The sequence below is a fragment of the Notamacropus eugenii genome, chromosome 3 (assembly GCF_028372415.1).
Source record: "Notamacropus eugenii isolate mMacEug1 chromosome 3, mMacEug1.pri_v2, whole genome shotgun sequence".
Taxonomy (NCBI): Eukaryota; Metazoa; Chordata; class Mammalia; order Diprotodontia; family Macropodidae; genus Notamacropus; species Notamacropus eugenii.
In genome coordinates, this window is record NC_092874.1 from 13,314,415 (window position 1) to 13,386,503 (window position 72,089).

At 39.5% G+C, this 72,089-nt stretch overlaps 1 long non-coding RNA gene across 1 annotated transcript; it reads left to right on the plus strand.

The window, feature by feature from the left end:
- The first annotated feature begins 19,170 nt into the window (after window positions 1-19,170).
- LOC140531068 (uncharacterized) lies at window positions 19,171-55,671 on the plus strand. The gene is made up of 3 exons (XR_011976257.1): window positions 19,171-19,356; window positions 55,170-55,247; window positions 55,344-55,671. It is a non-coding gene; the product is annotated as an uncharacterized lncRNA (long non-coding RNA).
- Window positions 55,672-72,089: the final 16,418 nt, after the last annotated feature.

Genomic DNA, 72,089 nt, shown 5'->3' on the forward strand with positions numbered 1-72,089 from the left:
ATATAATGGTGTTCTGCTGTAATAGTAGAATAAATTATAATAAAAAATAAAAATATATAAAAAGTAATAAAACATTATCCTTAAAAAAACTCATGAAAAGAAATGCTTCTTAAAGATATATCATTAAGATATAGACTGTGCACTAAGCAATTTCACAGCATCACAGGAGCTCAACGTGGAAGGGACCTTATGGTAAGACTTCTAGTCTAACCTATGCCTGAAAGAGTTTGATTTGTATTACACCAGATGAGTTACTCTGTAGACTTTGCTTGAAGACCTCCAGAGGAGGAGCCCACTATATCCCTAGGCAACCATCTCCATTAGGAGATAGCCCTAATGATTACAATGTTTTCTTATCTTCCAGCCTAAATGCTTCCCTTTCCATAACTCCCTTTATTCCTAAGTACTGCCTTCTAGCTCCATGGGAAACAAAGCCAGTTCTCCTACCACTTTCTGTTTCATTGCTTGAAGACAGTTATCATTCCCCCATATCCCAACTATTCTCTTTTCCAGGCTAAACATCCCTAATACCTTTAGGTAATCCTTGGATAGAACCTTCTTCTGGATGTTCTCTCTCTTACCAAGGCCCTTCCTGAAGTCTGGTGCCTGAAACTGAACAGGACACTGCAGAAGAGCTTGAGTTCCACCATAGGAAAGTAGGCTTATCACCTCACTAGACCTGGACACTGTACATTCTCAGATTTCGTTTGATCTCCTCATTCTCTTGGTATGTGGTTGATATTTCACATCTTTAAACCTGGTACTAAGCAGGCTCTTACTGTTGAGATAGAACTTTAATCCCTTAATTACAATTCTTAATATAGCATCCTCTAAAACAGTGAATTTTAATCCTCTGAAATAAGCTTTTAGGTCAAGTTAATAATTATAGCATTTTTCTTAAAGTACTTTGTAGCATTCTTTTAGTGTCATATAATTCTCTCAAAATAGAATATAAACATTTCCCTGTTTCATGGATGTGAAAACTAAGGCCTATAGTATGAAACAATTTTTCTGCTCCTGTGTATCTGATTCTCCTATACCCTAATTCTTCCTTAATATACCCTTGGATTTATCTTGATCTTAGTTCCCCAAATCCTTCCTATTATACTGGTCTATCCTGTTAAGGTTTGACCTGCTTCCTTAACCAGATTGGGTTACCCATTCCAATGATCTATCTACCCCTAACCCAGAATACCTCACTTCCAAATGATGTGATTTTCAACACTGCCAGTTCTCAACTCTGGATGACCTACCATACATTCTTTCTCCTGGAGTTCTGACTTCTAAAATTGAAAGGACTCAGCCACCGGCTGGTTGTGTGGGGTAAAGAAGGAAGAGTGAAAGATGCCTGTAAGACCTGGTTGTCTCAGAGTACAGTATAAATAGGTAGTATAAATAGCCAGAGGTACTTTAGGAGGATGTGTAGGGTTTCTTTTGTTTGTTTTGTTTGTTTTGTTTTTTCAGGAAGATAATGAGTTCACTTTGTTATTTGCTGAGTTCAAGGTGTCAGGGGCAAAATACGGTGGAGCTGTCCAGCAGATAGAACTTTATATAACAATATTCTCATCTACACAGAGCAATAAAGAAGACTTGCCATGGATGTGGCCAGTAGGGAGAGGAAACAAAACCTAGGCAGGAATTAAAGATGTGGATCCCAGTAGAGGAAGTAGATGCTGAGATATCCCAAGATGTTTACATTACTGAAATTGTAGCTTCTGAGATAAGGAAACAGCCCATCACTGCTAGGCAGAGCTAGACAGAGGAGGAAAAGCCCTAGCAGACAAAACTGGTATCAAGGGTTAGGGTTATTAAGGGCCAAAGTGGGGGAGGAAAGGAGGAAGTACCTCTAGGTGCTTCAGGACCCTTTAAATTTTCCATCTTGGGACAAATTCCCATCTGCTTCCATGTTGCTTACAGTTTTGTCAGGCATTTCAGATCAGAAAAGAGGTAGAAAGTGGAAATACATATTGGGAATCATCTCCATGGAATGAGCAAGGAAGCAGATGAGACCACCAAAGGAGAGAGATTAAAGCAAGAGTTCTTTGCCTTTTTTGTGTCATAGAACACAATGTTTTGTTTTGTTTTTATTGATTACTTAGGATTACAAAGGAAACCAAGTATATTTAAATATACTTATTAAAGTATTTATAAAAAAAAAAGTTTGCAGAACTTGGGTAAACCACTGATACAAAGAGGACAATAAGAAGGTCAAGACCAGACTTTATAAGATGCTCCCATTTAAGAGAATGATGAACCAGGAAATAGTCCAAAAATGTTATGGCTTAGAAATAGGAGAACCAAATATGGAGTGCGACCAAAGCCAAGTAGGAGATATTGTCAAGCAGGAGTAGATTGTCCACAGTGTCAAAAATGACAAAGTCAAAGATGACAAGGGAATAAAAGGCCAGTGGATTTAGCAGTTGTTCCAGTAAAGATATTGTGATATAAGCCAGATTGTGAGACAGTGAATCATAAATGAGTGGAGGGTAAATGGAAGCAGATTAGCAATGAAGGGGATGAGTAGATAGGACAATAGTTTGAGGAGCTGAAACAGACAAGAAAGAGTTTTGTTTATTAGATTGTGTATTTGTGTGTGTGTGTGTGTGTGTGTGTGTGTATGTGTGTGAGAGAGAGAGAGACAGAGACACACCAAGAGAAAGAGAAACAGAGACAGAGAAAGATACAGAAACAGAGTGAGAGAAAGAAAGACAGAGAGAGACACAGAGAAGTTTGAGTACATTTGTACACCTAGAATAAAAAACCAGTAGAGAAGGAACACTTAAAAAGGCTTGAGATGAGATGACTGATGAAGTTAGGTCAGAAATGAGAGTATGAAATCAAGAGTTTTATTGTAAGATTTACAAAGTACTTCACACATAATAACCTTGTAAGGTAGATAGTGAAATATTACTACACCCATTTTATAGGTGATGAAACTGAGGCACAGAGCTGTTAAATGGCTTGCCTGAGATCACACAGCTAATAAGTATCAGAATTGAGAATGAATGCAGATGGACTAAGTTTAGTGGAGAACACACTCTTTACCACAACATGTCTCCTAGGTTGGTGCAGTGAGAGAGGAAACAGTTTTGGCAAGAATGATGGCCACCTCTTTCTGTGGGGCTTAACCGAACAGCAAACAGGCGATCCTAGAGGAAGGGAATTGAGAGACCTCTCACCAAAAGGCCTTCATTTTCTCCATAAAGCAGCTCTTTTCTTTGAGAAGAAAGTTAAGAGGTATTTGAATGAATGAAATAAAATATAATTTTTAAGAACTTATTACATGACAGCACTGTGCTGAGTACTTTGTACAAATACTAAAGCAAATACCATCCCTGTCTTAAAAAGCGTAGATTCTAATAAGGGAAAATTATAGACATAAAGAAATCTGGCCAATGAAGATCACTTTGAGTTCTGAAAGTTACAGAAATGGTGAGCAGGGCTTTAGTAGAGTAGAATGAATACCTCAACTCAAAATAAGAGCAGAGTTGATTTGATCATGGATCTAGAATGTGTATGGTGTGTTGCAAGTCAGAAGAGATGACTAGAGAGGGTAAAGCAAAGTTAAGCATGTCTGGAGACAGTTACTAAATGGAGCAATGAGATCCTAGGGTAGTTCTGAACATAAAAGGGAACTAGCCAAGGGAGGAACAAGTGACATCAGAAAAATTATGACAATTCACTTTAAAAGAGAGAAAATCACTGGGTACCTGTGTGGGAGTCATTTCTAAATCAGTTGTCTGTGTATAGACAGACCACTGAACTGGGGGAGCAGAGATCAAAATAAACATCAAGCTGGAATAAAAGAGAGATAAAGATGTAGTGTGCATTTGAGGGAACTTCTTTAAACACACAAAAGTGGGAAATGCATAAAAGGACAGACATTGACCCAAACTATTACCATTTCCTAAGGAAATTTAACATTAATCACCATGACAAAGAGACCCACAGAACCTAGAAACCACCTCAGTCAGAAAATACTTAATCTTGCAAAGCAGCATCTTGTATAGCAGCCACGGATAACACAGATTTGGAGTACAAACTAGTTTGTAAGATTTTGTTAAGAAAGATGGAGTGGAATTATGGTTAGCATTGCCTTAGGAGACAGTGAGAAGCAATGGAGTGGAAATTTTTTTTTAAGAAAAACTTGGCAAAAGAATCATCTAAGGAAAGACATCCTGGGAATATTTAAAGATAAAGTTTGAAGGAAAAGGAAATGGAAAATGGAAAAGATGAATAAAACAACTTTTCATCATCAATTGTGAGAGAAACCATGTTTGGATTCCAACATCACAGTCCCTCATTTGTTACATGAGGAAGTTGAAATGATATTAAAGGGGGAAAGTTTCAAAGAGTAGTCACTTGACCAAGAATGCAGGGAAAAAATCAGTGCTCGATGATAAACAACTTTGAAGGCTTTGAGTCATTAACTCTCAAAGTCAATAGGTCTGCAAGAAGAAAGCATGCTAAGAACTTGAGGGAAAAAAAAAATATGGACCTTGGTATCAAAAAGAGTGATATCAGAGAATATCAATCACCTCCGACACTTTTGTCTACCTTCTCAATTCTAGAAAATTTTTATGAGACTCATATTCTATATACGTTGACAGAATTCTTTGTATGAGAAGGGAACAGGAGAAGTTTTTCAAACTATATTCTATAGTAGACCACAGTTTTACAGTCACAGAAATGACTGAAAGTACCAGTGGATTTAAGTTCTCATTGCACTTTTTTTTTAACCACATAAAGTATTAGATTTTGGTAGGGCAAAATATCACTTAACTAGGATTACTCCTCCCCCAAGCTATCTCCCAATACAGATATCAAATTTTTTCAGTATTTCTTGAAGGATCTAATGGGGAAAATTTTGTTTGATGATCCATTGATTATGAATATCAAGTAAAGCCCAAAATAAGACAATATGTACTTGCAGGGCATTTGATCCTAGTCAGGTCCTATAGGTGCTCCAGTGTGTCAATGACACTATGCTGATGGCATTCAGCACTGGAATATTGCAAAGCTTACTAATTGAAACCTATGATGGCACTAAAGAGCTTAGTCTACCCAGTCACACAGAATTAACAAAAGGGATGGAGGAGGACCTGTTATCTGGACTATCACATGCCATCTCTCAAACTCAAATCTTCAGCCCTCTTTCCAAATCCATTTTGCACCCAAATGACAATAATCCTCAAAATGCATATATTCAGTCATGACATTCATCTGCTCAAATATCGTCAATGGCTCCCCAATTTCTGGTATTCCAGACTTCATCACTTGGTTCCAAGCTTCGGGAAGAAACTATCCCTTGATTCAGACTCGTCTCATTTCCCTGACAGTGTCTTCATGAATCCCTTTTGACTCAATGTCTAGCCACAGGGTTTCCTGTCTGTCTTCAAGAAGTGCAGTCTTCCCTAGGGCCACGACTTTGTTTTTCTCTCTGCTTCCTATGTATATAAAATGAAATCAACAAATGTTAATTAAGCACCGTCTCCATATAGTTCAGTGTGCTTGGTTTTAGGGACAGAAAAAAATTGAAAACAATCCTTGTTCTTAAGAAGTTTGTGTCTTCCTAGGGCATTGCAACATATATACAGATGAAGTAAATACACAGATACACAAATTGGTACAAAGGAATTTTAAGAGATAGAAAGCATAGACTGGGGAGATTAAGAAACATATCATGTAGAAAATGGCATCGGAGACAAGTTTTCAGGGCAACAGGAAAATTCTATTAAGCTTAATATCCAAGGAAGTAGTACATTCCAGGCATGGGGAACACTCTGAGCAGAATCTAAGGTGGGAAGTGGAAGGCTGGGATGCTAATGGAAAACAGCTAGCATGTCCATTTTCCTGAAACAGAGTGCATATTATGGAGAGCAACATGATATATAGAATATATATGGGAAGGTAGATAGGAGCTAGATCACATAGGACTTTAAATGTTAGACTGAGGAATTAGTATTTAACCTAGAAATGATTGTGAGTCACTGAAGATTTCTGACTCGAGGAAGAACATGGTCAGATGCATGTTTAAGACTCTAATGGGGTAATGGGGAGCAGTATTGGTCTGTGTTTAACACTTTGCACCTATTTATTTACATGTTGTGTCTCTCCTTCCCTCCCTCCAATTAAACTGTAAACTCCCTGAGAACAGGAATTACTTTTGCCTTTCTTTGTTTTCCCAGAGATTAGCCCAGTGGCTGGCGCCAAGCAAGTGCTTAATAAATGCTTGTCAGATTGATAGATTGGCTTGGACAGCAGCTGGACATGACTGCCCTCCATCTTCCAGTTTTAAATCGGTGAGGTGCCCACTTAAATTTATTTGGTGCCCATGGTTAGGACTGATAGGAGCAGAATTGTTAAAGCATTTGTTTCAGAATCAATTTTCCCTTCACTTCTTCCTCATTCTGGTTTCTACCACCACCAAGGGCTTGTTAAAAACCAGCAAACAAAGAAACAAGAAACCCACACCAGTGAACAAGTTCACTGATTCATCGTTAATATTCTGTAATGTGGCTGGGCGAATTTCTACCCCGGTCAATGCAAATCTTTATCTAGCTCAGTGTTTCCAGCATATTTTATGCAAATAGTGTTTAAGAATAAAAATTCTAATTTCAAATGAAGAAAATTCATGGCCTGCTTCCTGGCTGCAGTTTAATCACTGGGATGCTGGGCAGGTATTGACAGTTGTCCCGAGTGCCGCTCCGCTATTACTGTTCCTGTCCAAGGTTAAATGAAATTGCAGTTTATCAGACCAGCATTGAGAAAATAAGGGAATCTGTTCATGGCTTTTGATTAATGCCAAGAGTGATCAACACAAGGGGGTTCATTAAGCTATACATCATGTGGGTGATTTCACAAGTCGGCGGGCCTGCTGTCGGCCTGAACTCTGCACACAGTGCCCAGTGTCAAACTTGTATCAGCTCTGCGGGATGAGAAGTTCGACACCAGAGAGTTTATCTTACTTGGGTTGGCATATATTTATTATGATTTCTACGTTTGCTCATTTTTCAGGTCCATCGTTGGACAACATAAAATCACCCATATCATGAATCTGGATTTTGAGAAACTCTGTCTGAAGTGGTTTCTGTAGGTTATTCCCTATAGAACCTATAGGAGCTAAGAGATTAGAAAACAATCCCCCTTCTGAGATTTCTTTTCTTCATAGAAATAAACACCATTTTTAAAACATGGCAGGGTACGGAAAGGACTTCACTGGAGTTGAAGTTAACCCAATCCATGACACATTTTTTACTTGTGTTATTCTGTTACTTGGTGGTTGTCCTATCCACCCATTAATTTATGTGAAGTGGATTGGATGTGACTTCTATACAGAGAAGTGTGCAGAGAAGGTCTCTTTCCCCCCTTGTCTCTTATTTCTGCAGTATTAATTTTCGAGTTGATCTTACTGGGGCAAACATCAGCTCGAAGTTTGGGAATGACTGCTAAAGAGTTGCCTATTTAATTGAATGACCACTGTGGTAGAGTGATGAGCTGGGCCCAAACTGAACAGGATATGACAGCAAACTGGATTGCCTTTAGGAAATTGAAAAGGGTTTTTTAAAGACTCTAGACTTTCCCATGAAACAAAGACCATATTTTCAATATTAATATTCATTTTGCAATATTATATGGTTGTGAGTCACAGAATACTGGTTTCTTAAGACATTAAGTTGAAGAATGAATGAATGTAGGAAAAAAGAATTTATTAAATGATTTTGATTGCTTAGCATTTTGCTAATCACTGGAAATACAAAGACAAGAAGCGACAGTCCCAGTCCTCAAGAAGTTTACATACTGAAGGGGGAAAATAATATATAGAATGGCTTCATGTGTAGCAAAATAACTTAGAAATGAGCAAAAAGTAATGTGGAGGCATGGCTATGGACAAAAGAAAAGAAAAGAATCTTACTTCCGAGAGTCAAGAACAGTCTCAGATTTAAAGACCTTCATTCCACTGGAGGGGGCCAGTTATTGAATATTCAGCGAGAGGATTTGCACCTTAGAAATTGACATATGATGATGCAAATCAGGGCTTGACTTATTGTTATGTTAATTATTAAGACTTAAGAAAGTGATGAAGAAAAATGTTAATAATCTAAATTAAACTTAATTGTATCTTGTGTTTTTGGAGATCCAGTTGTTAAACATTTAGGATGTTGTCAAGAATACAGGTGGCATTGTTTGGAAAAGGACTGGAAGATCACCCAAAAGGCAATGAGGAGATACCCAGTGGACATGTGTTAGTTACCACACATTATAAACACAGAATTCTGAAGGAGATGCAGAGTAAAGGATGTCATCAAATAAATGAATCATTAAAGAAAACCAAGATGGGCTGTTCTCATAGTGAGAGGAATTAATTGACTGAGGACAGACAGCATACTCCATTGGGAACATGATGTCCCAGAACGTAAGACCCTTATTATACTGGGTGGATTCCTTGGGATATATGAAAATCTCACAGAATGGGCAGGGATTGGTGAGTTCCAGTCTACTTCACTGGAGAGAGCTCCTAGAGCAAAGAGATCTCAAATCCACTAGAGCAAAATATTGGAGGATGCAGGATATTGTGACTGAGACAAAGTGGATGTGAACAGGCAACTACACACAGCAAACAGAATTACAAAGAAAGGATATTGTAGAGAATGTCATCATCAAAAAAAAATCAAAAGATGGATTGGCCGTGTTTCTATAGTGATGGACAATTGATAGGCAATTCCTAAAATAGTCAAATCAAAGATTAATTGAAACACTGCAGTGTTTGAGTGTGCAAGATCTTGTATCCAACACTAGGAAGGTAGAGAGAGAGGTAATTTTGGTTTGAGTACCCATTTCTGTCTATATACGATGGGGGTTACTGTTCAATGACAGCCCAGTCCCTACAGCATACTCAGATTTGCCTTTAATAGTGGCTTATGCTAAGCCTATACAGATATTCTTTGCTTGGTTCCAATCCAAAGTGTGGAGGCTTGGTGTGTGTATTTCTGGCTGTGAATGACTGTAAGCCTGGACTATGTGGTGACACAGTCTTTTATCTGGCTAAGGATCGATGGCTCACGAGTTATGGAGATGATATATTGTATGGCCGTACACTCTGGCTACCTTTTTTTTCCCCTCCTGGCTTCAAGTGAGGCAGAACCACTGTGAGCTACTGGGTGAGTAGAAAGGTCAAGCCATCAGCCTGGTCTACCACCATGTCACCATGTGTCTGTAACACATTTCACCATTGTTTCTTTTGTTTCTATTCTGTCAGGAAAATGATCTCAGGAAATGATCTCAGGAAATTGCTTTTGTTTTGGGGGGAGGGGAATACCCAGGTGAATGAGAAAACCATCAGAGCCATTAGAATTAGGATTCATTATAACCCTAATTAGAGATACCCAAAAAAACCTTATCAATAGCCAAGACTGTGAAAGTAGGAGTGTCTGATATCGAAGGAATTTCCTGAAGACAGAGATGGACTGACCCTAAGGTTGGCAAGTTTCTGGGAGCCTGACACCTTGTAACAGAGGGAAATTCTAGCTGATGTCTGTAGGAAAGCAAAGATCCTCAGAGACCAGCGGAGAGTTAGACCTAAGGGGAACCTCATAAGAAAGGGAACTCCATGAAAAGAGAAAATGATTTCCCGGGCAAGGAGTCACAAGGTACCACTGAATCCCACTAACATCATAATTTAAGTCTGAGTCCTGTTTTCCCATGGGTCTTGCATATGTAGAAATAGATTGCAGTGTGTGTGTGTGGGGGGGGGGGAGGTGTTTTTTTCTAACTCTGGTTCTTGTTATACGTTTTTTAGTAAATCCTTTTAAAAATGCTAATAGAGTTTTAGTGGTTAATTAATAATGATGAACATAGAAGATGGGGACCCAAAAATGACAATATTAGAAATTCTAGTGCTACAACTTTATCCTGAGAACCTTGAATGGGTAGAGTACTCATTGCCTTCCAGGCACCCAGAGTAAGAGTTTGAGAAGCAGTCCTGGAAGATAGGCTGAAAATATTTATTTGGTATTCATGGTCATATTTGGATGTAGACTGGGATTGAGTTTCATCAGACAAACACTAGAATGAAACACCATACTTCATGGTTTTGCTGAATAACCACTTCTTTATGCTGATTTCCTTCTAAGAGAAAGTGCAATCAGTGTAATTAATCCTTGGATGTTGCCCACTACATCTAAGCCAACTCTAGCCATGTTTCACTGTATTCCTTTACCATTCTCTTGCCAGTCACCCTCTCCCCCATCCCTTCCAGTTTTGGAACCATAATTACATCAATAGTCTCATTGCTACTGGAAAGGTGGGCCAGTTTATCCCTGCTATGGTTCCAGTTACCATCCCTACATTAAGTAAAGGCTGATCAATGAGTACATAGTCCTTGACAATATTCAGATTTGCCTTTCCTGGGGTGGGGGGAGAGTCATACAGGGCATTCACAATATTCCCTGCCTGGGTCATTCCAATATTTGAAAAATTTTGAACCAGTTTCCATCATGATGAGGATTCAAAGTTACGACCATGTCACCATGAAAAGTCTCCTTTTTGGTGAAGGATTCAAGACTGATGGATGACGCAGTACAGCATGAGCTGGGACCACATTGCATATTCCAGTGGTATCTCTCACTCTTCTTCTCTGGATGACCTTCAAGTGAAGAGGACTGCTGTGAGCCTCCAGGTGGGGGAAGAACCAGCAACTGCTTTATCTCCCCACCCGTCAGCCAAGTGTCCAGAAACAGGAAGTGTCTCTGTTTCTTTTGTGTTTATTCTTTGCTAATCTTGAAGAGTATCATGAATACAAAATTGACCTGGGAGTAGCTGAATCCTCTTTACAATCCACAGAGCTGCTGAACGTTCTGCTCAAATCAGCACAGAAGGAGACTGATCCATCAACTAACCCAGCACATCCTGGAAGGAACCAGCCCAGCTGAGAACAGGAGAATTTGGTCCCAGTGTGGACTCCTCAAAGAGAGAAAAGACCTCCCTGTAGCCTTATGTATTCTGTACACATGTACCTTGCTCCTTTTGTGCTTTGCTAGTTCCCACTTGGACCCAGGAACCATACATGAACAGAATGGAGAGGGAAATTCATGGTCTGGGGGACTGCTTTGGAACTACTGCTCCAGCATCTCTGTAAATATCCTTTCATAAAAGCTAGTGTATGCCAGCTGGTTGATTAACATTGAAAGGAACACATTGAATGGGGGAGATCATAAGCAATAATAATTAAAACCTCCAACCCTCTGGAAACCCATCCGGCTCATACACATTGGGGTTGTGAGATTAAGCCCTGAGGGGTGCTACACTTGTAACTTTGCAAGCGAAAATACACACATGCTCCTCCACCACATCTTTATATATCTCATCTCTCCCTATTAGAGGGTAAGTTCCTGGAGGGGACCACATCTTCATTTTCATTCCCAGTGATTAGCACAGTACATACTATGTGCTTAATACTTTTTTCACTCCTTCCCCTATTCATTTATTCATTGACACTCATTTTATTTCATCATTCATTCATTCATTGAAACTCTTCTCAGTGTGTAAAACTAACTTTGTTACTCTTTTGCAGACTGAAAAAAATCCCCACAAGTCCTTATGTTAAGAAATCACCATCCAAGACAGAGTAGGATCTCTAGGGTTCTAGGAAGATGCCACTACATATTTCATCTCTTTATTTAACCTGGGGAATTCAGTATAATCATGTTTATCACTTTCACTTAAAATTAGGATATTCCAGCAACCAAAGATTTATGCTTTGTAATAAACTAGAGGCCAAGCTCTTAGTCATAAAGTCAGAGGGGGAGATATACAGGAGATACATACACAGAGAAATATGGATGAATTTAATGCTCCATTAGTATGGAAATTGGTCATGTTACGGAGTCAAAAAGTTCACTGTTCTCCTTCCCGAGGCATCTTATAAGGGTCTAGGTGAACAGACACCATTTGAAAATTTCTTGACATTTGTGGAGTGGTCTTCCCCTTATAATACCTAGGACTGAGAATTTGTGGAGATGTTGAGAGATCAGTGATGAATGCTTTATTGCATGACTCACGTTTTTTGGGGGGGATTTAGCCTGCTTGTTTAAAAAGGGTCACTCAAAAACACTGTCCTGATTTCTGAGTGGATAGAAGCATGGCACCAAGCAAACCCTGGCAGAGGAAAAAGGAGGGACAAAAGAAGTGGCACAACCAACTCTCCTGTGTAAAAGCTGTGGGTTCTTTTGGGGACGATTACAACTTTTCACCTTTGTTGTTTCTGGTGTTAGAGGGCTCTGCAAGTGAAGGTACTGGAATGTGCCAGGATTTTCAAAGCACACATATAATGGAAGTGCTATTTTAATTTCAGTCAAGTGATTTGTGACTTGGGATTCACTACATATACCCTTGAAGTAAATTGTTTGATTATTTTAATTTGGGGTTTGAAAATACATTTAACTAGGTGAAGGACCAACTGAGAATGGTACCCAGTAGAAGCAAACATTGTCACAAGTCATAAAAGTGAGTTGTTTCCTTTGCTGGTGGGGACTGACAGGGAGAGGGGTGATGAGAAGGGGGAGTGAAAGCTTACCTCCAACCAGCATCCCCCATTTGAACTAGGTGATAGCTTCCTTCTGATGGCCAATGCCAAGGTCATCCTTAGATTCCCAGGCCAGGCCTTAAGTGCTTTAAACACACACATATACACACACATACACCCCCCACACACAAACCCACACACACACACACACATGCAGACTCACAGCATTGTTACCTACTGCCCTTAATTACCAAGTGTTTATTTACAAGACAATTATTAATTATACCTCTGGGAAGCCCCAAGAGTCAACCATGAATCAAAGCTAGCTTGATAAGGAGCATGAAAGTCTCCCATAATTAAGCAAGGCACTGGAGACCAATTGTTTATGGAATGGTTTTGCTGGGGCTAATTGACATTAATTGTTTAATCTGATTTCCTTCTTCCTTAGCTCTTCTATAGATTTCAATGACTGCCACCAACCAACCAGAGAGGGTTGAAAGGGCTAGCACTCTCCTAGTTCTGGATAGATTTCATCAGGATTTTCAGGGAGGTGGCACAGTGAGAGTGGAGGGCATGCTTAACTTAAAAGTAGGAAAAGTTGTTAGGACATAAATTCCTCTTCTGACAGTCATAAAACATTATTGTTTCTGCACAGTCAAAATTCAATCTTGCTAGATGGGCGATGGAGAGGGGTATGATGGGTAAGAGTAGGCTCATCAGAGGAATGGCACAGGAGATGATGCCAGAAACAATGTCGCCAAAGAGCTCGAAGATCTTGAAAGACTGATTGATTCCATAGTGGAAACAAGAGATAACTAATGAACAGGATCCATTTGTTACGTGACAAGAGAATGCATAGAAGCTACTTGCAAGTAAAACTGACTCCTAGCAGCCAACGTGTGAGGCCACATGGAGCAAGCCCATGGAATGGATCGGCAAACCCCGAGGGGCACAATCTTGGGTTTGGCTGGGAGTAGCACAGGGGGAGATGACAGATCTGGTGGAGTATTATGATTCTCTGTGGAAACCGCTGTCACTTTTTGCACCGTAAGAGGCTGGGCTCCTTAAAAGTCACCTTTTGTCATTTCCTAATTGGCCTCGGTGTGTTATGTAAACAAGCTCTGGGGAAAATGAACAGATGATCAAAGGTAAAAGGCATTTGAAAGTCAATATGAAAAATATATGTAAATAGCAGATGAATTATACTGAGTTGTTATCCTTGGGTTGGATTCTCCTGGAAAACTCCAGCATCTCTTCAACTGTGGCCCCGCAGGGCACCCTATTTGTTTTAAATTGTTAAGTAGTTATATTTTTCACTCAGTTTCATTTCAGTTTCAGGGGAAAGAAAAGATATTTTGCATTGGGCTCATGGCTGTCACTCTATTTTTACTGCATGAGCTAAAGTATAGGCTTCAGTGTAACTGAGGACAAAAAAGTACGTCCACTGTCTGTTGGTACAGGTGGACAGAGACATAACCAGGATGGGTCTCCATATGGTAATGAAAGGTAACAGCCACAAAACAGAGGGTCTTGGTGGGGATAGTGTTGCTATAATTAGGAAGACCTAGGTTCAGATCCCCCCAATTCTGAGGGAATGAAACAAAAGGAAGAGATCAGACTGGGCTGCTTTGCCCCTTGGGAAATTGGGCAATACTTGTAATACCTCAGATCTTTTCCCTGAAATAGAGACTCATCTTTGAACATCAATATCCTGGTGACACTATATTGCTTCAAATGCTAAAATTCCACATTCTTGGACTGAAGGTGTCGTTATACTGAGGACAAATAACATTCATTTTATAGCTGGGTGTGAAGAGACTAGGATCCATTTCCAATGGGGGAAGAATGAATTTGCATTAGTTCATCAATTAATTCAACAAGCATTTCTGAAGTGCCAGGGATTATGCACAATGCTGGGGATGAAACAACAACAAAAAAGCAACCTTGTACTACAATACCTTTCATTCTATTGGGAGAAAATGTGTACATTGAAAACTCTTAGCACTCACACAACTACATTTCTTCATTCCCAAATCCCCACAATTTTCTCTAAGCATTATTACTTCAAAAGACCTATGTTTTCTCCAGGGCACCAACCACACAGTGTTATCTCCTTGAAACTACATGTGTCAGAAACCACGGGACCAGGCTGCCAATCCTTCCTGGTGCCTGCAAACATCCTTCTCAAACCTTTTCCACAAAGAATAAAAAACCAGTAAGATACGTAATTAAACTTCTGTCATATGCACAGGTTTTTAAAGTGTGTGTTATATTTAACAAAATAGTAACAACACTTGCTTGTATTAACTTCAGAATTTCCTTCTGAACTTTTCTGGGTTTTTAAAAAGATTTCATGGCACAGCTGGGTGGCACAGGTGCTAGACTTGGCCTTGGAAAGCCTGAGTTCCAATCTATCCTGAGGCATCTACCTGCTGTGTGATCCTGGGTGAATCACTTAATGTCTCAGTCTCACTTTTCCTCATTATGTATTAGGAGTATCCAATGAGACAGATATGTAAAGAAGTTTGCAAACCTCCAAGTCCCATATGAATGCCCCTGTTGTTAATGTTATTAACCTCATCTTTTTTTTTAACACCATGATCACTGCCCACCCATACCCCCCACCCAAATAAAAGCTTCACTTTATTTTTTTTTTTCCATTGGGGAACTTATTTATTTTATTTCTTTTCAGTTTTTTTACAATCACTTCCATATGTCTTAGATTTTTTTCACTTCCCACTCCCTCCTTCACCCCTTCCTCCCCAGTCCCTCCCCAAGATGGCATGCGATCCTATATGGATTCTACACGTACATTCCTATTAAATATATATTGCATAGAAGAATTAAAATGAATGGGAGAAACCATAAAACAAAACAAAACATAGCACAAGAGAAAATGGTCTGCTTCATTCTGTGATCCAGTTCCATAGATCTTTCCCTGAATGTGGAAGGCATTTTGCCTTGAGTCCATTGGGAATTTTTTAGGTCCTTGCATTGCTATGAAGGACTAAGTCTACCAAAAGCCTCACTTTAAAAAGATAGTCAAACAAAATCCATCCACATATTGTCCCTGTCTGGTAACTCAGGTCTCCTGCATCCTGAGTCTGTCCATCACCTCTTTGTCAAGAAGTGGGAAGCTGCACTTCCTCAGCCTTCTGAGGCTCCGTGTGGTCATCAAGCCGCTCCTGCTGCATAAGTCATTCAAAGTTGTTTTCCTTTATGTGACTGCAGCCCTCCTCTACATTTTTCTGCTCATTCTGATCTCTCCACTCCACTTCAGTTCACAGAAACCTCTCCAGGTATTTTGATAGCACTCCCATAGCTGTTGTAATGCATCACTCCAAGCCTGAGGGTTCAGATAAACAATACATTTCATAAAAAAATAAAAAATAAAAAAAACCCCAACCCAGCACCTTAATATAATCTCAGGTAAAAGCTGTTCCCAAGGATGTTAAAAGCAGTCCAGAAAAGTAAAAGCTAGTAAAAGCCCTTGGCAAGGAAATTGAAAGCAGTGTTGAAGGAGGCTCCCTGGGGTCTGAGGACTGAAGTCCTAAAAATCCCTTTTATCCTGCTCAAAGGGCTCAGCTGGCCCCACATCAATCGGTCAGGGAAAACAGTTAACTCAAACTGCCCTAGGTCTGCGCCAGACCGCCTTTGTTCACAACGGTCCAGGCTGGTGTTGTGGGGGTGTCCCGGGCTGACACCCACCTCTAAAATCTCGCCAGCGTTCCATCCCTTCTGCCCTTTCTTATGGCATCGTAATATTGTATTCTTATCTCATGATTAGTCTGTGCACTTCCCATCGAAGGGAAGTCTACAATTCCTTAACGTAACAAAAAAGTGCGCTTAGAAGTTTTGTACCTATGAATTCTTTCCCTTACTTCTTTGGGAAGTCTGTATCTAGTAACAGTATTGTAGGGTCAAAGGAATGTACAGTCGAGTGACTTTTTAAGAACTTACTATGTTCCAGATATTGTGCAAAGCACTAGGTATAGGGAAGGTAGTGGCTGCCTTTAAGAAGCTTCCAACTAATGAAGGAAGCACAGAAAGAGGAGCCAGAAAGAAGGGTTGGTTTTTCGTGGTAGCACGGTTCAGAAATTGTTCGGAGATGATGTGGAGGCCTGGTTCCAGACAAGGGAAGGTTCTTATATAAGAGCCCTAGAGCCCTGGGAGGTGGGGTGGGAGGAATGAAGGATCTGATGGGAGGAGGATAAAGAGAGGGAGGAATATGGCTGGAGGGCAGGGGGCATGGATTGCCAAAGTCCATGATTATATCAAGTGCTGATTCATACAGATCGAAGTCTCATTTTCAGTGGCTGAATGGGAAAAAAGTCCAGTTTGGACTATAAAGCCAATACAAGCTTTCTTCTTGACTGCCCCTTCCTCTAGTTTGTCTACTTTTTCTGCCACAACTATCACCCCCATGACCATGTTCCAGTCAGTTCTGATCCTTAGCTTCCTCATTTGTAAAGTGATGCCAATGTTACCTGTGAAGCCTAGTATCTTGGATTTCCACTAGGACCCAAGGATTTATGCATAGAAAGTGTTCTTGAGCATATAAAGGGCCTCAAGTCATTCTCTGTACTCCAGCTATTCTGTGCTTCCCTAAGCAACCTCCATCTTTCTATGGTTATTCATCAGTGAGAGTTTGTCAGTCTGATTTATCATGAGCAGGAACTAAGCTGTAACTAAACTCTTCAATTAAACTAGTAAAATGTGTATTCTTGAGAGTAAATTAGAATTTTTTTTCCAACACAAGGCAGCTGTATCCTTGTGGAAAATATAAAAATTGAAGACAGAAAGATTTGTTGCTCTGAGTGATGACTTGAGAATACAGAAGTAGAGCAGTGTGAATTTTGGAATAGCCACATTTTCTACAAGGAAGAATGAAGTAGAGAGAATTGCTGGATTTGGAGTCAAATGGGTTCAGGTCTTTCCTTTGTCACTACCTTACCTGTGCTACCTTGAGCAAGTAGGTAACTATTCCGGACTTTAGCTTCCTCATCCAAAAAGTGGGGTGGGGTGAGAGACTGTGGTTAGAAGAGGCAGCTTTGTGCAATGGAAAGAGAGCTGGATTGGAAGTCAGAGAACTTGAGTTCAAATTCAGCTCTGTTATTTAATATCTCTGTGCCATTAGGCAAATGACTTCACTTTTCTTGCCTGGTTTCTTTGCTTTGAAGATGCGGTGTCTTCTAAGATCTCTTCTCAATCAAGAATCCTCACTCATTGTACCCCATTCATATGAGAAAACATAGTGAGAAAAACACTCATCTGGTACTTAATAATAAATTAACTTTCCCCCACTCCTCTGCTTGTGTCTGAGTCTTTTCTCGGACCCTTTATTGCCTCCCCAGGATGATGAACTTCGTAGCAATGAGTGGTTGTTGCCCTTCATCTTCAAAGAGGACCAAAATGATATCACCATTGTAGCAATGAGTATATATATATGGAGGATCCAGGATTTCCTAATCCTGAGGAGTTCTGGGGCGAGAATGCTCTCTCCCTGATCCCAGATTGAACCCACGAATCAACTAGGAAGTCCTAGAAAATTTCCTGAAGTCCAGAGCAGTTAAATGAGTTACTTAGAGTTACACAGCTAGTGAATGTCAGGAGTGAGATTGGTTTTGTGGAGACTCAGTTTTATTTATCTGTTTGTTGTTTCTTTAGTATTCTAAGAATTGCAAACTCCCTTTACTATATCATCTCATTTAATGCTCATGACAGCCCTGTGCGTTGATGGGTGCTGTTGGACTCATTTTACCGAGGAGAAAATGGAGATAGAGTGGTTAAGTCGATATTCATTTGGTTCTTTTTTTCTCCAGTCTGTGAATAGTCAGTGCGGATCGGCTTCCTCTACCAATGCAAATTAGTGCCTACTTGTTTTGCAGTCTCAAGTCTTAGAGGGTTCTCTGGGTGTTGAAAAGTTAAGTGACTTGCTCAGGATCACACAACTAGCATGTGTGACCTCTGTTTGCTCATTTGTAAAATGGGGATAAAAACTGCACCTCCCTCCCAGGGTTGTTATGAGAGTCAAATGTGCTAGTCATTATAAAGCAGTTAGCACAGTTTCTGGCACATAGCGAGCATTACATAAATGTTATGTGTCAGCGGTAAGACCCAAACCCAGGACTTTTTAATTTAAAGTCTGTTCTCTATCTGCTATGACACACTGCCTTATTAAATGCATTGTTGGTGTTTACATACCTAGTAAGGGGCTAAGGCAGGATTTAATCAAAGGCCTCTCTTGAACTTAGTCATCAGATTTCATTATTGGTAAACAAATATCCAAAGGATTGCATGAAACACCTTAGAATAGTCTGACAAGCATAAGAGTTACTCCCCTTCCCCACATTGTTCTAGACATGACATTCTCTTTGTACGAGTTTATATGAGTCTCATATTTTTAAAAAAAGACTGTTACTCCTCTGTACCTAGGAAGGTGCTGACATTAGTGGGAATTTCTTTTTTAGTTAAAACTTCCACCAGAGAATCAATGAGTAGATTGGAACTATACTCTCTATGATTATAGGAGTCCTTTCTTTGGAATGCCTGTTTGCTTATATCTGTCATCATTTTACACACAAGTATTGGCCTTCTAGAACCCTCTGTGTCTCTAGGCACCAGGAAAGGGCAAGTGGAATGGGTTAAAGGGCCTGGCCTTGTTGTCTGTGTAGTAATAGCTGGTACTTCTGCAATGCTATTTTTTTACATTTAATTTTTATTTTATTTTTCCTCAATTACATGTTAACAACAATTTTTGACATTCATTTAAAAAAATTGTTTGACTTCCAAAGTCTCTCCCTCCTTCCTTTGCCTCTCCCCTCCTAGAGAAGGTAAGCAATCTGATATAATTATGCCCTGAAAGGCTTTATGAATTTCGAAGTGTTTTATCTGTGTGATGGGTGATAGAGTCCAGTCCTTGCAATGTTCATAGCTATTGCCTCCTTGGTTTTGGACACCTTATATCATTTTGGGGACCTGTTTCCAGCCATGTGTGACTGAGGGGCTCATACCAGGTGATGACAAAAAGTATTTTCTTTGGCTGCAGATTGAACTAATGACTTAGGAGTTTCTGAGCCAGAACTAAGTGATCTAAAAGGCTAGACTTGATACTGACTCAGGTGTTTTCATACTGTAATGGGCGTTTCCTGGAACCATGGCTGCGTCTAGGACTTTGTACCTCAAAGACAAATTCTTTTCCTCTATCATATTCTAATGGCAAAACAATCCATTTAGCCAAACCTATAACTAGCAAATCTGAAGGAAAGAAGACCCTGGTACATCATCTCACATGGGAGTAAAAAGAGGCAGCTGGATATATTGGCCTTCATGGGAGAATTCCCTGGGAGACATCCAGTTATAGCTGGGGTTGAAGTAGGGTAGAGTAGGGTGGATCATGGAAAAGCTCAGTTGGGCTATGCCAGCCTTGAGAGACATCATGGCATCCTATTCTTCCTATTTTAACTAATCGGTATTGGTAACAAGATGGTGGGCTCAATCATGCTGAAGACTGTAGAAGACGTTCAAGGGCTTCTGTTGCACACAGGAACAAAAGCTCAGTTATCTTCCCCTAGTTCTTTCATATGATTTTTTTAAATTAAATTTTGTTCTTTGTTTTGAACTTAATCATCAACAAACAATTCAATTTACAAAGAACAAGAAAGAAGCTTATCTAAGAAATACTAAACTTCAGTACATATTTGCTTTCTTTTCTTTATAACCTGTCCCCTCCTCTACGATCCAACCATGGTTACTGTTTCTCTATCATAATGTTCTTTTCCCCTTCTCAGCACTTTTGCAATTGCTGCTTTCCATATTTGAAAGCTTTTCTGCCTTTCCCTTGCTTGTAAGACCCCCAAATCTGCTTTTCTTCAAGACTCAGCTCAAACACTAACTTGTGCAAGAAGCTTTTTCTAGTTACTCCCAAGTACTAGCACCGTACCTTCTAAGATATATCTATCTATTCTCTCTGCATTTCATATATTTCTATGTATGTACATGGTGCTTTCCCCACCAGCATGAACACATGTTCCTTTAGGTTAGGAATTATTGTCACTATTTTTTTTTTTTTTTGTATCCCTAGCATTCAGCCCATGCCTGGTGCATAATTCTCAATAAATGTTTGTGGATGGTTTGATTCAAACACACAAATACTAAATTAAACAAAGGAATAAAGCAATTGCTTGGCTTGTTGGTATCCCCCTTTTGAACTTCACCAACATCAATCTGACAGAGTACGAAAACCACTCGGATCCTCATCAGCCTCTAACCTTCGGCTGTTCTTCCATGTCAAGTTTGGAATTGTTCATGACGTGCCATAATGAATCACTCCAATGGCCTTCCAAGAACCTCCACTTTAGACTGGATAGTCTGCACTAAGCAAACAACTTGGGTTATTGCCAGTCCTGCCCTTTGTTTGGTACTTCAGTTGGACTCTCATGCTATTGACCTGAACTAGTTCATCCACCTTTCCCAAACATTCCATTTATCCCACAGAATACCTTAGGTCCTAGTCACATTTCATTCAGGATTTAAAACTCCTTTGAACTCCACTAGGGAAGGGGAAAAAACATTAATAACGATTGAGGGGAAGAGTCTGAGGTTTGTAGTCAAAGCACTGCTGCTCAGTCCCATCTCAGCCACTTAACAAACTGGGTAACCTTGAACCAATCATCAAACGAGCATTTCTTATCCCCAGCCTCCTCCACTGTGAAGTAGAGGGTGGGGCTAGATGGGCTAGATGACCTCAAAGGCCCCTTTGAGCTTAAAATCTGATCCTATGAAGTTTGTGTCTCAGCCTAATGCCACCAGCACCTTCTTCGCTCAGTGAAAAGTCTTTGGGGGAAGAAAAATAATCAGAATTCAGAACTGTATTTTATTTGTAGTGTTTACGGTATTTATCTGGCATTATGCTACTTTGCAATGTATTGAATACCAAAAGTTAAAGGCAATGAATACATTTTGTAAATGATCCAAGGAGTTGGAGAAAATATTACTCTATTAACTTTCTGTATAATAGAGTGCCCAAATTTATATTGTTTTGCCCTTACTGTACATGCCATTTTTTTATTGTGTAAATATGACAGAGGTCTATCGATCTTTCCCCTTAAGTGCTTAATCAAACTCTATTAATACAGCTCACCATAAACTAGCTAACTGAAAGTCACGACTTGGAAATGTTTGCATCTATAGATCCAGCTTAAATGGAATACTTCATCATGAGGCCATTTTTTTTCTGGGCCCATCAGGAGCTCATCCTAGATAATGTGTGTGTGTGTGTGTGTGTGTGTGTGTGTGATTATTAACTCTCATGTTGGTTATGTCTAAGGCTGTGTAATGTCTGCTGATTTATTAGAAAGCACATTCCACAGTAAACTGATAATTGGATGCTGTTGAAAGAATGAGTTTCATTGATCTACTCAATGACCACAGATATTACTGGAGTAAACTTCTTAACAGTGTTGGGGCGTATTTGGGTCATGATCAATGTTCGGGATTCTTCCCTTGTAGTTTTTTGTTTTATTTAGCACTCTCAGCATTGATTTAAACCTGCAGCAAATTTAATATGCTTAATTTATCTTGACCAAGTTTCATTACTTTTCAGGAGATGCAAACTTTTCTTTGTTTATTATAGATTAAAAATCTTCTCTGACAACATTTAAGAATAATCTATTTGTACTTGTAGTATCCCTGCGCACTAGTGGTGCTTGCATTGGAAAATAAGTAAAATGAAAAATCAAAGTGCTGCCCTGGAATAATTCAATCGAGCTTATTTTCACTCACCGTCAGCGTATACTTCAGGGTATCACTTCATAAAGGACTTGGGGCTTTTCAGAGAATAAAGGGTAATGTAGAAAAGAAAGCCTAAAACTTTGGGGTTGTGAATGTTTGTGAGCAAGAAGAGTAAGGCAAGTGATATATTAAGAGATTCATTGGGAGCTGGTTTTAATCTCTGCCTGGGCTCCTCCCCCCAACCAAATATGTTTTTGTCACTGAATTTTCACTCTTAGTTGTATCACACTCCCTCCTTTGCTATGTTCTCTCCTCAGATACACATAGGTTCTTGGTATCACTGGCATAAGTGTATATTAAAATACATAGCTCTGAGTCCCCATTGATATAACTATTTTTTTTTTTTACCAAATCCAGACAAATAACACAAATACACAAGGTAAAAAGATATTTAATGGAAAAAAATAGCAGATGACGACAAACAATTGAATCAAGTGTTAGGTGCTCAGAGCTCCCATTTCCAATGCTCTGCCTCTTCATACTTCTCCCAAGATCACCTATCTCAACTCCCATGTGACACTGGGCTCAGCGTAGATTACAACCATGTCTGATGATCCTTTGCTTTTTACCCTGTCCCACCCAAATGGAAAGAGGAAGGGGGGACTCATGGAGCTTTTACTCATCAATCTCTGTCTCTGAATGTAGAGTCCACCTTCCAAAGGTGCCATCTGCCGCCATGAGGTGATTTGAGCAGCATCTCACATTTTGTATGGCTGATATTTTGCCAATTTTATTCCCAGATGTTACTGTGGGTATTCTGGTCACATAGACCTTAGGTTAAAAAGGCCAAGGTCTTCCACTGCATCTGGGGCCATCTCCAGTCATCCAAATCTATGTCTTGCCGCTGGACATGGTTGGCTCTGGAGGAGAAAGCGAGGCTAGTGACTTTTCCCAGCCCTCCCTCACTTAAATCCAATTCATTTGCAAGTCACTTTCCTGATGCTATGATCTTCTTTGAGAATGAAGGACAAGCAGAATCATAAGTAGTATACCTCTTTGGGGACCCAACTGGTTAGTTCCAATTGGGCAGAACAACTCTTTCCTTCCTTCCTTCCTTCTTTCCTTCCTTCCTTCCTTCCTTCCTTTCTTCCTTCCTTCCTTCCTTCCTTCCTTCCTTCCTTCCTTCCTTCCTTCCTTCCTTCCTTCCTTCCTTCCTTCCTTCCTTCTCCCTTCCTCCCTCTTTCCTCTCCTCTCCTCTCTTCTCCTCTCCCTGATGTTTTCCTTTCCGCTTTACTCTCCCTCTGTCCACATAAGACATCATACCTTTACCTGTGGGTGCTCTGCCCAAAGGAATGTAAATTTTGATCACTGAAACTTCACAAGATATTTTTGGATTTACCAGCTAGATTTCTTTCTTGAAGACCATGCCTTAAACCCAAATCTCTCTCTGGCCCTCATTGATTGCCAACAATAGGCTCCAGTCCAAGACTCATGTGGTCATTGTTTGGGTCCTGATGGCTAAGAGTGAACGTAAATCACAATTGTTTCTGTTTTGGCCATTAACCCTGAGGGTCTTCCCTTTCCAGATTAATTTTTTTTTTTTTTACTAAGGAAAAGAGGTCATTCTTTACCTCATTTCTTACCTAGTCTTAATCACTGAATGAGTGTTGCCTCAGTCAAGTTGAAACCTAAAAAAGACTTTAGTTTTTAAAGGTCACGGTCTCCCATTGCATTTGGAACCATCTCCAGTTGTGCTGATCTATATCTTGCCATGGGATCCAGATGGCTTCCAGAGGAGAAAGTGAGGTTGGTGACATTGCACAGCTGTTCCTCACTTAAATCCAATTCACTTGCAAGTCATGGCATCACCTTCCTGGTATCATGGTCCTCTTTGAGAATGAAGGACAAGCAGTAAGAGATTTCTAACTGCCCTGTCAAGTCCACATCCCAGGAAGAAGTTCATAAGGCTGAAAGTTTATACAACAGAAAGAGAGGGTAGGGTCGTGGAATTTGGAGGGTTAATGGATAAAGAATAAATGTGATTATGTTGGATAAAAGCTCCATGATTGACTTTGAAGAGAGGTTGGCATGAGGTTGGCATATTTCCTCAGCTTGCTTGGTCGGTTATATAGCTCACTTAGTGATCACTGGTCTATACAATAGGTATGTTTCATTCATTTCATTTTTTATACATAGATCACTAGGTCTGTATTTTCTTAACAATCATAAATCTCACTGAGAAGGCTGTAAACTTCTATGGAGCTGTAGACATCAACATCAGGAGAATGCATATGGTATGGGATAGAGCAATGACCTTCGAGTGAAGATCTGGGTTTAAGCCCTACTTCAGATGCTTGGAAAAGTTATTCAGGCTTTCTGGGACTCAGTTTCCCCTCCTTAAAATGACAGGATGGTATTCATTGACCTCCAAACTTCCTTCAAGTTCTAAATCAATATGAAGCACCTCTCCATCATCCAATCTGGACTGACACTATCACAATTGGAGTAGATAATGTTGGTAAGCATACACCCAAGATGCATTCTGAATCCAAGTGTATAGTGCAGCAGGAGGTCACTCAGCTCATTCTGCTGTGCTCATGGGAGTCTGGGCATGTTCCAGTATGCTCAGACCTTGATTATTGCTAACTTTCACAAATTTGATAGCATGGCAATTGTATTTAGCTAAATGATGTCTTTTGTTCTGGCGAGTTGGGGTGTAGATAGTGGTGTGTGTTGAGATTAACACCTAAATGAATAATTATATGGGCTTTAAAATTACAGGGTACGAATTGGAGTGAAAAAGCAAATAATATAAAATGATATGCAATACAGGAATTTGTTTATAGGGAATCCTAGAAGCACGTGTGAGGAGAGGCTGGTGATAGTTTAAAATTCAGCTGCTAACATTCTCCATCCCCTTTGTCTTTCCAGTCTTTCTACACTAATAGTCTCTGATCCAAAAACACTGGCTTTCTTTTGTGTTCTTGAACAGGACACTCAGTCTCCCTACCCTTAATGGCTGTTCTCTAGGTCTAGATTGCTTTCCCCACTCATCTCTGCCTCCTGGTCTTCCTGGCTTTCTGCACATCCCAGGTAGATCCTTTTCTAGAGGAAGCCTTTCCTGATTCCCCTTAATGCTAATGCCTGCCTTCTATTGACCTTCTAGTTCATCTTCTATGTACTTGTTTGCACAGCTGCTTACATATCATCTCCCCCATTTGAGTGTGAGCTCCTAAAGACCAGAGACTTTCTTTTGCTTTTCTTTGTTTCCCCAGAAGGTAACACAGTGTCTGGCATATAGCAGGTCTTTAGTAAATATTTACTTTGAGTGTCTGTTTTATCCCTGATTTAGAGATAAAGGGGACAATTAAGGGCGTCAGAGACCCCCTTTGTTTTATTTACTTTTGCCTGAACTCATTTTTGTTCTTTTTTCATTTGTTGTTCCACTCTTTACTAAGTAATGTGGGCAGTAGATAGAGTGCCAGGCCTGGAGTCAGGAAGACCCATCTTCCTGAGTTCAAATCTAGCCTCAGACACTTACTGACTGTGTGGCCCTGGGTAAGTCCCTGAACCCTGTTTGCCTCAATTTCCTCCTCTGTAAGGTATACTGGATAAGGAAAAGGCAAAGCACTCTGATATCCCTGCCAAGAAAACCCCCAATGACATCACAAAACTTCAGTCATGATTGAAATGACTGAACAACAACGCTTTACTAACTTCAAAAATGAGAATCGCCATATACACACAGCAGAAAATGGGGATTAGATGTGCAGTCGCAACTCTCTCTTCCCTACAGTACACGTATCGAGAAAGAATTCATAAATCCAACATTTACATCAAAGATGTAGTCCTTTTCTCTATATTTTTCTCTTCTCTTCTGTGCCTTTAAAAATATTACCACGACATTTCCGGTTTTTTTGCATCCTTGTCACTCGTTCCCCTCTCCTTCCCAAATCTCCAACTCCTAATTCAAAAAAGAGACAACTCCCCCCTTTCATGACTAAGCATAATGAAGCTCACCAAGGCCACCCTTGGCCAAGGCCACATCTGCCTATTTCAGCCTGCCACTCAAACCCCCCACTTCTGTGCCAGGCAATAACATACTTCATAATAGTCCTCTGGAATCATGATTGGTCATTACTTTGTCAAGAGTTCCTAAGTCTTTCAAAATTTTTTTCTTGACAATGTTATGGTTACTATATACATTTCCTGTATCTTCACTCTTCATTGATCCATGCAACCCTTCCAAGATTTCTCTGAATCCTTTTATTTTGTCATTTTCATTAAACTCCTCAGTTGATGGGTCCCCCCTTAGTTTCGGGTTCTTTCCTATGACAAAAAAAGGTGTTACAAATATTTTTTCCTTCTTTTCTTCTTTCTTTGATCTCTTGGAGGTGTAGGCCTATTAGTGGTAATGCTAGGTTATAGGGCATGCACAGATTGTCAGCTTTTCTGTAAAATAAAGGTAATAACAACCTCTGTCTCCAGAGCTGTTGTTTGAATGAAATATGCTAGTATTTATAAAGCACTTTGCAGACTTTGCTAAATGAATGTTAGTTATTATTTTGGGACCCAGATACAGATTGCTTTCCAGAATATCTGTACCAATTCACAAATCTCCCAGTATGGCATCAGTGTGCCTAGCCTTCCATATCCCCTCCAGCAATCGTTATTTTCCTTTTTTTCTTGTCATCTTTATCCATTTGATATAATACTCTTATTTCGTAGAATGAAAAACTGAGTCCCAGAGAAGTTAAGTAAATTTTAAGGTGACATAGTAAAGAACAGAGGAGGCTTGCACTTAAGGTCTCCTAACTCCAAAGCAAGCACAGAAAGATAGAGTTGTGGGCCTGGAGTCAGGAATACCTCAGATAGTTACTAACTATATGACTATAACTATATGACCCTGAAAGAGTCATTTAACCTGTCTCTGCCTCAGGTTCCTCAGCTGTGAGATGGGGATCATAATAGCACTTAACCTAAAAGATTATTGTGAGGATCAAACGAGGTCATATTTAAACCCTTGGCACAGTGTAGCATGTGGTAGGTGGCTTAGTAAATGTTAAAATCCTCCCCTGTCTCCATCTTGTACTGTCTGTTTCCCTTTTTCCCTCCTACGCCATCCCCTATACCCCCCACCATTAATGACAGACTGTGTGACAAAGTAAAATGTAACTAACTGGTGGGTGTCAAGATACAGACCTCTTGAATATACTTCTCTCTAAGTCCATCTAAGTAATTCAGATTAGTTGAGATAAGCACAACGCAAGTATGGGACTGCTTTTCTTCTGCTCTTGTCCAGTGCTCATCTTGTATGGAGATGAAGTATGATGTAGTGAAAAAGGGCACAAGCTGAGAAACCAAATTGGGTCCCAGTTCCAGCTCCAATGCTTGCTAGCTATGTGATCATAGGCTTTCCCACTCAGCCTTAGTTTCATTATTTATAAAATGAGAGAATGAATCTCCTACTACTTGCTTCACAAAGTCTACTTTGAGGAAAGAACTTCATGAATATTGAAGCATTCTAAGAATGTATGACTTACTTTGGGAAACCTATGGATAGGGACTTCTCCATGGGAATTGGGATGATCCAGCAATGTGGTCTTTACAAGGCAGTGATCCACATGAGAGAAATCCAGACAAGCATGACTATCTGGAAAATCTCTGGGAAAAAGGCAAAATGAGAGGCAAGAGAATAACCATGATAACCTTACGTAAATGAGCACTGAGATCAGAACTGAGATTCATTTGATGGCCAGTTAAGATTCTAGAAGGCAGATGGTAAAACATTCTTTCCTCTTCTCCATAGCATCGGTAGGCTGTGGATTTTGGGTGGTACATATGCTGTGAGACATGGTTGGCCTGTTTATTTGGCTTACCTGTTTTTCTTTGTTTCAAGGGGAGAAAAATGATTGGAAAATGAAAACTATTTTTCAAAAAGCATTGATAAAGCATTTAAAAAGAAGAGGGGCAAAATGAACATAAAGGAAATGCTCTTTTCTGTAAAGAATTTAGAAAGGGGAAGAAGGGGGAGAAGGTGGCTTTGCTCATGAGACAGAAAGACAGTCCAACCTAAGTCATAAAAGTTTAGTTTGTTCTGGAGGCCTGGACTACTCCTCCCTCTTCCCTTCTGGTTCTTAGAATATGAAGACTTCTTCAAAATTCAGCACAGACTTTCCTAATGCCTCTAAATTCTAGTGACTTCCCTCTGTTGATTTTTTCCAGTTTATCACGTTAATCCTATGTGTGTTGTTTGTACACAGCTCTTTTCTTGTTGTTTCCTCCATTAACTGTGAGTTCCTTGAGGGAAGGAACCATCTCTTTCTTTGCATGTGACAAGTACAGTGCCTGTCCATAGAAGGTGCTTAATAGAAGATTGGTGATTTGACATATGCAGGCTCCTGGAGCAGCCTTTTCTGGTAATTCAGTTCTTTTCATTTGCTCTCTCTTTCTCCTCCTTAAATCCTTATTCATTCACTTATTCATTCATTCATTCATTCATTCATTCATTCATTCATTCATTCATTTATTCATTTATTTATTTATTGTATAGCCCAGTAGAGTGTCAACTCTCTGAAGGCAAATTCTATAGCAGGGAGAAGGAGTTTATATTCCCAGCACCTATCATAAGGTCTTGAACACAGTTGGCACTCATAAAGACTTGCTTGTTTGAATGGGAGATTATCAGAATGCGTTGCTGTTTTGGTCCCTGGGAAGTTCCCGGATTGCCCTAGTCCTAGTGTTTATTACCCGGTTCCTGAAGTTGTCTAGTGCCCAGCCTCGATTCCATTAAGTGCCAGGCTGAGGGGTGATCAGTTAATTTCACAGCTGTTCTAAATAGTCATATCGCATATCAGTCAAGGTGATGTCCGCCTCCAAGTCCTTTGGAAAGCACCCAAGGACAGAGGCCAGAAAATACCGTCAAGCCCGACTGGGAAAACTACTAATGAAGTAGGTCAGGGAACTTTCCTTTGAAAAGGCCAAGAAAATAAGGAAATAATGGGGTTGGGTCTCTCTCTTTTCCTTTTCAGAATGCTTTTAGTATCAGGATCTATTCAGCCAAGGGGATTTAGGAATACGGTAACAATGAGTGCTTCTGTGTTTTGCATTCGGCATTTATTAAAGTGGGTACCTACCGAGCTTTTTTATGAGATTAGAATCACCAGGAATCAGAGGGGAGAATGAGAGGAGGTTATTGGGTTTGTAAAGATATTTCTATTCAGAAAATGGACAATTATCGAAGTTGTACTGGGAGGTAGTAAATGGTAAAATTTTTTGCCTAAGAAATTGAATGGAGATAAAAAATAGCAGAGAAATATTTAGTAGATGGGTTCTAGGAATACTGCAAAGAGCTTTCAGAGAGAATATGAAAAGGGGAATATTAAGAAACACATAGAAACCAAGGCATTGCTAAAGTGATGAGACTTGGAAATGACATTACATACTAATGTCAGATTAGTTTGTCATTTGATTACAGAGACTTAACAGGTTGGAGTAGCGCATTTGTTTGTTTTTAAATCACTGGTTCAGGAATTCCTATTTTGGGGTGGACATTATACTCTCTGTGTCAAATCTTGGCACACTCCAGGGAATCCTCAATAAAATTCCCAATCACTTAAAAGACATCCACCTAAATGATTACATAAGAAAAAGTGGACAGAGAATGTCATTTGTTTGGATTCTGATATGTAGATGGATAGGTAGGCAAGAGGATGGAATGCGATTGAAGATGGAAAATGTGGTAGGCTCTGAACTAAATAGAAAGAATAGAATGGCTCTTGGGAAACTGCCCAACCCTTCAAATGAATGATCCTAGGTTGCTCATTGGTTTAAAAGTCTTTCTTTTAGACACTATGTTCTTCCAGTGATGCCATGTGACTGCAGCTCATGGTACACTATGGTCTAAAGAAATTGCAATTGTCCTCTCAAAGGGTGGTGCAAAAGTATGTAGAGAAGGTAGGTAAGCTACAGAACACCGTGAGGTCTGGCTGGAGAGTTAGAAGTTACATGAAAGAAATCACCCAGATGAAGCCTGTGTGGAAGAGTAGGTGGTGGCCATATCATAAGAATGATGGATGCTGGATGGGCAGCCTGATGCAATTTGAGAGGTTGAGGGACCCTTCAAGGATGAAAGTACAGGAAAGGGTCATTTGGAATTAATTTGCAAACTCAAGCAATCTTTAAGTCAAATTGGCAAAAATTTATTGTAATGCTGATATAGTAGGCTGAGTTCCATAAGAAACTTTGCAATCTAATAGGAATGATGCTAAAGTTTATATAGCGAAAATAATGGATTATGAAAGAAAGACATAGAAGAACCAATGCTTACTCTTGCATGTAGTCAGTGTGTGCTAGCTCACAGCAATGTGAATTCAGAGATGAAAAAGAGCAGCCTTATCCAATTTCTTCATTTTACAGATGAGCAAACTGAGGCCTGAGGAGGCTAAGTAACTTGCTCAAAGTCACACAGGTAGTAAGTTGCAAAATAGATCTTCTACTCTAAAATAAAACACTCTTTCCCCTGCTCACACAACAGAATCATAAGAACAAGGTAGGTGGGCACCTATCACACTGTGGGTAATAAATGATTGTTGAACTGAATTGAATTGAACAGTCCTTTTTAACTCTCCTCCCTTTCTCAGACAAACTCTTTGAAAAAAGCTGTCTACAGTCACTGATTCCATTTCCTTTCCTCCTCCTTCCTCCTCACTTCTTTGCAATCTGACTATGGACTTTATTCCTCAACTGAATCTGTTCTATCCGAAGTTACCAATGATCTCTTAACTGCCAATATTGAGGGCCTTTTTTTAATCCTACTCCTCAACTGCTAAACTTGACAGTTAATCATCCTTTCTTCCTGCATTTTTTCCCCTGTTTTCAAGACACTACTTTCTTCTGGTTCTTCTCCTATCTATCTGATCCCTCTTACATCTTCTCTGCTGATTTATCATCCATTCTACTAACTAAGGACATTTCCTAATGCTGTGTCCTTGGTCTTTTCTCTTCCCATTCTCTCTTGTTGACCTTATAAACTCTCATGAGTTAAACTAGCTCCATGCTGAAGATTCTTAAATCTATTTATCTTGTCCTAGTTATTCTTCCCCTGAGCTCCAGTTCCATATCATAAACTGCTTATGGGACATGTGAAGTAAATTTTCCATAGGCATCTGAAACTCAACATGTTAAAAAAATCATCTTTGATTAATAAACCTTACTTTCTTCCCCATTTATCTATTGTCCTAGAGGGTACCACCATCTTTTCAGGAATCTGGGTTCACAACCTCAGTTTTATCCCTGACTCCTTACTTCCACTCATTTTACATATCCAATCAGTTGGCAGCTTTATCGTCTCCACATTTCCTTTATACATCTCTTCCTCTCTACTTGTGTAGTCATTAACCAGTTGAGGCTAGAATCATTTCTTGCCTGACCAACTAGAATAGTTTTCTAAGTGGTCTCCCTACCTCAGGTTTTTGCCCTCTCCAATCCATTCACTACAAGCTTCCAAAGGGATTTTCCTAAAGGGTAGGTCTGATCATGCTGTACAACCCCTACTCAATAAATTCACTATATATTCAGATATAATATTCACATATAAACTCTACTGTTTGCCATTTAAAATTCTTTCTAATCTGGTCCTAACTATCTCTCTAGTCTTTTTACACATTACTTTTCTCTTTGTATTCTACAGTTCATCCATACGGGCCTGTTTGCTGTTCCTTCACACATGATATTCTATCTCTCCACACTTTGCATGGCATTTTCTGATACTAAGAACACATTGCTTCCTCATGCCCACTTCTTGGAATTCCTAGCTTCCTTGAAGACTCAGCTCAAGCACTATCTGACAACTTCATGCAGCTCTGCCTTGCTTAAATCCAATTTACACACAAACCAAAAGACATCACCCATACCATTTCACTACTATGCCTCAAAGTCCTGTGGAGACAGGCAAGTGATGAAGCAGCAGGTGCAGATACACTGGGAGCTGTGGTCACAACCCTGCACACAGGTGGCCCAGGCTATAGGGTCGTTTCTCACTGGAAGCAGCAATGGAACTAGGCAGCTCCCTGGGTGTCTGAGCAGCCTTTTAAGGATCATACTGCCTGCCTCCTGGTGTGAGGAAGTGGGCTAGAAAAGGTGCCCTAAACATTGCCTGCTTATCCAACCCTGGCCTGATTACCATGGCAGGCAAGGAATCCCACTATGTGCTTGAAACACAAAAAAGTGTATGAAAACATCTGCAAAGATGATTCCACTCACCATTGGCACATGGAACATGTGCACACTAATAGACAACACAAAATCCAATAGACTTGAAAGAAGAACTGCTCTTTTTGCAAGAGAACTCAGCAGGTATCATATCCAAATAGAAACCCTGAATGAAACAAGGTTGGCAAATGAAGGCCAGCTTACTGAAGTTGGAGCTGGATACACCTTTTTCCGGAGTGGGCTCAGTGAAGGGGAGTTCTGTGAAGCTGGCCTGGGTTTTGCAACCAAAACTAATCTAATCAGCAAGCTGGTATGCCTGCCAAAAGGCATGAATGACAGGTTCATGACAATACGATTGCCACTCGCAGAAAAATGTCATGCCATCATCAGTGCCTGTGCTCCCACCATGACAAACTGATGAAGTCAAAGAAAAATTTTATGAAGACCTAGAGATGCTTATCATCAATGTGCCAAAAGAGGACAAGCTTATAATTCTGGGTGATTTTAATGCTAGAGTAGGCTCAGACTACCAGACTTGGCAGGGAGTCCCAGGGAGGAATAGAGTTGGAAATAGCAACTGCAATGGTCATTTACTGCTAAACACTTGTGCATCTCACAACCTTCTCATCACTAACACTGTCTTCTATTTACCTAAATGCAATAAAACTTCACAGATGCACCCTTACAGCAAACACTGGCATCTAATAGACTATGTGATTGTAAGGAGAAGAGACAGACAAGATGTGAGAGTGACAAAGGCAATGGGTGGTGCCGAGTGCTGGACTGATCATAGACTTATCCTTTCCAAGATAAATATTCTCATTCATCAAAAGTACCGCCCCCCAAGGCAAAATGACTACCAGAAGAATTAATGTTAACAAATTAGAGCTCTTCTCTGAGAGTGAACAGTTTGCTGTTCACTTGGAGGGAAAGTTGAGCCAACACACAGTTGGCAACAGTGGAGCAGAAAAGGAGTGGGCAGCTCTCAGAGATTTGGTGTATAGCACTGCATTTGCTCATCTGAGTCAGAACACTCACAAACACCAAGACTGCTTTGATGAAAATTATGGGGAAATTCAGAAGCTGTTAAATGAAAAACGAGAACTCCACAGGATTTACCAGCAAGATAGTTCATCATTCTCTTAGAAGGCAGCATTTAATTCCATCAAAAGCAAAATACAAGCAAAGCTTAGAGAGATGCAGGCTTCCTGGCTCAGTAAGAAGGCAGATGGAATTCAGTTTTATGCTGACAGTAACAATCCAAAGCACTTTTATGCTTCCCTTAAAGCTATTTATGGACCAAAAACCTAGAGTGCATCACAACTACTCACTGCTGATGGAGCCACATTGATCAGTGATGACATGATCTTAGAGAGATGGGCTGAACACTTCCATAGTGTTCTCAACAGACCATCATCAGTCAATGGTGAGGTCATTGACTGTTTACCTCACGTTGAAGTCAATCTCTCCTTAGCTGAACTTCCAACTGAAGAAGAAGTTTTGAGGGCCATTAGGCTCCTTTCATGTGGCAAAGCACTTGGTGTTGATTCTATTCCAGCTGAGATTTACAAAGTAGGGGGACCATTGATCATACAAAAGTTGGCTGAAATTTTCCAGGTTATATGGCAAGAAGAAGTTATCCCCCAGGGGTTCAGGGATGCCTCCATTGTCCATCTCTATAAGGGTAAAGGGAATAGATTGTCCCGGGACAATCACAGGGGGATCTCTCTCTTAGTCATTGTTGGCAAAATTCTTGCTAGAGTCCTCCTTTATCTTCACCTGGAAGATGGGCACATATCTGAGAGCCAGTGTGACTTCAGAAAGGGCTAAGGAACAGTTGATATGGTGTTTGCTGCCCAACAACTCCAAGAGAAGTGCCAGGAGCAGAACGGAGGTCTGTATACAATGTCTATAGATCTGACCAAGGCCTTTAACATTGTTAGTCGTGAGGACTTATGGAAAATTATGTCCAAATTTGGTTGCCTGGAGAAGTTCATCAATATTGTACATCAATTTCATGATGGCATGTTTGTCAGGGTTCTGGATAATGCACAAAGCTCTTGTGCCTTCCCAGTCACCAGTGGAGTGAAACAGTGCTGTGTACTTGCTCCCATGCTTTTTACCATGATGTTTTCAGCCACATTGAGAAATGCTTTCAATGAGGATGAACATGGCATCAAGGTCAACTACTGTACTGATGGTAAGTTCTTCAATTTGAAAAGGCTACAAGCCAAGACCAAAGTGGAGGGAATGTTGGTGCATGCTTTTCTATTTGCAGGTGATTGTATACTCAATGCAGCCTCTGAAACTGAGATGCAACAAAGTATGGATCAATTCTCTGCTGCCTGTGCCAGTTTTGGCCTACTAATTAAGACCAAAAAAAAACCACAGGTGCTCCATCAGCCACCACCACACCATCCATACGTAGAACCATTGGTTACAACAAATGGAGAAGTTTTGAATGCTGTGGATAAAATGACTTACCTTGGTAGTGTACTTTCCAGGGATGTACACATTGACAATGAGATTGATGTATGCATTGCCAGAGCTAACTTAGTGTTTGGGAGGCTTTGAAGAAAGGATTGGGAGAGAAGAGATATTAGACTGACTACCAAATTGAAGGTCTACAGAGCCATTGTGCTGACCTCATTGTTATATGCTTGTGAAATGTAGACAGTCTACCAGTTCCATGCCAGGAAACTGAGTCGTTTCCATTTGAACTGTCTTAGGAAGATTCTGAGGATCACCTGGCAGGATAAGGTACCAGACACTGAAGCCCTTGCTCAAGCTAAACTGCCAAGTATTCAAACTGTGCTTCAGAGAGTGCAACTCCAATGGGCTGGCCACATTGTTCTAATGTAAAATGTAGGCTTGCCAAAAAGACTATTTTATGGACAACTTTCATGGGGCAAGTGATCACATGGGGGCCAGAAGAAATGATACAAGGACACTCTCAAGGTCTCTCTCAAGAACTTTGGATTTGACTGTGCATCATGGGAGACACTGGCACAGGACCGCTCAGCATGGCGTGCCCATATTAGAAAAGGTGCTGTGCTCTTTGAGCAAAGCAGAATTGAGACAGCACAAAGTAAATGCAGGATGCACAAATTTGGATATCCACCCCAAATGTTCACACAGACTATCTGTGCCTAACCTGTGGTAGAGCATTCTGAGCTCGTATTGGTCTGATCAGCCACAGTTGGACACACTGAAATTTCACTTTACAATGGTGATGTCATTTTGGTCCTCTTTGAAGATGAACAACAACCATTTGTCATTTAAAATTCTTTCTAATCTGGTCCCATCTATCCCTCCAGTTTTTTTTGCACATTACTTTTCTCTATTTATTCTACAGTTCAGCCACACTGGCTTATTTGCTGTTCCTTCACACACAATATTCTACGTCTCCACACTTTGCATGGCATTTTCTGATACTAAGAACACATTGCTTCCATGCTCACTTCTTGGAATCCCTAGCTTCCTTGAAGACTCAGCTTAAGCACCATCTTCCTTGTGGAGCCTTACTATCCTGTTTCTAAGGCTCCCTCTCTCAAAACTTCTGTGTATTAAATTTGCATATACTTGTACTAAATCTACATGTAATGTATAAATATGTGCAAGTCTTTCCATTAGAATGTGAGTCCCTTGAGGGCAATGATTGACTTTAGTTTAATGTTTAGCATAATGACTTACACAGAATCAATGAACAAATGTTTTTTGCTTTATTGTTTTGGGTTTTTTTTTTTTTCAATTCTGGAGGAACTATGGAAGAAGCAAGGACAGAAAAACACTTTGAAACATTAAGTGTCAAGAGAAGATCAGTCTAGGCAAGAGGCCAAATAGATCAAAACTACTTTGTGAATAAATTCAGAAGTTTCTTATTCTAAAGAAGAGTTTTCTAGACTGTAGGGTGCAAACCCATTGGGGCGTACAAGACCTTGGATGAGTCATGAAGCAATGGCCCACATGACTGGATATCTTGAGTACAGCTCCTGAATAAATGACATCAATTTTTTTCAATGAAGACAAAGTTTAAATAAAAGTCAACCAAAGAAGATGAACACCAAAATTCACTCCAACTGGCAATAGATGTGATGTAATGATTATTTAATACGTTCTATTCAAATGAGGCCAAATTTGAATTGGCATTTGTCAGGCACTTGAAATGGGCTCCATCTGCAATAATGGCCCTCTGGTATGGCTCAGATGACTTCAGTTATTGTGTCAATGCTCTCTTTATGTGCAAAGTGTGTTAACTTCAAGTCAAATAATGGTTGTATGGAAGTTAAAAGTGCTTTTAGGATTATTCTGTTTCTCAACATGATTCATTTTGGTCAAGTGCAATATATTTAAATAAAAGAGAAGGTAAGAAGATGATTTTCATAGGCTGTTTTCTGAAAAGGAACATAGCAATTTTTATTTTTGTAAGTGGGACACTGCAAAGTTTGGAAGCCACTGTCCTCAAATATTGTGGTTGTCATGTAGAGAAGCAATTTTTCCACCTTCCTTCCCCTATTTGACCATCTTCTTCAATCTCTGGGTGTAGTGAAGAAATGCCACATCTACAAATTTGCTGAGGGTCTTGGATGCCTAATTGATTAAAAAAGAAAAGAACACAAACACACACACACAAATACACATACCTCCTGGTAAAGTATAAAAAAATAAGTGTCATATAGAGTTGAGAAGAATTTTCAGTGACACTTAAAGCAAATCTAAAGCATTCATTTAAATGCCTCTCTTCTCCCTTAAGAAAACTGGTCAGGGAGGGGAAGCCCCTCCCCCAAGGCTACAGCACATCAGAGACAGAACCAAAAGGAGAACCCTACTGTGTTCAGTTCGAACAGCATTTCATTCCCCATGTTTTTCTTACTCAGAATAATTTGATGTATTGACCTTGATGATGCATCAATAAAGGGATGATTATATTTAGGAAAAATTGCCATATTAATTAATTATTTCTGATTTCTCAGTCAGATGTGCCTGAAGAAAAGATCTAATCATTCAACCCCAGCAGCTCATCTTGTGGTGGCCCCCTGAGCTCTGGGTAATGGCTTCAAAGGGCTCCCTGTCATCAAAGGGCTCTGCCTGATCCATTAAGTCTATTTCAATGATTTTAATGCATTTTATCAATATCTTTCATTTTTACACTACTGAGAAATACCCCTGTCTTCTTTTCCCCACCCCCATTCAGAGCCATTCTTTTAAATATAAATAATTTTTTTAAAGAAAGAGAACCAACTTCAACACTAACCAATATTTTGGGGAAAGTTTGAAGTGGTTTATATGAAGTAGTCTACACCCATGGTCTCCCATCTCTGGAAAGAACATGAGTTGTCAAGTCAAAAAGCATTTATTAAACATCTAATATATGTCAGGTAATGTGCTAAGCAGTAAAGATACAAAAAAGGCAAAAAAGTATATAGTCTATGGTATCAAGGAGTTCACAGTCCAGTGGAGGACATAATGTGAAAATAGAAAAGATATATGTGGGATAAATTGGGGGTAATTTCAGATCAAAGTCAATAAGATTAAGGAGGCCTGGGAAAGGCTTCTCACAGAAAGTAGGATTTTAGCTGAGACTTGAGGGAAGGCACAAAAGCCAGACAGTAGAGATGAGGAGGGAGAGAGTTCCAGATCTAGATGACAGGCAGTGAAAATGCCAGGGAGATGGTAGAGGACAGAATAGAGTGTGTGGAGTGGTGGTGGTGGTTGGGACTTGAGGCAAAGAGAGCAACCAACAGGCTATTGTAATAATTTTCAGCAAAGAGAGCCAGCACCAGGGTGGTGGAAGCTCCATGTGGGGGAACGGGGCATATATATGGGAGATGCCATGAAGGCAGAAATAACAGAGCTCAGTAACTGTCTGAACATGAGGAAATGGTGAGAGAGCATGAGGATGACTCCTAAGTTGGAACCCTGAGTGACTGGGAAGACAATAATAGGAAAGTTTGGAAGGGAGGAGGGCTTAGAAGGAAAGTGAATGAGTTTTTCTTGGGACATTTTAAGATGTATACAAAACAGTCAGCTCAAGATGTCTTAATAGACGTCTCTTTTTCTCTCTTCTTTGGGAACAAGCTTGGTAATTATACTTTCATTCTTTGAATGTTGGGCTTTTTATTCTAAGCTAAACACCATGTAAAATGAGAATTGTCATTTGCACTGTACCAAAGGAGGGAGTTCCTGTAAAGGTAAGACAATTGATTTTTTGAACCTTATCTCATTTAACAAAAAATAATGATTCCCAATCAATCAAGTTCAATCATAAGCCTTAAACTAAGTGAGAACATTTATTTGAATTGGAATGACTCTCCTAAGAATCATGTTCAAATGGTTCTTATCAATGGATAAGATACTCTTATTTTCTGAAACATTTGACCATACCCCAGTGATCATCTGTATATTATCAATCAAGCTGAGAAGATTTTCCTTCTAGAAATTAGAGCAAGTATGATGTTCCTGAAGTAACCCCTCTGAGAAGAAATAATTTGGTTTGGGTTGTTGGGTTTTTAGGGAGGGAAGTGGAAAGAAGTCTTAATTTGACTTTTGGTCTCTCTCCCTCAGCCTATTTTTGTGGAGGAGGATCTTGAGGGTTCTCGAATGTCCATAGAATGTTGGGCATCCAGTTCTCCCATCCACATCCTTGGATAAATTGAGAGCATTGCCTTCATCAAAGCAAGGACAGCCTGGACACAGACATATCATGTTTAAGCAGAACTTCTAGATCACCTCAAAAAGAAGGAAAAAACTTTCAACAACCAGCAACTTTGTCGCATGTGGTGTCTAAGTTTGAGTTCATTTTTCCTGTAATTTCTGTGTGTGCTTGTGGTTTAGTTCATCAGACTTTTGGGGGAGGGATCTTTTGTACCAACTGTACAATACCTTTTCTGTACAATACCTTTTTGTAAAAGCTACTTAAGTCTCACTAACAAGATTATTTTCAAATGATAACTTTGGGAGAAGTATGCCAGTGGGGGCCCAAGCTAATGACATTAGATTATTAGCCGTGCTTTTTTAAGGCTATCCTTAGGAGCAGGAGAAGAAGAGGTAGACAAGCTCATGAGACCCATATCATCAATATGATTGGAAATTGAGAGAAGATTCCTCAGAGTTTATATGGGTTGTTTCTATTTTTAGCACCTCTATCCCTAGACTATCATCCCTACTACCTTCCTCCATAAATTAGAAAAAAAAGAATAAAACCTTTGTAAAGAAATATGCAGAGACAAGCAAAACAAATCCCCCCATCAGCAGTGCTCAGAAGCGTGTGTCTCCTTCTGCATCTTGCTCTCTGTCAGGAGGTGGGCAACAGGGTGCATCCTTAGTCCTCTGGAATCTTCATTGTTCATTTCATTGCTTGAAGATAGACCACGTTAAAAGTTGTTTTTCTTTACGGTGTTATCATTACATAAAATGTTCTCCTGGTTCTCCTTACTTGACTCTGCATCAGTTAGTCAAGGCTTTGTTGCCAATGTAATTCTTTCCATATCCATTGTTGTAATTACAAATACTGTTTTTCTCCTTCTGCTGACTTCACTTTGCCTCAGCTTCTCGAATTCTTTCCAAGCTTTTCTGTACTCACCTTTAAATAGAGATGTCCCAGTAGCATTTGAAATACATTATTTACAGAAAGAGTTGGTTTTTCTCTATTGGAAGCATGTATCACTTATTGAGTCCTACCTCCTTCCTGAATATACTCAGAAGGGAAATGCTCCCTTACTGAGGAGAGCATCTTTATTCTTCTCTCCCTGCAGCTACACAGGGGAACAACCAGCCAAGAGTATTCACTGTGACTGAGTGGGTGTCCTTTGGCTAAGTTCTCAGCCCTTCCCCAGAAAATGTCAGTGATATGTGGCTGGGAAGCATTTAGGACTATTTTCTGTTGTTGTTACTGTGTAGCAGAGATAAGTAAGCTAAAAGAAATATCTGTGGCACTAAAATTCTGAGCCTTAGGGGAGGAAAATTTAGGGTTATCTGTAGGATTGAATAATCTATCTTTACACTGTTACTTTGAAAAGTTAAATGATAAACTTGAAGAATTATACTTTTCAACCCCAAATCTCATAGTTGGGGGGTGGCAATAGGGCAAGATTACAGCTTTAGAGACAGTAAAATAGAAATGACCAGCTTTAGAGTCATAGATCACAGAATCATGGAAGTATAGAATGAAATGGATCCTTGAGGTTGAACTAGTAATCTACTCCTCCATCTAAAAATGAGGAAACTGAGGCCCAAAGAGGTTTAAAGTTATAACTAACTTCCCACCACTGAAATCTTATTTCCATTCCTTTGCCATCACCTAGAGATGACTCTGGATTCTGAAAGGATATTCCAACATAATGTCAACTTGGACAAGTCTCACCAAACTTGACTCAAATTTCCTCAAAGACCATCCTTTTCAAAGATGGAGATGTTCATCATGAGGTTGGTCTTGGGGAAGTTTTCAGCTACAACTCTCAAAGACTATCTTCCAAAATACCTGTGACCATTTCACCACTTGACTCAATAATAAATTCCAGTGGATCCCTACTACTTTCAGAGTCAAATGTAAAGTCCTTAGTTTGTCATTTAAAGGTCTTCACAAACTGTCTTCTTATCTTTCCAGTTTGCTTACTTACTCCCTTTATAAACTCGATGGCACTGTTGTCATATTGACCTCCTCACTATCCCTTACGATACTCTGTTGCCCACCTTTGTGTCTTTATGCTCGTTGTTTACCATGCCTGGAAAGCTCTCCTTCACTTCTGCTTCTCAGAATCCCTAGCATCCTTCAAATCTTGGCCTAAATCAAACCTTCCACAGAAGACTCTTCCTGGGCCTCTTAGCTGTTCGTGCCATCCCCCTAATGTTATCTTGTATCTTCTCTCAATTTATGTTGTGTATACTTGCTTCCTTCAACATTTAAATATAAAATTCATGAAGGCAGGAACCATTTTTGGTTTTTCTTTGTGTAGCTATGTGTTACATTGGGAAATTAAGGTAAATTGAGGGACAATGGTTCAAATATGTTCAATTTGTTACTTAGTCTTGCAATAACCAATAAACCGGATCAATATTCTTGTGTACCAATTAGCAAGATGGCATTAAAATCTTGAGCAGCATTTCTTCTGAGTGGCTGTCATTGACATAGCCAGAGTTGAGGTTACTTCACTTGGATTGCCCCTTCTGAAACCCCTTTAACTACAGTCTCAGAAGAAGACCCTCTGCTCAGTGAGTATGTCTCATATCTCTAACAGGACTGCCCAGAATGTGAAGGAACGAATGAGCTGCAGTCTCAGCACTGAAGTTAATCACATCGCCAAAGTCACAGATTCACTAAAGTATTGACAAGTATAAAAAGATACCTCTCGTAAATACAAACTTTTCCTAGCATCTCTCAATGCTGGTGCACAGATAACAGCAGAGATAGAATTAGAGCCAAAGCTAAGATGCTCGTACTTGGGGCAACACCATTCAGCAGAAGGAGAGAGTAACAGGGTGGATTAGAGTGTGACCCCAGGGGCATTCATGTGGGAAGAGTGGGTAGCCCATTCTCAGCCCAGAGAGTATAATCCCTATTTTCTGGGAACAGGAGAGTAAGAGGCAGCCCTGGGGAGCCTCATCAAGGCAATGAGAAAGGGAAGCTGGTTTAAATGGTGGTATGGGAGAGCAGAGGAATTTGAGATGAGGTGTGATGGTGGGAATGAGTTCAATTCAAGGCACAATAACTCTCATCCACCTCTGGAAAGCTCATCCCCTCTCATGTTAATGATGGTGATCTAAGCTCCAGTTACCCTGTGCTCATTATAACTCTTGATGAAATGCATGATTTGTGACAAAAATGTGTTTTTTCATCCATTTTCTTGGTTTCCTATCAGCATCCTAAACCATATTTAAAAGACCAAAGAAGACATTGAACAAAACCCATATTTGAAGGAGAGGGGAAGGGGAAGTTATGTAACTTTAAACCTATCTACTTTAAATTGTGGATTAAACTCCTCCCCCACACGACATAGCCACATCTGATAAAACCATTACAAAGTCATCAGAACAAATGCCTATCTAAAGATAGATTACCTAATCCTATAGCTAACCTCAACTACCCCCTGAACATGGGGGCTTGGAGTGTTCAGTCCTGCCATAGAACAGCTGCCTGAAGTTCTTCATTGAGTTTTCTTATGCTTTGTTCCCATGTCTAAGCCTGCCCACTCGTACCCGCCTTAGTGGCATCCCTGAGCTGTCTCTTTAACTCTTGGAAAAAGTTCCCTGCACAGCTGTTCTAGGGCAGAAGTTTCATCCCTTGGATGAGCTCAGATCGAAAGCAGCCTGGAGCAGAGGAAAGAAGGCTGTATTTGGAGTTGGAGACTGCGTTCAAATCCTGACACTGCCACTCATTACCTATAGGCCATCGATCAAGTCATCCCCATTTCTTTGACCTCAATTTCCTCATCTGTAAAATAAGCTTTGAACTGAATAAATTCCGAACCTCTTTCTAGCTCTAAATTTATGATCCACAGAAGAACATACTTGAGAAAAGAGAGGTTATAGGTTATTTCTTATGCTACCCAAAGTCACATTCAATTGCACTGTGATTTCTTATTGGTTTATTCTCAGCTTTCTACGATACCTCAATCCTATCTACTGATACCACCTGTAGTTTCTGTGACAAGAAAAGCTTAGTGGGAGAAATACTGAGTTTGAACCTCAGTAGCATATACGCATGTACTTCAGAAGGCAAAGACAGTTTGGAGGGGGCAGGCTTGCTTGAGGAAAGAGAAATTTATTCCGTGCTTTTTTATAGCTTTCCTGCAGATAAATTTCATTCGTATTGTTTGCCACTAAGTAAGCAACATGTGACAAGACGGAACCTTCTATTGAGCAGTTGATAGTGCTAATAGCTTAAATGGTGAAATTGCAAACCATGAAACAGGGTGCAAAGAATTTCAAAGCAAAATGTCAAAGTCATATCTCAATATTAGCTCATAATTCAAGTCGGATTATTTCATGTACACATGTGTGGATGTAAAGTTTGCTTTTCTTTGCTTCTGCTGTTTCGTAGAAGAAAAGTGTCTAGTGAAAGCAGTGCTTTGTGGTGTTATTTTAGACCTGTGTGAACAGTTGGAAAAAGCCATCAGCACTGAATAACACAAGCAAAGCAAAGCGACCGAAAGAGAAAACACTAATTCTGCCCTCCTTTTCGTGAGCTCCCTACAAATCCACTTTCCTTTACACATCAGCCAGGCTAATGCAGGACATACAAAGAGCAAGGGAGAAGTAGGGGACTACACAGGAAGTCAGGAAGACCTAGCTTTAAGTCCCACCTCCTTCCCCCAGACATTAACAAGCTGGCTCAGTTATTTCATGAGTCTAAGCCTCAGTGGCATCATCTCTAAAATGGAACCAAGGATAGCACATGATTCCTGTGAGGATGAATTGAGATAGGCAAATACAGGAGTCTATGTGCAGGTGAACTGTCTTTTTATTATGATACATTTTTGAATTTTGAGCATGGCATACCATGAAAGGCAGCCCCAGGGGCAATACACCTAGATAAGGAAGTGGGCTAGTTTGGTAGAGAACCTGTGATAAGATGCAGTTCAGACAGTGTCTAGTATTGACTTCAGAACACTGGTGATGAAGTGGGGTCCTGCCTCACAGAAGTGGGGGACTGGAAGTGCCAAGCAGGGCATACATTTCTAGTCACTGCCCATGTGTGACTGTGCTTTGTTTGACTTCACTTTTGGTTACAAGGGAAGATTTCTATGGCGAAGGAAGTGAATTAGGGGGTAGTGATGGAGATGCTAAACAAAAGGGAAAGAGCGGCATTGGAAAACATTCAAAAAACCCCAGCCCAAAACAAGAAGTCAGAAGGGGATATAAATAAACATTTTGCTATTACTTGGTTAAATTGATGCACATACATATGATATGTATAGGTATAGAGATATGTGTAGACATATATGGATGCTAGACTTGGGGTCCAGAAGACCTGAGTTCAAATCCAGATTTAGACAGTTACTAACTATATGACTTTTGTCAAATTACTTTACTTTTATCTGCCTCAGTTTCCTTAAATCTAAAATGGGTCTAAAAATATCATTTTGCTAACCTTAAAAGCATTATATATAAAAGTTTGTCATTGTTCAGTCATGTCTACCTCTTTATGACCTCATTTGAGGTTTTCTTAGCAAAAATACTGGAGTGGTTTGCCATTTGCTTCTCCAGTTCATTTTACAGATGAGGAAATTGAGGCAAACAGTGTTAAGTGATTTGCCCAGGGTCACACAGCTACTAAGTTTCTGAGGGCAGATTTCAACTCAGGTCTTCATGACTCTATGCCTAGCATTCTATCCACTGAGCCCCTAGTTGCCTACTAGGCAGAGGTTAAATGATTTGCCCAAGGTCACACAGCCATTAAGTATCTTAGGGTACATGTGAACATATGTGTGTATGTATACATATATGTGTATATATGGCATGTATATGTATATATGGGCACACATGTGTATACACACATGCACACACATACTGTGTGTTTCTATATGTACACATGTTTATACATGCATGCATGCATGCATAGCTGGACCTCTGTTTCTTGGGGTTTGAGAGCTGCTCTTGGTCAGAAATTCTCTCCACTATGGCACATCACCACTTTCTCTGTAATTTTGAGTATTAGAAGAACGCCTAGTGAGCTAAGAGGTCAGTCCAGTTGCCCAGAATCCCACAATTCTTATGTGGAAGAGACAGGATTTGAACCCAGAGTTTCTTGACTCTGAGGCTGGCTGTCTATGCACTGTTACTTCTCATTTAATTGAACACACATTAAACTACATAATAAAATTCATAGTTTCATAAACAATCCTCCTTTTTGTTTCTTCTTATTGAAATGTTTTAGAGTTTTCTTAATGAGAAAAAAAGATGTCTTATTCTGCTATTATATGGAAGAAATCTCTTTGTTAACTATTTACCTGATATAGATCTCCATTGCTGCGCCAACATGCCATGCTCTTTTAAAAGAAAATATGTAAGAGCCTTCGCTTGCTTACAATTACTGCAGACAATGACCTCCTAAGAGAGTTCCAATTTGGAAAAGGCGGCCAGATGAGCCAGGAATATAAAGCTATGGTTTAGGGAAGCCAGCTTGACTAGATCACAGATCTGTTTTTTTCTTGGGTCTTAGTCTCTGAGCCCAGAAAAGCTTGTAGTTTGGGGCCTGTACTGGGTTCATGTTGAGATGACTCCTTCCCCTTGACAGTGAGATTATAATCCAGTCCAATCTAGCCAGCAGTGCTCACTCTTCTCAAATGTGGTACAGGGCAAGGGGATTACACAGAAAAAAAAAATAAAAGTGTGTCTCTGCTTTCAAAGATCCTATACTTCACTTGGAAATGCAGTACGCATGTAAATAAATAAATATAAGTTAATTCAAGGTTTAGCCTTCTTTCGCTAAAGAATGAGGACTCGTGGGTTATGTAGAGCTCATTATCTTGAGAGGAAACTGGTGAAATGCATGAAATGGAGCAGAAGCTAACCCCAACCACAAAAGGGAAAGTTAGTTCAGTGAATGACTGTTGGATTCCAATCCCGGCTCTATTATTTTCTACCCATGTAACTTTAGGCAAATCCTATATACCTTATGGGGATCAGTTTCCCCATATGTAAAATGAGAGGGTTTGACTAGGCAACCTCTGAGATCCCTTCCAGGTCTTAACCCATGTTACTCTTTCCAGTAAGACCTCGGATTGGAGAACTGAAAAGATTCTCCTGTCCAATTTCTTCCCCTGAGGCCAGCCTTACATGGGAGTAACCTAACAGGTTTCAGAAAGCTAAATTATCATAGTAAGAATGGTCATTGGACTGGTAATCAAAATACTGGAATTCATTTCCTTTTTCTGTTGCTGCCTATCAGAATGGAGGCAAGACAGTTATATGCTTTAAATTTCAATTTCCTCATCTCTAAAACAGGTGGGTTTGACAAGATTATTTCTATGATTCCTTCTATCTCTCAGTCTTAAGTCCTAGTCAATCAGTCAGTCAATCAGCTGTGTTAAGAGCTGAGTCTATAAAGAATATTTTGAACCCATACCCTCAGCTTCTGAAATCATCCTCCCTCTGGCACCTTCACTACTCCAGTGTGATAGAGCTAGATGTAAGAGCACTAACTCTGAAACAAGTCCTGTGCTAAGCACTGGGGATACAAATACAAGCAACTAAGACAGTTCCTGCTCTCAAGGTGCTTATATTCTAATGGATAGAAGACAATATTTGAAGGGAAGCTAGATATGGTAGGTTGCTAGGATACAGCATGGAGTACTGGTTCTGCAAAAGATGAGTGAAAATTCACCTACAAGAGGCAGGGTGGAATCTAAGGTCGTAGTGGAGTGTGAGACATGTGAGGATGATGGCTGGAGTTTAGATATCATGATGAGGAGAAAACCAAGAGAGGAAGATGGGAAACAAATAGAAAGTCACTTCCTCCAAATGTTTCTCTTGGATCTTTCCAATTAAAGCAAAAGAAAGGTTGAGAGTCATTCTATGATTCCAAACTCCACCTCAACATCCCTCCTTTCACTCAGGCTCTGGACATCTGCCACTTGCTTGTCCAGCCACCACTGTTATAACCAGAGACAGGATGAAAATGAAACAATGCATAGACAATGTTCTGGGGTATGGCGAAGGCCAACTGAAAGTCATTGGAAGGGGAGGAGGGGGGAGAGCTTGCCTTCCTCGCTGTATTCATATGTGTAAAGTGAAATTAGTAGAAAGGTCCCTGAGCTGTTCCACAGGGTGTCTATAGAAAAGAAAGAATCAAAGGAGCTACAAGAATTCACGGGGGTCCGGGGATGTGGAAACAGATTTGATAGTGGAGAAGTTAATTTCCCCAGTGACCCAATTGATATAGGATAGTTTTATCTTTTTCAGAAAATTAAGAGCAAATTGTCTGGTTCAATGACTGTAACTGACTATGCCCAGATAAGTATTTGGGGGTGTTTATTAAGTTGTTGATATAGTATAGTAATACGAGTGATTTAATAAAGATAAGGATCTCGGTGAAAGTGAGCTGACTTCCCATTATGCAGCTGGTTCATTTCAAGCAGTTGAAACAAATTAAAAGATAAAACATGTTCAGTCATATGATTAAGAGACAAAAATTGATCACTGTGAAAAGGACACATTTCAAATGGAAAAGGAACCTTTCCATTTTGTTCCCCCCATGTATATATGTGTGTGTGTGTGTGTGTGTATACACATACATATATATGTGTGTATACACATATACGCATATGTATGCTTATATGTATGTGTATATTTGTATGTATATGTATATATGCATACATATGCATATGCATGTGTGTGTATATCTGTGGCACAAATGAGCAGGTCTGTCATCTGCAAGTTCTTTAAAATATTCTTTTATCTTGAAGGCAAATGATTGGAAATTGTGAATGTTTTCTAAGTGATTGTCATAATGAGATGCAATTAACTAATGCATTCCCTTTGCAGGCAAGTAATATTTATGTCCAGTATCATTTACTGTCCAAATAATGGGAATCTTTGAATCACAAATAAAATAAATGCTGTCTATTCTGCTATTTATCTATCTCCACATACATCAAGGTGATTCTAGCATGATGCCTTTGGGCCATGAAAAATGTGGTGGCTGTCATTCAAATTTAGAAAACATAAAATGGAACTGTTTCTGACCCAGTCTTTTCCATTTGCAAAGCATGGGAAGAGCAGAAATACTTTTCCTTCTCATTAGGACTCTGGGAAGTAAGTAAGCATTTAAAAAGTAGCCTGGATATTGGCAATGCCGAAAATCAAACTGATTCAGAAAGCCATGGCATCTATGAGCTGGAAGGTACGTATGTAATTGTCTTTGCTTACTTGATGAGGAAGTTGAATAGTGATGTGTTCTCTGTGTTCTCCAGGGACCTTGGGACATGAATACAGTACAAAGGTCAGGACTCTACCACAGGAGGAGGATTGGTGTCAGTTTCTAGGCAAATACTTTCCTATTTCCCCCTCCCTCCACTCCGTTATCCAATGTCTTGTGATTTCTACAGCTATTAGCACTATCTTTTCCTTAAGATTATTTTATATTTCATCATGGTCACTTACCTCTTTCATAAAATGTTAGCTCTTACAGAGCAGGAACGAAACCTTTGTAATCAACAACCATATTTAAGCAAGACAAATGCGTACATTGGCCATATCTGCAAATGTATGTCTTATTCTGCCCTTTGAGTCCATCACTTTTATTTCAGGAGGTGGCTTAGCTGCTTCATCACCAGCACTCTGGAATCATTGAAGGTCATTGCATTGATCAGTTCTTAAGTCTTTCAAAAGTATTTTTCTTTACAGTGACACTGTAACTGTGTAAGTTGTTCTCCTGGTTCTGCTCATTTCACTTTGCATCAGTACCTATAAGTCTTCTCAGGTTTATCTGAAATTGTCTCTTTAATAATTTAAGTTTTAGTCATTTTCCATTATATTCATTTACCAGAATTTGTTCACCATTTTTCATTTGGTGGCATTGTCTTAGTTTCCAGTTCTTTGCTACCGTGAAGAGCTATTATAAATATTTATGTGTCTTCTTGATCTATCTTTGATCTCTTCGGGGCATAAGTCTTAATAGTAGCATTATTGCTGGTCAAAGGGTATGCACAATTTAATAAATTTTGGGGGTGTAGTTCCAAATTGCTTTTCTGAAAGACCTGAATCAATGTAATTCACAGCTTCACCAGTAGTGTATCAATGGGCCTGTTTACTCACAATTCCATCTGCCTCTGTCATTTTCCTTTTGGGGGGGCCAATTTAGCCCATCTGATGGGTATGACATAAGATCTTTAAGCTGTTTTAATTTTCATTTCTCTGGTTATTGATTTGTAGCATTTTTTATTCATATGGCTATTGAGAGTTTGGATTTCTTATTCTCATAACTATCTATTTATGTCCTTTGAACATTTATCAATTGGAGAATGATTCTTTTTCATATAAATATGATCAATAAAATATATATGAATATACACATATATGCATACATATATAAATGAAATGAGGCCTTTATCAGACAAATTTGATATGAATTTTATTTTAAATTTATTTTTTTGTCAAATGAACAGCCATTTATTAAACCCTTACTACATGCCAGGGACTAAGCTAAATTAGTTTTGTTTGTTCAAAAATCTTTTAAAATTTGAATTTTATGTCATCAAAATTGACCATTTTGCTTTCTGTGATCTTTTCTGTCACTTGTTTATTCATGAACTCTTCTCCTTTCCACAAATCAGACACGTAGTTTCTCCTTTATAACTTTAATTTGTTTATGATATCACATTTTGCATCTAAATAATATACCTATTAAAGTTTGTTGTAGTATATAGTGTAAAACATCAGTCTATCCTTACTTTCTGCCCAATTGCTTTCCCAGAGATTTTTGTTACCCTAATACCCTAATTGCTGAATCTTAAGTTATCAAACACTAGGCTACATCGCTTGTTTGCTTCTGTGTACTATGCACTAATCTATTTCATGATCTACCTCCCTTTCTTAACCAATGCTAAATAGTATTGATGATAACTGTTTTATCATATAATTGAATATGGGACATTTCTGGTGTCACTTTCCCAAATTTATTTTTTCATAATTTCTCTTGAAAATGAATTTTGCTACTACTTTATCCTACCCTACTAATGTAACTGTTTGATTTTCTTGATTGGCATAGCATTGAATGAATAGTTTAGTTTAGGTGATAATAAATTTTTTTTTTGTTATATTTAGCTAGTCTAATCATGAGCAATTAGTATCTTTTCATTCACTTAGATCGCAAATATAAATATTTAAAGAGTAAGTTTATTTTAAAGTTTTGAATCGAGGCATTTTAGACATTGAATATACTGTTGCCTGGTCTATTAGGAGATGTCCTAAGAGTTGCACATCAGCGTTAACATTAGTATTCTACTTTCTATCCACTCTACTCTAGAAGGCTCCAGACTGGATGGTGATAGATTTTCAGATGCAAACACCCTTTCCTGACCATCACTTCTTTATATATGTTGTCTTTCCCCTATCATAAATAAGCTTGGTGAGGGCAAGAATTATCTTACTTTTTGTTTTTGTATTCCTAGCATTTGGCACAGTGCCTGACCCATGGTTAGGGTGCAGTGATCCTACAGGTTGGGCTGCCTTGACCCCAAATCCTAATCTCAGCTCATACAGGGTGAGTAATGATTTCTGCTAGGCAGTTCCACTTAGAGGCAACTCCTGATTTTAAATGGAGTTAGAAGACATGATTTCTAGTTGCTGGGATGTCACAAACTGGCTGTTGTTCTCTCCTTTCCCCACTTGCTCTGACTTCTTTCATGCAAGATATTCTTGGAAATGCACTACTTACTTATGCCAACAATATTTCTCTCTGTTGCCCTTCAGGCCATCTGCCATTTGACTCCTCAGGGATTGCGGTTCCATGTCAGTGGTGTCCTACAGTTGTAGCCATGTGAAATTACTGGGAGAAAGTTGGTATTTTTAAAAGTTGGATCTTTGTGTCGAGTAGTTTGGAACCATTGACAGCTCTATATAGTTTCTAGATCTCATCTTTCTATTTAGTTCAGCCCACTGCTCATCTCTGGTGCCTGTCCAAGATATATGTGCTAATGAACTTAATCAGTGCATAGTTTATCCAATTATATATCACAGTCTGCACAGCAGGATTATTCTTCTACCTAGTTTTTCTTGTGGTTGTTGTTCTTTTGGTTAGGCTGAACAAGTGTGCACTCTTGGATTTCACTGATGATGCTGTGTAGCATTCTGGACTTAATTTGATCAACACAATGTCATCCCAAAGCAGAATCATTTGTGGGATCTCACTATTTCTGGATGTGTAAATATAATGTAACACATTTATAAGATAATACTGACACAGTAATGAGAACCTAATGAGAACTTGCGTGTGGAAAGCATTTTTGACCATGAGTTTTTCATGATAGAGAGTTTTTCCTCTGAGAAGTCTGATTTTATTGCTGTAAAGTCATTGAAATATTTGCAGTCATTTGTATAATGACCAGGAAATCCAACTCTACTCTTGGTAGGATAAATCTCAATTTTTCCTGCTGTTCACTCAATAAATACCTTGCTCATTGTAAGTACGTGTGCTAGGAGGATGAGTTAATGTGTCAGTCTCCACTCAGTAGAATATTGTTCCAAATCCCAGAACTTGATTTTCTAGGTTTCTTTTATTAGTAGTAGTATTAAAAGAAAAACAAAGAGGAAGAAAATGGTTCCAGAAAAGAGGAAATCAAAGCTGAGCCCTCTCCTTGGTGCTGACTTTTCAAGGTGATTGCTACAAATTTTCATCTTTAAAAAAGTCATGTTTAAAAGCTGGTTGGGGAGCCTTAAACACATAAAAGCATGCTTATCTCTAAAGATCTTGACATGAGGATCAGTTGAAGGAAAGGGGATGTTTAGTTCAGAAAAGGGGATGATTTTGGGGTGACATGATATCTGTTTAAGTACTTGGAGGTTTGTCATGTGGAAGGAGTGTTAGATTTGTGTGGGTTGGCCCTAAAATACAGAACTAAGAGAAACAGGTGTTTCTGTTCGTATCAAAGAAAATTTGATACAAAATATCAAATTTGTATCAAAGAAAAATTTGGGTTTAATAGAGCCATCTAGAAGTGCAGTAGATCATCTTGGGAGACATAGGTCTCCCCTCACTGATGGAGATCATCAAACTAAGGCTGACTGACCATTACCTAAAATAATTTTTAGGGTAATAAACTTGGAGGGATTAAGCAGAAGTGTTCATGTTCAGATATGGTCCCTTAGGTCTCCTCCAGCTCTGAAATGTCTGTGATTTTATGGTTATTGACCATTTCCTCCCAAGCATCATGCCAGTTCAGAATTTCAGCAGACAAGAAAGAGTGTCTTTTCACCAAGCTGTAGGAAACTGAGAAGGGTTCTCAATAAATCATTTGACAAACACAACTCACCAAAATAACACTCTTACAAAAAAATATAGTGTCTAGAAAATTGGAAGAAAGAAAAGAAGACTGCAAAGGCAGGCGTGAGAGTCCACCAGTGGTTAGAAAGTTGAAAAAGGCAATAAAGAAAACCAAATACAGATCGTTAGAAATCATTTTTCAGGTAAGATCTATAGAGCGTCTTTCCCTTTAAATCCTCATTTGACAGTATCCTTGCACATGTGTTGGCTATTAATACACCTGGGTCACCTCTGGGAGTAATTCAAAAGATAGTTCTTAAGACATTGGCATTCTCTTTTCCAGACCCATGAGTCACATTGGACATGGAGATTGACTTTTGAGGTGGTCCCTTCTGTGATAGCGAGCAGTTGATAGAGGGGACATCATCAAAGTACAGTGATTATTCATCTTATTGATGAGCTTATCTTTTACCTTTAAAGTTGCTTTTCAGTAATCGACTTCCTGAAGGGTGAAGGTGGGGAACTGAAAGAATGAAGGAAGAAAATGGCTACTCTGAAAATGGCAGCCAGGGTCACAGCTTCTTGACTCTCTTGCATGTGTGAAAAGGGATAAGGGAGATACTGAGTCAAATTGTCAAAAAGTATTTATTAGACACCTACTGTATGTCTGGCATTGTGCCAAATGCTGGCCATAAAATAAAAGGTATGAGGCAGTCCCTACTCTCAAGAAACTTATAATCAAACGAGGGAGACAACATGCCAACTTTAAACATATTATATATATATATGTGTGTGTGTGTGTGTGTGTGTGTATGTATATGTGTACATGTGTGTGCATGCATGTGTTGGTGGGTGGTTGTCCTTCATTTTCAAAGAGGACCAAAATGACTTCACTATGTTAGAGTCCAGTTTTTGTGTGTCTGACTGTGGCTGATTCAGTCAATATGAACTCAGAATGTTCTACCACAGGTCAGAAACAAACGGTCCACATGAACATTTGGGGGTAGATTCTCTGAGTTCATGCATCTTGTTTTTCTCTTGAGATATTTCAATTCTGCTTTGCTTTTAGAGCATAGCACCTTCTTTGATGTGGGCACACCATGAGATAGATAGATAGATATAGATTTGTGTGTGTATATATATGCATGTGTGCATATGTATATATACACATATGTGTGCATATATACATACACATACATATACACATTTATTGCATACATGTATATATACGCATGTATAAGTACATGCGTATATATGACAGTCAAAAGAGGGAAGGACATCATTAAGGGAGATGGGGGGATCTTGTAAAAGATGGGATCTTATTTAGGATTTGAAGAAAGTAGATAGCTACCTACTACATCAAAGATTAAATTAAATTCATGCAACATTTTCAATGTTGTAGTGCAATCCTCTCCTTTTATGGTTATTGGATATTTGGTACCTGAAGGGATCTACTGGGATCATCTAATGAGATGGATGTGGGAGACCTTCCACTGAAGCCCAGATCCTCAACTTGCCAGCTTACTAAACCTGACATGTTCAGTGGACAAGGCTGAGCTCAGCATCTTCACTTATAAAATGGAGCTTCTGATAGATACTGTCTTTCCCACAGAGTTATTGGGAATATCAAATGAGACCGTATCTGGGAAAGTGTTTTGTAACCACATCACACTTTAGAGAAGGAGGCTACAATAATGTCACTGTTTGTACCTACTATTCAAATTCCAGAAGCTTCCATCTCATTGACAATATCATCTCTGTAGGATTTATGGGAAGATATACACAAGACTTGTCTTACTGGAAAGAGCTTTAGATTGTAAGGAAGATTATAAGGAAGAGGCTTTAGGTTCAAATCTGCTCTGCTACTTCTCTGCCACCTTGGCAAGTCCCTTCTCCCTAGGCCTCAGTTTCCTCATCCATAAAGTGAGAGTTTGACCTATTCAGCCCGTCTTAAACTATGGATCATGATGGCTATAATCCACAGTTTAAGAAATGCTGAGTAGGTCACAAGTGGAAAAAGTTTAAGGACTCCTGACCTAGATGATCTTTAGGTAGAATGTAAGCTCCTTCAGAGTAAGGACCTTCATGTTTTGGTCTTCACATGCCCTAGTATCCGTGGTAATGTATGACCCATACTGGTCACTTAATAAAGGCTTATTGAGTGATTCCCTTCCAAAGGGCAGTTCTGTGAATTGCACCAGCTCAGAAGGTTTGAGTGGGTGGCCCTCTTCATTGGTGGAGAGAACAGTAGCTAGAGCAGGAACTTGGAGTCAGGAAGAACTAGATGTGAATCCTGCTTCTGTTGCTTCCCAATTGTGTGACTTTGGACAAGCCATCAAGAAAACATTTATTGAGCACTTATTGTACGTTAAACACCATGCTAGACGCTGAGGATGATAGTTTGGGTCCTCAAAGAACATATTATTCTCTCAAGGAAAAATGTCTCTCTATAAGTAGATATAAAAGAACTGCAAAGTAAATCACTTTGAACTTCTTGGAGCTCAGTTTCCATACCTGTAAAATGGGGAAATAACCAATAGTGTCTACCTCATGGTAGTCCTGGTAGTACAAATGTTAGCATCATGGTGGTCTGTGGTAGTCCTACAGAAATGTTGTCTGCTAATATCATTGTAATAGAAACTCCTTGAGAGTAGGGAATTGCTTCATTCTTTGTATAAGCATAGTGCCTAGCACATAGTAGGTCATTAATAAATCCTTATTGATTAATTGATTGTCCTTGAAATCAGGTATCCATTCAAAATATTCACTTTGCTCCTACAGATTCCCCTTCCCCCAAAGTTCAAGAACTTGCATGGAGGTTAAGAGAATGATCGACATAATACTAAGCGTCCCCAAATGGTATGTGTCTTTTCAGAAGATGAAAATAAAAGGGGAGTATATGGATGGGATAGAACATCCATTTCCTTTTCTTAATTGTTTTCCTTGCCCCTCCAGGTTCTAGGTCATTGAAGATTTCCATAATTGACTCACTGAACTCCGGGAAGCAGCGGGGCTTGCCTCCTAGGACATTCACTGCAAGAGCAGATGGTATAAACAGCCTGACATATGCTTTCTGCATCAATGTTTTAAAATTGCCAGACAGCTGTCTTCTTAGCTATTGTACCTTGTGGCACCACAGGTTGATTAGGGCTGACGGTCACAGAAAATAACAGGGATTTCACTTTCACTGGCTGGAGACTGAGATAGAAGTCCTCAGTTTTAACGTCTAATTTGGTCATTTTTTCCCCAGTCTGTATTTTTATGAAGAATACACTTTCCAATGAAATTTATAAGCTTTTACTTAGGAGGCTCAGTTTTCCTAATCTATACTTCCTATACCCATTTGAAAGCTCATTTTAGATGCAGAAATCTCTTCCTACCCCCTGGAGTTTTAATCACCAATTATACTGCATGGTTTTCCAAATCCTGACGTTGGACGTTGTATGAACAAAGCTATGGGTGAAAGGTGAAACAGCTGGAAGTTGAAACTCTAATTCTGACCTTGATTTTCTGTGACAGAAAAGAACCCAGAAAGAATCAGTGAAACCAAGGCAGGAAGCTCCAGGGTGGAGTCTCAGGTCCTCCCATGTAGCCTTTCTCAGGTTATAAGATCACTGATTTACAGAAGGAACTTTTGAGTTCATTTATTTCAACCTCCTCCTCTTACAGAGGTGCAAACTGAAACCCACAAAAGGCATGTAATTTGTTCAAGGTCACTCAGCTCATAAGTGATCAAGGCTAACTTCACAGCCTCTATTTTCCCTTCTGGCAAATAGGAATGGAGATGCTTATATTATCTAGGTTTGAGGATTATTGAGAAAATCAAATGAGATACTGGACACAAAGTAATTTAAAACCCTAAAATGCTATAAAAATATGCATTATTCAAAGAATTCTCTATTTAATCTTGAATGAGGCCAGACCAATACAAAAAGTACCTCAAAACTTAAAATGGGGGGAGGGGAAGAAGAAAAGTATAGTCTACAGTATTTGTGATTTTGCTTTTCATTCTTTTTTAAATTCCTAGTGAGAAAAATTTTTCTGCCAGTGTAGACTAGGCCCTGCTCTGACACTCAAAGTCTTGGAGAGTTGTCTGTAAGAGAGAACTGAGACATCTTCTATCCATTACGCTAGGCTGCCTATCTTACAAGCCAATCTGTACACTGTATATAAAAGAAAAGGAAAGTCAGCCCAGTGGGGTGAAGATTCAATGCAAGGTTTGACCATCCTTACGTGTGGCTGAGATGGGTTCAAGGAACAAAGGTTGTGGGAGATGAGGAGGTGGATAAATGGGCAAGCAAGGCTATTTGAGTGAGAAATCGATGGAGATATTGATATCCTTCCAAAAAAGAGCATGGATTGGAGTGGAGATGAAGATAATGAACCAGATGCCAAAGCCCTTGAGAAAGAAGGGAGCTGGTGGAGAATTGCCACACATGTCTTATCTATATGAACAGCCCTGAAGACAATATTTACTCAACAGGTATCTGTTGGTATTTAAATGCTACCCACTCTCCCAACATAAAGCCTGTTCTAAGCTCAACCCACGAAAAATGCAAGGTTGTTTTGTTTTGCTTTTTTTTTTTAAGCTCATTGACTGTCTTCTTTTCCTGTTTTAAACAACAGAGCCGAGAAACCCCAGGCAAAAGAGGCTGTAGTCCTTAGTGAATAACTAAAATGGTGTTTTGGTGGAGTTCTCACTGGGCTTGTGGAAATTGACCTCCTGCCAGGGACTGCACATGGAAATATATTGTTTAAGAAGAATTCTTCCCTTTGGGAAGGGCGGGGGATTAATCTGCAGAAATGTTTGGGGCCACGGCTGGGCATGTGTTGAAATTTGTCAGGGAAAAGATAAATGGGCACTCCTTGAAAAGTAAGTCACACCGTGGATAATCCCTTGGGAAAGCCAATGCATTGTTACCCAGCAAAGGCAACTTGGGAGAACAAGAGCCTATCTCTCCTTTTTAACTTGGAAAAGAAGATGGTGAAGAGGAAAAAACAGGCAAGATGTGAATGCACTACTTTTGGAAAGGTTGTGTATGTTTTTTCTTGAATATGTGAGTTTAAAAAAACAGCTCCACCAAGATATCTATATTTTGGAAGCTCCTCTCTAGAGAACCATTTTGTGAAGTTTTCAGCTTTTAAAAATTATCTTGTATGTCTATATTATATATATATATCTCCATATATACATATATGTGTGTATGCACACATGTGTGACTACATATGACTATAAAGGACTACATACATAAACATATACATGTATGTACATATATAGTCATTTCTTTCTCCTCCTTGCTAATAGACCAAAGAGCTCCCTCTTGTTGTGAAAGAGGCTCAATTATGTTTAATTAATCATTGTCTAAGCTTTTCCATTGCAGACCAAGTCTGACGGTAACCACCGTCTTGGACACCGACATCCCATTCCTCCTTCCAGAGAGGGGAGGGGGGGTACTTCATCATCTGATCTCTGGCCTCGAGACAGCTCTTGGCTTTCAAATGCTCCATGAATCTCCGATCTCCTAGATGCGATTATCTCATCCAAAGAGAAAGATTGCAATGCACCCACACCTGCTGATTCCATGTAATAGCCTCCTCTGAGTTCACACAGACATTTGGGGAAGCATTCTTGGTTTATCTTGATACTGAAAACGTACCAGTTGGCAGTTAGTTCAGGTGGTGGAGAGAGTGTGCTGGATTTTGAGTCAGAAAGACTGATTTAAATCCTGCCTCAGAGGCTTGCTAGTTGCAGGAATCTGGGCAAGTTAGTTAAGCTCTTAGCCCCAGTCTGCAATATGTAAAATGAAGCAATTGGACTTGGTTCCAAGTGTTCCTTCCAGCCTTAAGACTATCAGCCTATGAGGACTTGTTCTTAAGGAGCTTACCATTTTATAAAGGTAACAAGACATGTGCCCACAGGGAGAATGGGAATCACCCCTCAGTCTCACTGGGTAACTGGTAAACCTTTTTTCTGCTCCTGCATTTCTGTGCTGACACCCTTTATTCTGTTAGCGTGTTGTAGCCTTACTCCAGTGAATGAGTAAAGCAGTAAAACAGTCATTCACAAGGTGCCAAGCAAGCATTTTGCTAAGTGCTAGGGACACAAATGAAAACAGCAAAGATAGCCTCTGCCCTCAAGAAGCTTTTATTCTAATGGGAGAGACAACACCCAGAGGGGAGTGGTGGTCAAAGGAGGGGACTTTGGCCAAGGAAGTTGGTCAAGAATATTGAGAAGGGCCAGAGGGGCATGGATGGATACAGTAGATTTTGGCACTAAACTCTGACCATGGGTCTAAATTGTGGGTCATGGTTATAGAACTGGAGGACACAGAAGAATGAAAGGCACATGAATGAAGGCAAGGCAGGAGGTAAGGCTGAGGGAGAGATGGCCTTTTTGAGTGAAATATGAAGAGAATACAAAGCCCTATGATGCTTGTGGTTTCTCAAGTCTTAAAAGTGTTTTATTCAGTAGAGAAAAACTTTGCTTCAAGATCATTCTCTAAAAATTTTCTCCCATGCATATGTGAAATTCCTCAAAAGAAATATGTGTGTTCGTCCTTTGTTGCCAAAGAAGACCATGCCATCAGGGAAATGATGACATGATTTGCACTTGACTTTGTTTTGAGTGAGGGAGAGCTGTGCAAGTCACCAGCCTCACTTCTCCTCCAGAGCCATCTGAATCTGGTGACCAGATATTCATCAGGATGACTGGAGATGACCCAGGATGAGGCAACTGAGGTTAAGTGATTTGCCCAAGGTCACACAGCTAGTGAGTGTCAAGTGTCTGAGGTGGGATTTGAACTCAGGTCCTCTTGACTCCTGCTCTATCCACTGCACCACCTAGCTGCCCTCAAAAGAAATAACCCTAATCCTAAAGTATTTTCTAAGTATCACTTATATGTAAGGGACTGTGCCTGAGTTTGGACTACAAACACAAAACAAAAAAGTCCCTGCCTTTAAGAATTCTACATTCTACTGTCCTTGTGAGTGTATTATCTCTTTGGAATGGCTCTCCTCTAATGATGCAGGTCACAATCCATCCCCTGCCTATCCACCCTGGATAACTCTTGCCAACATTCTCTCAAGAATTCACCAGAGGGGGTCCAGTCAACTTGGAGGAGGCCTTTTGATATCATGAGCATTTTAGGGGAGTATTCTGGCCATCACTTACTCTCACCAGTTCAACTCATCCTTTCATTGTTATTTAACTCTTTGATGATGTTATTTTGTTCTGTTTTTCTCTGAAGTCCCTTGTTGGATGTGTGTCACAACCTGCTCCCACCTGCAGTGGACCTCTCCATGGTCGTCTGTGTCATGCTCATGCTTGTTTCCTTAGAGGCAGTACAGTTCCAAGTCTCACAGTCATACAGCAATGCCAGATAAAAGTTTTGTGTCCAAAAGATGGGCCTTTGTGGTTATGGAGAGCTTGGGATTTTTAAAGAGCCTGCAAATTAGTCAGAATTAGTTAAAACTTGCAAAGCATGCAGATCCCTTTACAACACTGGGACCAACTCATTGCCCCTCTCTGCTGCCTGTCCAGGATTCACACACTTATGGACAAACTCTACAGAGTATTAGGTTATTCACTGAGATACAGGCTGAAATACTGGAAATATATGTTGTCATCCATTTAATCTTTCTTGTGTGGATGGACAAACCAGACTCCTTTCAGTGATTGCACATTTCTTTCAGGAGGCTTTGCAGTGTCTTGGGTCTTGTTCTAATAAAAATACTCTCTCGTCTGAATCTCCTCCATCACCATGGGGAACAATTTTGGCAAATATACCCATCCCCATTTTATCTTTTGCCTGATGTTAATGATCAGAAAGTCAATGAGAAGGAATATTTGTTGTCACATCTTCCAAAGAATCCTGAATGATCTTGATGTGTCCATGGGATAAACTTTGTTGTAAAAGAGCCTGTAAAGTGGTATTTTTGTTTTATGAAGTCACAGGTTTTTGCATAATCAATAAAAATAACTACAGTGGGAGTTTATATTCTTTACATCTTCCAGTTGGCCGTAAGATGGCAAAGATGTGGTTCTTTTTAAGTGTCTTTTGGTCCATTATGAGGTGGTAAAATGTGGTCCATTGTTGAATATCGCTTGTGAAAACCTGCTTGTTTCTTACTAAGACCCTCATCAAGGTTATCCTCAATTTGCATATAAAGGACCCTCACAAAAGAAGGGTGGGCAGAAACATGGGTCATTGTTGATGTTCTCTTGGCCATTTTGAGAATTGATAAGGTCTGAGCTTTTCCCCACACCTTTGATATCTTCCTCTATTTTAGATATATTGTAAATTCTTTCCTCCACCTCCTAACCATTTTCTTGCCTTCAGCACAAATTTTTTCTTTAATGCCTCAAAAACCCCATGACTTTTATTCTAAAGTAGACTAGCATCACTTAAAATTTTGTGGTGTGAGGAAAATGGTACTAGAATTGCCACCAGGAATGTCTGGGTTTGAATTCTGCTTCTGATACAAACTATGTGCCCTTGAGCATGACATGTATCCTCTCCTGACCTTCATCTCTAAAATGTTCATAATTGTACCTATCTTCCTAGGGTACCATGAAGTGCAAATGAGAATCTATCTAGAATGGGTTGCATACTTTAATGTGCCCTGTACATGGCATTGCCACTCATTCTGTGGCTACTTCATTGGACCTGGTATCTAACTGAGAGGCACAGACTGTACCCCATCTTGTGTGACTCATCCCAACAACATATTCCAGTTGTAGATTCCTAATGAATGGAATCTAAGTGGAGTAGATAATGTACAAACAGGGAATGTTGTGAGGTGGCAATTACAGGGGGAAGCTTGAGTGAGATGTCAAGGTCTCTTCTCATCTGGTTACCCAATCAGTCAGGAAGTATTGATTGCATTCATTCTCTTCCCTTTCGCTATCTCCTAAGTGTAAGATTCTGCATTAAACACTAAGAAGAAAGGATGAACATAGGAGTTACCTGAATGAATTGAAGGAGCAAGAAGTTCCAGCCTTTGTGAAAACAAGGTGTTCTGAGCAGAGCGTGTGGTTCGAAAAACTCCTTTGATATGTGGTTAACACACACATACACGCACAGACACACACGCTGCCTGACTCATTTTTTCTGGTTTGTTTAAACTAACGTATGGTTTCTCTGAGAAAACAACAAAAACAAATTTACTGAAGTGTCATCTGAAGCAAGGAAAGATGGCTTCTGGCTCTTTTTATGGCTTAGTGAGACAAGTGAGACATTTTTATGTCTTTTGGATCTCATTCATTGCATTTGGATATGGGAAAGACTTAGAACTAGAACTAGGGCAAGGTAAATGGGACTTTGACCACAGCTTGGAAATATGCAAGGTATCAACAATTCTAGTAGCACAAAAACAACGAAGTTTAGCAGCTAGTTAGAAAGAATAATTAAAAGTTAAAAGAGGAAGGTACCAGGTGGCATGCCTCCCACTCTTTATTCCCTCCCCTCCCCCCAGGTCAAAACTTCCCCAGTAATAGTCTATACTGCCCTGGGGTATCTTCCACACCTTCTTCTCTCTGCCTACCCCGTTGCTCTACTTACTCAATTTGTCTTAGAAAGTTGATATGAGAATGTATTTTATGTTGCTTTGCCAGGCTGCTCCCCCACCTCCCTCCCCACCCCATGCCCTAACAAATCACTGGTTTTGAATCTGGAAAAATGTAGAGAAAAATAGAATGCAATAAATGAATAAGCATTCATTAAACATTTATTATGTGCCAAGCATATTCCAAAAATGTAATCTCCATTAATTCCCAGGGAATGGGTACTTCCCTCTTCTCTACTAGACTAATTTGAAGAAATTAATATAGAATTTATATTTAATCTTATAAGTGTTAAAGCAAAGAAAGATATTAATCTGGGGTGTGTAGGAATAGGAAAAATAAGGGAAAATAAACCTTTAGTTGAATTGCATGAGCTACCAGGACCTGACCATTAATTAGTTTTATAAATAAATGGTATTTAAGAAGAGATTTGAGGGAAGAAATACGGCTTTAGCTACCCTCCTCTCTCTCTCTCTCTCTCTCTCTCTCTCTCTCTCTCTCTCTCTCTCTCTCTCTCTCTCTCTCTCTCTCTCTCTCTCTCTTCCCTCCATTCCCTACCCCCCCCCCCCCATCTCTCTCTCCTTTTCTCCCAAGATGTCTCAATAAATCTTCCCAGCTTCACATTTAGCTTCAGGCTGTATGTGAGATGGGGTTACATTTTTTAAAATCTTTCATTCCAGTTCATTTTGAATTATATTTGTGTGAAAAGGAGGTTTGATCTCTTTTTTAACCTTTGAGAACATAATTCAACAACTGGAAAATTTATTTTCCTCTAACTTTCCAGAAAATATAGAAAAATCTGTTTCCCAAGAGTGCAGGCTTTTGAAAGAAGTCTTTAAAATTCGCCTAAAAATAGACTTTTCTTTTCTGTTCTTCTATTCAGCTCTTGAAGATTGTAACTCTAAAGCAGGGATTCTTTTTTTTTTCAGAGAATCAAACAGAAGTTTAATTTTAAAGTGAGGGAAATGGAGTGCAAGCAAAGAGTGGAATTAGACTCATGTGCCTGGATCCGTGTCAGGGGACTAGAGGTGGTGTGGGGAGATCTTCATACCTATACCAGTGGCAATACAGTGAGCTGTAGCCCTGAAAACGAGGGATAACATTAACGATGAGACCAGTTTGATTCCCAGCAGGGCTTCATGACTGGAATATGGGCACTTGTCCAAGCTGGTCTAGTTCTTGTCTGAGCTCAGACCAACACCTGGTACTGGTTAAAGCAATACAATAATTCTGTGAAACAATTGAGCTATTTTCCTGTGGCTGAGATCATCCAGAAAGTGAGTGCAAAGGATTGTTGTTATGCCAACCTCAGGGCACAAGCTTGCTTTCTGGGCCTTAGCTCTGGATGACAGGGTGTGTCCTAATATCATGACCTTTCCCCCTTTGTCCCAAAAGAAGGGGGTCTGAAATAACGCCTACTCTTCTAGTCAATAAAGGAGAGACAGATATAAGCCAAGATGCCATGAGAGGCCAGTTGGGCCAGGACACGATGTTGAGTTGAACAGATCTTGTCTGGCCATTGTTTGCTTGTAAGTAGAAAAGAGAAGGGGGCCAAAAATGTAGAAGGAGAAAATGCCAACTCATACTTTAATCAAGCTCTTGGTGGTTGGGCACATTAAAAAAGGATAGGGGAAAAAAAACTAGGACAGTATACTTAGCCCTCATCCATAATCTTGGGACAGCTGTTTCATCTGGTAAAGCAAAAATTCTTAAACTGGGGCCTGGGAAGTCTTTTTAAATTTGCTAACTGCATTTCAGTGTAATTGGTTTCATTTGTAATCTTTTAAACATTTAAAATGATTATTTTGAAAAGGGTTCTTGGGCTTGCCTACAGTGTCAAAGGCACTGACTACTACTTTAGAAGCACTACTTTAAAATGTCTTGCTAAGTCCGTGAGTTTGTACAATAAGAATAAGTATGTTATAGAACAGTGAAGGTAAATATTAGGGGAAAGGGAAATGAACCAAGGGCCTGAGAAACATGGCAGTGGTTCCTTTAGGCAAATAACCTTTGCACAGATACCTCTTCCAAAGACATATTCAAACTAAGTTGAACCTCCTAGCTAACCAAATCTTATCCTAGTCCCTCATCTACTCACAGAATTATTTCCCATAAGTTTATCTGTTCGCCAAAGTCCCAGTAGAATTTGGTCTTATTTTTATTTCAATTCAGTGGAATAGTATGAATTTCAAAGTTCTTAAAATCATAGTTCTTTGATTATTAGGGAGAAAGGCTTTTTTATTTGTGTATCTTTTAAATATGATTTGTTCATAACCTTTGTAGGACCTTACTCTGGTACTTGTTATGGTATGGAGATGACTTTGGGTTCTCAAAGGCAGAGTACAGGCTTTCCTAGATATTTTACCATGTTGCAAAGGCTTTGGGTCTGCTCCCAATCAGACATTATATCTGCTTTGTGAATATTTGCTTAGTTAAGAATGAGGAGGCTTGTCACCCATGTGTCAGTTCACAGGGGACAAGTCTCCTCATTCTCTGGCCCCAGAAAGCCATGAAACAAAGGAAAATTAGAAAATGAAGATTTTTCATCCTGGGCAATCCCCTCTTGCTCCTATGGAGGACAAAGATGATTCTAGGAATCACTGTTTTTAGAATATCCATAAACATTCATTTAGCTGATGGTGCTCTGAATGAGAGATTCTTTTCTAGTCATAAATGAGTGAATTTACTATTGGAGAAAATTCAGCCCAGAAATCCTGACATTCCTAATCTGAATAAAATCAAAAGAGAAAATGAAATTGAAATGAATTGATTCCAAGACCTCTTTGGAGAGATAAATGAATTGGCAGAATTGATCTTCTCATGTGTCCCAAGGCAACAAGAAATATCATTTTCTAACCTACCAGGTCATCTCATTTTTAGTCCTCATTTGCCAAAGGAACACCATGAATGTAACTGGAATTTTTGTATCAACATTTATTGAAGAAGGTAGAGAAGAGAAATGCTATGAAAAATTTGATATCGTTTTCCCAAACTAAATCAAAATAGATATGGTTACTTAATGGCTTCAGTGTGAAAATGGGTAAAAGGAAGATATAAAAAAATACTAGAAAAGATCTAAGAAGTGAGAGATAGCAAAGGTTTATTAAGTGTAGAGAAATGTTACCAGCATATCATGAATGCTTTCTTTGAGAAGAGAGGTGGGAGGCACTGGGAATGGCAAACACCAAATAATTTCACAGAAAGCAAAATAGACTATGCTCTAAAAGACAAGAAATGATTTGTTATGGATGTGAGTCATTTGTGAACCAACTTTCTATGTACAATCTGAGCATTGATTTGTTGAGACAAAGAATAAATCAATAGCAAATTGGAAGAAATAACAAAAATGTGAATATATGGTATGTAATTGGATGACTCCCATCTGACTTATTTGAGCAAGTTGTTGATGTCTAAAAAGTGGAGGGAAGAATCGATAAAGGAATAGACAGCAACATGGACTATAACTATTTCATAGGAAATTGGAATCATTTTCTACAACAAGATCAAAAGACCAAGAACCTAGAAACACCTCAAAGCAGAAAATATTTAACCTTCTAGAAATAAGTGAAGAAATATGGTAACTAAGGACAATGGCAGTTGAGAACACAAATGCATTTTAAAATCTTAAGAATAGTAGAGAATTATGGATAATATCATATCATGAAATGGCAAGAAGGAGCGAAGGAAAAAAACAAATTTACAAAAAGTTTGGGAAGTGGCAAGTTATCACTAAAGTATGTAAGGGTGAAAACAGAAAGAGAACAATGAAGATAAGAAAAGAAAAAATTCTGTAAATGTCTCTGATAAATTATTTTGAGCATAGTGGATCTTCTTTTACCTTCTTGTATATATCCTGTTCTGTTGCTTGTTTCTTTTTTCTGTTTTTGATGGGACTTGTGATCTCACTGGCACAGAGGACTCCTCTGAAGGAAACTCCTGCTAGGAATGGAGATCATTCATTTGCTCTACAGATGAAATCTTACAGCATTTCCTGGGACACTGAGAGGTTCAGTGAGTTATTCAGGGTCAAACACCCAGCATGTATCAGAGGTAGGATTTGAATTTAGGTCTTTCTGATTCAGAGGCCAGCTCTGGTCCCCTGCACAACCCTACCTCTCCCTATACTTTTCTATTCCTCTATTTTAAAAAATTTCTTGCAGATCAAGTGCTGATGTCCTTTCCTATGGGAAATCTCCAACCCCTGAAGTCCCTATGCCAATGAAATTGTAAGCCTGGTCTAAGATAGGAAAAAAACCAAGAGAATTTATTAAAGGAAAGAGTTTTGTCTCAGTTCCAACAATTGTTTCTAGCTGAGACCTCATTCTAGCCTGGCTCTCCTACTGTCCTGTCTCATCCAAGCCTTCACAGATTCCTTTGCTGAATCTTTACTCAGGTCACCATTGCTAAAGGAAGTTCTGTCCTGGGCCCCCTTCTCTTCTTCCTATGTACTACTTCACTGGATGATTTCATCCGCTTCTGAAGTTTTAATGATCATCTCCATGTTGATTATATTGACATCTTGATATATGTTGATATGATGTATGTTGATATCTACTTACCCTGTCTTAACCTCACTCTTGAATCCTATCTCCGGCCTTTGAGACATCGCAAACTGGATATCACGTAGACATCTTATTCTGAACACATCTAAATTTGAGTTCACTGTTTTTTCCTCCCCAACTTTTCCCCTTCTGTACTTCTCTATCCCTGTCAAGGGCACCATCATCCTTCCAATTATGCAGGCTCAAAACTTAGGTGTTGTCCTTGATTCTTTCCTGCCTCTCATCCTCCACATCCTGTTGCCAAATCCTATCAATTTAATATTCAAAATATGTCTCACTTGCTCCTCTTTTCTGATCTATCACTGCCACCCAACTCCTCCAACACTGCAAGTACAGATGTGCATCACTTTGTGCCTGCATTAGAACTAGTTGGTCAAGACTTTTGGTTCTTCAATACTCTTCTATTCTGGTCCATCTTCCACTCAACTGTTCAATTAATCTTACTAAAACAGAAATTTTAACGTATCCCCTCACCTCTATTGAGTAAACCTTAGTAGCTCCCTATCATCTCTAGGATCAAATATAACTTTCTCCATTTGTCATTCAAAGGCTTTCACAATCTGGACCTCTTCTGTGTTTCCAGTTTTTTGTTTTACCCCTTGTTTTCCCCTTCAGTCCCTCTCTGCTGTTTCTAGAACAAGACACTACTTTCCAGATTCTATGCATTTTCACTGACTTTTCCACATGCCTGGAATGTTTCCCCTCATCATCTCTGCCTCTTGCCTTCTCTGGATTCCTTTAAAGGATCCCACTTTTGCAAGAAACCATCGATGATCCCAATTAATGTTAGTGCCTTCCCTCTATTAATTATGTCCAACTTATTCTGTATGTATTTTGTTTGAACATAGTTGCTTGCATGTTGCTTCTCTCCTTAGACTGTGATTTTCTTGAGAAAACCAGACTGTCTTTTGCCTTTGTTTGACTCCTATCTCCATCTCCTGGCACACTAGGTATTTAATAACGACTTATCGAATGACTGACTAACCTCATTTCAATTTGATGTTTCCATCAGTCCCTGAACGTAACCTTCTCTATCACCCAATATAATGGTTCACTTGGTAATATCACAGCTATGGATCCCCAAATCCCCTACGTCTCAATTACTGTCCCAAAGAGAACTAGAGGCTGATAATTCTCAATACTTCCTTGACCCCTGAAATATGCTACGAAGATGCTTTGAACAGAAGGAGCCTGCTACTTCAGTGGGATACAGATGGCTCTCCAGACATGTTGAAGCTTGTTTTGACTTGATTCATAGTGATTATTACTCAAGACTTCCCCACAATGTCTGTTGACGGATACATTTCAGAGCTCTCCCTTTAGGACTCAGCTCAAGTTCTAGTTTCTATAAGAGGTCTTTCCAGGGGCTAATGTTTTCCCTTCTGACATTACCTCCCATTTCCTTAAAATACTTAGTTATTTATATGTCATTTCGCCATTAAACTGGAAGCTTCTTGAAAGCAGGGGCTCAGTTTTTGTTATTCTTTGCATCCCCAGCCCCTAGCAAAGTGCCTGGCACAGGATAATGATATAATAAATGCTCATTTCAGTTCTAACAATCTAGGAGTGTGCTTTCTGATTTGGAGAAAGGAATATACAATGAACTGCTCTTTCACCATTCTCCCCCCCCCCCCCCCCCCCACCTCACGACACACATGAAGACCTCCCTAATGTCCTGGAGCATAATAGGACTTGTCTTGTAAAATTTCCACATTTGAAGAGGTCATCTTACCTGCCATTTTCTCTGTGAAACTTTGAAAGAGGTCAGGAATTCTCATTCTCTCCCAAAGCCTGAGGGTCTTGGCCCTTTTAAGGGCCAGTTTGCATTACTCATTTCACTGGGGACTAAAGCTTTCCCATAAATCCATTTCAGAAAAGTCATTAAAAGAGTAAATATCTCCTGGTAAAGACTTGAGCTAAAAAGTGGGGCTAGCTTTCTCCATCCCCCATGATAAATGGCTGTTTGCTTCTCACTGCCACCTTCTTTGAAAGCATTTGAATGAGAGGAATTTTCTCTTAAAGATTACTTTTTCTCTGACAAACAGTAAGTACAATGGGATGCGTAGCTATATCTTTTGGCCAATTTGAGGCCTATAAAACTGTGGTTTGTTGTACAATATGGTTTACAAAAGCCTGCCTCTTCCTTCTTACACTTTTATCAAGGATACTCTTTCTGGTGTATGTAGATGATTCTCATACATTTTTAAGTAGGTATAGAGATGAAGGTAGGCAGTTATTGATTGATCTGTTCTCACAGAGCAACAACAATGCCGTAGGTTTTGGGGTCCCCCTAATTCTTTGGTATCCTGCTGAAAATAAATCATTCAAGAGCAGTAGTTGTAATGAAGCCATCTGATTGGGAGGAAAAAAAGGTTGATTCCCTAACACAAGTGAAAGATAAGCAATGTGCTGTCCATATATTCCATTGGGTCTAGGCAATGTCAAGACATCTAGAAGAGGTATTTTTAACCTGGGATTCCATGGATAGACTTCAGGGAGCTGGTAAAGTTATTTAAAAAAAAAACCCCTGTATCTTGATAACTGCATTTTGGTATAACTGGTTTCCTGTAAAATCCTATGTACTGAAACTATTTTATGAATTTAATAGCAATATTTTGAGCTAGACTTAGCCCCTTAACCAAAGGGGTCCAGAACACAAAGAAAAAAAGGTTAGGAACCCCTTGATCTAGAATAAAGGTGATCCACAATGAGGTGGACCCCCTGAGAAGCATTTATTGGAGGACATGAGAAAAAAAATCATACAAGGTATCTAAGCAGAGTTGGTCTTGGGGCTGGTTGCGCCATTGCAGAGAGTGTCCGCAGGGATGAGACCATACTTTTATAGAAGATCTTTAATTGATGCAATATTTGAAAATAATTAAAGGAAGGTCCCCTGTTCAATAAAAGCCATATTTCCAAATCAGCAAAACTGGCTTTGATTCAAAGATAAACATCTTATGCTCAGCGATAAATGAAAGAGATGATCCTCTAATTCATTCAATCCAATACACATCTAGTACGCCCTTTCTTCATGCCAGGTGCTCGAGACACAAAGATAAGAATAAACTAGTCTTTGCCTTGCAGGAGGAGTGTGTTACTGGTCCCATAAAGGTATAACTGGCAGAGTAGTCCTCACCCAGGACTCAGAGTCTGGTTGAAATTCTAGGAAATTCCCTTGAACCCCAAGACTGAGTTCAAGGGTCTGAAGCACCTGGTAACATTTGGATAGAGCTGTGGGCCTGGAGTCAGGAAAATCTGAGTTCAGATCTGGCCATGGATACTTATTTCCTGTATTTCCCTGGGTAAGTTAAGGTTTGCCTCCATTTTCCTCAGTTTTCTCAACTACAAAATAGTGCTAACAATCACACTCAACTCGTCGGGGTGTTGTAAGAAACAAATAAGTAAATGTTTGTTAAAAAACGCTTAGCAGTGCCTGGCAAATAATAGGTACTATATAGATCCTTCTTCCCCCTCCAGTTTTTCATCTTATTTTAAATTCAAATGTTTTCCCTGACTATTAATGTATGACTTTCTTCTGAAGTACACCACTTTCACTCAGCCTTTCCCTCCTTTGTTCATCTGTAACTGTGTTGGCCATAGGTCCTTTCAAGTACAGGTGGAGCTCCCTTTCCTATTTCTCTGGTCTTGGCTGCTCACTGAGTAGTATTCCAGTCTGGTCTCAGTTTCTTCATCGGTAAGATGGAGGAGCTGGACTTGATGACATATAAAGTCCAATGATTTTATGCCCTGTAAAGTGAGAGGGCTCTAAATCTCGTACTCTGGTATCCAGAATCTTCTTCAGCTGGCAAGTTTCCTAGTTAAGCTTACAGCCGTTAAGATCTAAGCTGCTTTCTCAAAACACTTAACTTGTCCCTGAAAGGTGAGTTCATCACTCACCAAGTAGTGGGATCTTTTTAACAAGTCCCTGTTTGGCTCTGAAATTCAGTTCCACATTACCTCTGATTGTCTCAGGTGCCTTCCTGCCCAGACCCTATCTAAGTTCTCAAAAGGAAACTTAAGAGGTCAGCCAGTCCAGTTTCTGCCTTCAGGCAGTACTTGGGATGGATGGTTGCTTGACCTGTTTCTAAGAAGAGACAGTCTATCCCCACACATGCCCTTCCACCCCCACCCCCAGTCTTACTGGTGTCTTACAATACTCAATCATCCTTGTAGTCTGGAGAGTCTTCCTCCTGGCTAATCTGAGTTTTTGAAACTCATTTCCTCTTGCTTTAGCCTCCAGTCCTGTCCTCTGTAGACAGGAGGTAGTGATGGTCAGACCTTCCATGTAATAACCCTTCTCCTCAATGGCAAATAAATCCAACCTGCCATCCCCCTGCTCCCCACTAGATTAAATTGCCTGTTCTTTTCTCACACAATTACTAGTCAAACCATTTCACCATTTCTATTCCCCTTGACTTTCACTAATTTCTCCTGGTTCCTCTTTTGATATTTTTTTAAATTCTGAATTTAACAGATAATAAAAATATATCTATATATAAAGTAGAATGGAAAAGGAGATGTATGAAGTCACAAATCTCAATTACATACAGTTTGCTTTCTAAAAGAACATATAATAAATTCAATGCTGTTTTCAAAGTTGTATTTAGTTGTCTTTCATTTATTTTTGAAAGACATCAATAACTGTTTTCATTCTCCTTTTTTTCTGGCATTACTATTTCTAGCTCTCATTTCCCTCAATGAATTCTTCCCTGATAAAAAAGCAAAACACAATTCCAGTAACAAATATGCACAGTCAAGCAAAACAATTCCATATATCTACCATGTCCAAAAATGTATGTGTCATTCTGCATCCCAAGTGCATTGTTTCTATGTTAGGAGTTGGGTAGTATACTTCATCACAAGTCCTCTGGCACCATGGCTGGTCATTGAAATGATGAGAGTTTTTAAATCTTTCAGAGCTATTTTTCCTTACAAGGTTACTGTTATCATCAGAATTGTTCTCCTCTACTCATTTAATTCTGTATACGTTCATATGTTTTCCCAGGTTTCTCTGAGTCCATTCCTTTCTTCATTTCTTATGATAAAATAATTTTTCATCACATTCAAAGGCCAAAATTTGTTCAGTCACTCTTGAATTGTCAGGTACTACCTTTGTTTCCAGTTCAGTGCCACTACAAAAAAAAAGCTAGTATATAGTTGTATGATAGATAGATCGGTACACACATACACACGCACATATCCTTTTTTGTGTGTTGGTTTGTTTTGTGTTATGGGCCTACTAGTGGCATCAGTGGGTAGAGAACATTCAAAAACTTTTGACTACAGTTCCAAATAGTTTTCCAAAATGGCAGAACAACTCCATTCACGATGTGTTAGTGTGCCTATCTTCCCACAACTCCTCCAGCAATTGTCTGTGTTCCTTTATTATCACCTTTACAAATATGTCAAGAACAAAGAAGACCATCAAAATTGTTCCAATTTTCATTTCTCTAATTAGTTAGTGATTGGGGGAATAAGTTTGTTTCTCTTCCTTTGAAAATTGTTTATTTGTATCATTTGTCCATTTATCTATTTGAGGTTAGTTGTCTTTGTTATGTACTTGGATCAACTCTTTGT